Source organism: Syzygium oleosum, unplaced genomic scaffold (assembly GCF_021117445.2).
Source record: "Syzygium oleosum isolate NSW1041296 unplaced genomic scaffold, Sole_v2.1 Sole_v2.22, whole genome shotgun sequence".
In the NCBI taxonomy this organism is placed as follows: Eukaryota; Viridiplantae; Streptophyta; class Magnoliopsida; order Myrtales; family Myrtaceae; genus Syzygium; species Syzygium oleosum.
The window spans coordinates 2,688,480-2,743,984 of NW_026607506.1; the positions used below are offsets into that span (position 1 = coordinate 2,688,480).

General features: G+C 41.9%; 7 protein-coding genes and 1 pseudogene across 7 annotated transcripts; 4 read left to right on the forward strand and 4 right to left on the reverse strand.

The window, feature by feature from the left end:
- Positions 1 to 5,468: 5,468 nt before the first annotated feature.
- Positions 5,469 to 8,445, forward strand: LOC115669928 (uncharacterized). Its single transcript, XM_030591113.2, is given in 4 exon segments — positions 5,469 to 6,441; positions 6,593 to 6,696; positions 7,517 to 8,007; positions 8,010 to 8,445. Coding segments are annotated over 4 exon segments (1,326 nt in total). The 5' UTR covers positions 5,469 to 5,887; the 3' UTR covers positions 8,187 to 8,445.
- A 7,862-nt stretch (positions 8,446 to 16,307) lies between these two features.
- On the reverse strand, positions 16,308 to 17,564 carry LOC115669603 (oil body-associated protein 1A-like; annotated as a pseudogene).
- A 5,497-nt stretch (positions 17,565 to 23,061) lies between these two features.
- Positions 23,062 to 23,472, forward strand: LOC115669798 (uncharacterized). The gene has a single exon (XM_030590926.2). The coding sequence runs from the start codon at positions 23,062 to 23,064 to the stop codon at positions 23,470 to 23,472; it is 411 nt and encodes a 136-aa protein (XP_030446786.2).
- Positions 23,473 to 25,433: 1,961 nt separating this feature from the next.
- LOC115670008 (WEB family protein At1g75720-like) lies at positions 25,434 to 28,229 on the reverse strand. Its single transcript, XM_030591190.2, has 2 exons — positions 27,922 to 28,229; positions 25,434 to 26,230 (listed from the first exon to the last, which is right to left on the reverse strand). Exons 1-2 carry the CDS (start codon positions 28,057 to 28,059, stop codon positions 25,688 to 25,690), a joined length of 681 nt encoding a protein of 226 aa, XP_030447050.1. The 5' UTR covers positions 28,060 to 28,229; the 3' UTR covers positions 25,434 to 25,687.
- A 4,324-nt stretch (positions 28,230 to 32,553) lies between these two features.
- On the forward strand, positions 32,554 to 36,923 carry LOC115670023 (hexokinase-2, chloroplastic). Its single transcript, XM_030591214.2, has 9 exons — positions 32,554 to 33,306; positions 33,783 to 33,933; positions 34,025 to 34,207; positions 34,937 to 35,011; positions 35,098 to 35,253; positions 35,340 to 35,435; positions 35,525 to 35,655; positions 36,077 to 36,158; positions 36,478 to 36,923. Exons 1-9 carry the CDS (start codon positions 33,017 to 33,019, stop codon positions 36,814 to 36,816), a joined length of 1,503 nt encoding a protein of 500 aa, XP_030447074.1. The 5' UTR covers positions 32,554 to 33,016; the 3' UTR covers positions 36,817 to 36,923.
- Positions 36,924 to 38,035: 1,112 nt separating this feature from the next.
- LOC115670094 (AP-2 complex subunit sigma) lies at positions 38,036 to 41,472 on the forward strand. Its single transcript, XM_030591296.2, has 5 exons — positions 38,036 to 38,206; positions 38,357 to 38,407; positions 39,233 to 39,406; positions 40,594 to 40,653; positions 41,138 to 41,472. Exons 1-5 carry the CDS (start codon positions 38,036 to 38,038, stop codon positions 41,177 to 41,179), a joined length of 498 nt encoding a protein of 165 aa, XP_030447156.2. The 3' UTR covers positions 41,180 to 41,472.
- A 1,810-nt stretch (positions 41,473 to 43,282) lies between these two features.
- On the reverse strand, positions 43,283 to 44,184 carry LOC115670057 (gibberellin-regulated protein 1-like). Its single transcript, XM_030591253.2, has 3 exons — positions 44,016 to 44,184; positions 43,833 to 43,878; positions 43,283 to 43,584 (listed from the first exon to the last, which is right to left on the reverse strand). The coding sequence occupies exons 1-3, from the start codon at positions 44,103 to 44,105 to the stop codon at positions 43,454 to 43,456; spliced, it is 267 nt and encodes an 88-aa protein (XP_030447113.2). The 5' UTR covers positions 44,106 to 44,184; the 3' UTR covers positions 43,283 to 43,453.
- Positions 44,185 to 50,314: 6,130 nt separating this feature from the next.
- On the reverse strand, positions 50,315 to 51,351 carry LOC130140819 (gibberellin-regulated protein 1-like). The gene is made up of 3 exons (XM_056321324.1): positions 50,980 to 51,351; positions 50,827 to 50,875; positions 50,315 to 50,573 (listed from the first exon to the last, which is right to left on the reverse strand). Exons 1-3 carry the CDS (start codon positions 51,058 to 51,060, stop codon positions 50,392 to 50,394), a joined length of 312 nt encoding a protein of 103 aa, XP_056177299.1. The 5' UTR covers positions 51,061 to 51,351; the 3' UTR covers positions 50,315 to 50,391.
- Between the last annotated feature and the right edge of the window lie 4,154 nt (positions 51,352 to 55,505).

Sequence of the window (55,505 nt, forward strand, 5' to 3'; positions counted from 1 at the left end):
GTCCTTGAACTTTTAATTTATTTAATATGGTCCATGAACTATTAGTGAGTGTTCAATGTACTCCTTAGAAAATATGAAAATGTTTTAAAATTTAGAGACAAAATTTCATTGGACCAAAGTCTAGGATCTATATTGAATAAATCAAAAGTTCGAGAATGATATGGCACATTGAACCAAACTTCAGGGTTCATGTTGAACAACTTAAAAGTACATAGACGATATTGCACATCGGACCAAAGTTCAAGAATCGTTTGTGTCATTTTCCTCTCTTTCAAAAATAACTTTTGATATATGTGGCACTGCGATGGAATCAGCACATTAGACCGATTTGGTTGTACCGGTTAAGCCGAGGAGTATAGACGCAATTTTGTTTTGTGCTCAAATCACAATAGTGAGAATTTTCTTGAAGTAACGGATAAAGTAAGCACCATTCCCTTTTTGGGCTAAAAAACATATCAAAACCTTCATTTTCTACCAAGGCAATTCATTTGAATTGGGGCTTGCGTCTTATCGGATGCATCAATTTAGCTTTACAACTTAATGTATTTGGCATTGATCCACCTAAGTTCGAGTTCCATGACATCAACGGAAAAACATTGTCACTCGAAATCATATCCACTCTCCTTGAGTTTGAAATAGCTTATAAATATGGTCCGAGGATGGCCCAGAAGAGCAAAAGAACAAAGATAGTTAAAGGAAGAGCGTTTGATTCTTCAAAAGGGCTCAGAGGCCATTTAATCCCCAAAAGATTTCGATCTGTCAAATATGTTGTTCATCAAAGTTAGGGCAAGCGCATCTCCTCGATGTATTCAGGACCCAGAACCGGTTCCCCATTTATTTTGAAAAATCAAATGTACACGTATCCCCAGTTCCTAATATCGTGAAAAAGTACCTTTACTTCTAAAAATATAATAAAACAGGGTCCACCTTAATTTATGTCGCTCGACATGAACATGACCCTGCAACATCTATTTAATGTGGAGATGTCATTCTTTTTCCATCCACCAAGACACCGAGAAGTTCAAATTTTGAATAAAAATTTCGTCTCTTTTCCCCCCCTTTTCCTCACCTTTTGTCTCCTTGAGTTTGAAATAGCTTATAAATATGGTCCGAGGATGGCCCAGAAGAGCAAAAGAACAAACATAGTTAAAAGGAAGAGCGTTTCGAATTCTTCAAAAAGGGCTCAGAGGCCATTTTAATCCCCAAAAAGATTTCGATCTGTCAAAAATGTTGTTCATCAAAGTTAGGGCAAGCGCATCTCCTCGATGTATTCTGGACCCAGAACCGGTTCCCCATTTATTTTGAAAAATCAAAATGTACACGTATCCCCAGTTCCTAATATCGTGAAAAAGTACCTTTACTTCTAAAAATATAAAACAGGGTCCACCTTAATTTATGTCTCTCGACATGAACATGACCCTGCAACATCTATTTAATGTGGAGATGTCATTCTTTTTCCATCCACCAAGACACCGAGAAGTTCAAATTTTGAATAAAAATTTCGTCTCTTTTCCCCCCCTTTTCCTCACCTTTTGTGTCATGCCAAACTTACTTAGGTTTAAATTAAGGATTCGTTCGTTTTGCAGAAAATATTTTTAAAAAAAATATTTTTTGGATTTTTTGGTGTTCGGAGGCGGAAAATAAACTAACCCCGAAAAACATTTTCCCCTCAATGAGTGAAAATATGAAGAAAAGTAAGGAAAATGTTTTCCTTTTTTGAAAAGCGGAAAACATTTTTCGCCGGCCTCCTTCTTAATTCCCTATCGGCCGTCGAGGCCATCGTCGCGGATCACCGGCCACCATTGCCGCCGCCGATCACTAGCCACGACCGCCGCAATCGCCGCGCTCGCCACCGGCCACCGTCCGTTGCCGCCGCCGATCGCCGAACACCGGAAGATATTTTTCAAAACTTTTTCGATTTCAAACGAACATCGGAAAATTATATCATTTTTTAGGTAAATAACTTTTCAAAAAATATTTTTCAAAAATATCACATTTTTCGCCAAACGAACGAAATCTAAATATCGAGTGCATAATTTGATCGAAACTTATCTTGCCTTCGGCTCAGTTCCCCGCGATCATGTGGTGTACCTTCGTTTGGTCCCGCTGGAGGCTCATGTCAAGTGCTTGTATAAGTAAATTAATGCTGCCAGGTCGAGTGCATCGAAATCAACCAAAGAAAGCGAAGGGCAAGCCTATCTTTCCGTGCTCATGATTAATGAGGACACATTGAAAACCCTAACTCACACGGCCTCCCCTCGAGCGTAGCCGATTCTTTCTCTGGTTTATTGAAGTGAAGATTAACTATTAATTTATAATTAGCCTTGTTAGAATATTTGGTTCTCAGTGATATTTATGTTAGGCTGGTTAGATATTTCGAATGCGATCGTTAGTGTCACGCATTGTCGTTTTCCATTTGCTTATTATGCACGCAACCTTGTATTACTTTGGGCCAAGAAAAGGACCCTTGATCACTCTATGTTTGTATTAGTACGGCATTGATAATGAGTGCTCTCGGAGCATTTGTTAAGCGTGCTTTAAAAGGTGATTACATCATAACACGAGCAAAATAGAGCACTGAAAGCTGCTCTTTGTTTAATTGCTCGCTTGTTAACAAAACCGCTTTGATAACGTGAGTTAAAAAGATTAAATTTCTTGGGTTTCAAACGCTCAAGCTTGCGCGCCTTAGCCACGTCATTACAAAAGAGAAAAAAATGAGCCAAAAGAGGCTTAAACAGGATTATGTAGTTGAGATTAGCAGCGTCGTTAGGAGCAGAAAGGTGATCAAACATTTGTCGTTGTCGTCAAATACATATTGCATGACGAAGCAACATAAGAAGTTTGGAAAGCGGTGGGCAGAAGACAGCACTTCGTGTCCAGAAATCATCGGGCAATTGATCTAATCAATATCGTACTTCAGTACAAACCCCATCTTTTTAATATAAGGTTTTAGCAGCAGGAGCAGCAGCACAGTGTGTTAGCTGTGTGATTTGTTTAATTGGCGTTTGCCCATCTTGGATCAGACAGAGAGCGATGGCTGGGGAGGACATGGAGCCATTGCTTTTCTGTATTATACTGAAACAAATTGTTAGCCAAATCTCCAACCACTCTCCCTCTCTCAAAAAGAAGATGCCATCAGAAAATTGCAGACTGAATAATCAATGGCGTTAACTCAATGGAAAGGAAAAAACAGAAAGATAAGAGGAGTTGTTCAACTGCGGATCAGAAGGGGTGTTGCAAGATTCTTATCTGATCATTCGCGAAGCAAAGCGACATCGATGGTGTTTTGTTCTGTTCTCGTTGTCTTTTCATTTTGGTGCTCTATATGGTGCTGGTCTGCTTCCGCACCATGCAATTCACATTCATAGGATAAGATGAATAACGTGGGTGTGCAGATTGACATTTGGTATGATGCACCGGACGAAGCCCCACTGACTTTCGGCCTGAATGAATGGCTGACATCGACCGGCACGTGTAGCCGTTACTTGCGTTAACGCGACATGTTCATTTTTACTTAGACCCACTTTCATATATATATATTCATAGAAAGAGTTTGCATATCACTCGTAAACTATAGCGAGTTGACTCTTATGGGAATCACAAACGTCTTGCACGATGGTCGAGCTTGTTTGTTTGATTTTCGGTAATGATCTATCTATATAAATGAAAACAGAAATATTTGAGGTATTCCAGCAATTCTAAGCAATCTTAGCTTGATCATGCTTTTGCCAAGTCAGCTTTTGGAGTCTTTTTGTTAAGCTCAAGTATTCTGACAGTGCATTAACCTAATCTACGACAACATTGTTACTATAATCGTACTTACTGTCTTCGACATTTACTTTCCATAAACATAAAGAAGTGCATATAGAACCCGTTCAAAGAATGACACATAAATGCATTGTAATTTGAAAGGCTCTGAACATGTTCATACCATTTTCCCTCTCCATTTCCTTCTTTTTCCCTTCCCTTCTTTCTCTCGCTTCTTCTTCCTTCACGGTTCATCGGCAGCGGTCGCGCGCGGTCGTCACGGCTGAGAGCGAGATGAACATGACTTGAGGTATGTTTGACTAGACGAGAGAGATCAATGATGTCCAGTCAAGGCTCTTAATCCGGACCTCACATTCTGAGGCTGTCGCACGCAATTCGTTTAGGAAGTTTAATCGAGATCGAACTATCGTCAATTTGTATCTTTAAAAAAATTTAGCATGTATACTCCGCTCATGTAATAATTTCTCAAGGAGGGTTGTCACCTGTCTTTTGATTTGTAATTTGGAGATGTTTCGTGGGCCATTAGAGAAAATATTATGGAGAAAGAGGGGCAGATTCGGCAATGCAAACAGTGAGATGGAAGTGGGCAGACGGTACGAGTTTCTGATTCTTTCCGCGCGTCGTATGTGATCTCCCCTCGGCACGTTCGCTTCTCATCTTTCTCTCCCCCCGAATCTGGGCCCACACTCCTCTATAGTTGATTTTGGAAATGACCCGAATGCCCCTCATTCTCTTGGTAACCTTTTTCCAAAGATATAGTTGTACAAAGAGTCCTTAAACTTTGACCCAATGTGTAATGCGGCCCCTGAACTTTTAATTTATTTAATGTAATCCCTGAACTTTTTGTAATTATTTAATCTAGTTCCTCAACTATATAAAAATATCCAATGTCATTCGTCCATTCATATGAGTTCAAGGGTAGCATTTAATATTTGCATATAGTGTAGGAACTAAATTGAACATTTTCTAAAAGTTCATGGATCATATTAAACAAATTAAAAATTCAGGGATAATATTATACATAGAACTAAAGTTTAAAGATCACATTAAATAAATTAAAAGTTCACGGGCCGAATTCAGGTATCTTTTGTGTCATTTTTCTTTTTTCCAAACCCCGAGCAACATGGCCCCACTCAATAGCACTTAATGCCGGAGAGACCTGAGGACTGGAAACTGATTAAACTCGCATATTCCCTTACCAAATCAGGCCAAAAAGAGAGTTGACTCAACCGAGTCATAAGGGCGATTCCATATGGGTCAAGTTCTCAGCACCTGAATAAACAAGAACGCCATCAACTTGCAGCTTTGTTTAATGGGGCGGGGGAGAGAGTCTGGTGAGAAGTACCAAGGAGAATAGCTCCAACCAGGAACAACATTAAACCCAACGTGTTCTACCACCTAAAACTCAGATGTCCAAAGCACACCACATGATCTCTCTCTCTCTCTCTCTCTCTCTCTCTCTCTCTCCATCCTTTCTTCATTATTAGAATAGAGGGGGAGTGGGGGTCCAAGTCCAAACCCTAGTCTTCAGATATAACCTAAGCCCGCACTTAGCCATAGGAATGGTAGGCTCATCTAGAAACTACTTCCACCAGAAACATTTGCACTAGACCCCATCTCGTCAAGAGCTTTAATAGGTGATTGAGAGATGAGAGAGAGTGAAAATCGTATGGTTCTGATTGAAAGTCCTTCGCGGACGACGGACCCAATCCGCAGGTGTTAATCAGCTTCCATCGCGAGGAAGTACTCGCGAGCTGCAGCCTCAAAGGAGGAGGAATCTGCATTTGAGCGGATCGCTGGACGGAGTCGTCAAATCATCGATTCTGGTCGCGAAGAGCGCACTTGCCATCTACAAGACAAGGACGCAAGTGAATCCAAAACCAAAAGCGAGCGAGAGAGGGAGAGAGACAGAGACAGAGATAGAGAGAGGAGTTAAAAAATAGGAAAAGAACAATAAACAAAGGGAGACCCACCACGCCACCCACTTTTCTCTCCCTTAAGACCCTCTCTTGGATCTCTCCCCCTCTCTCTCATATGATCGCACAGAGAGCTTTTGGAACTCCCAGCTGCTGCTTCTTCTTCTTCTTCTTCTTCTTCTTCCTCCTCAGTCTTTCTCTTCATGGCTCTCCTCACTTTCCTACCGGACAGCTCCTCCAGCCACAAGCAAAAACCACCCCCTCCTTCCAAACGCAAGCGAACCAAGCAGCAGCACCACTACCACCAGAAGCAGCACCAGCACCAGCACGAGCAGGATCCGAACCTGAAGCTGAAGCAAAAGCAGAAGCAGCCCGCGCCGCCGCCAACGCAGTCGTCGTGGGACCAATTCAAGAGCCTCCTCACGTGCAAGCAGGTTGAGGGTTCCGCCGTCCATGACCCCTCCAAGAGCAACAAGCTCGTCGCCGGCGGCTCCTCATGCAGCTCCATATGCAGCTTCCGGGACGTCGTCCACGGCAACACCCGTGTGGTCCACCGGGCTGACAACTCCCCCGAGAGCAGCTCCGTCGGCCAGGAGGCCGGCCTCCTGAGCCGGAAAGGCGGGAGTGGGTCCTCTTCCTCCCGGTCGCTGGCTGGGTCGGCAAGATCCCACGGCGGCGGCGGAGGATCGTCGAGAGGCATGCAATTCAGGAAGCTCTCCGGGTGTTACGAGTGCCACATGATCGTTGACCCCAGCAGGTAAATCACTTGGGTGCACGCCAACATGCTGAATCTTTGGACACTTGATGCAAAAGAATCGACCCACCACCATTCTATCTCGCCTATCTTACGTTAATTTCCAACCCCATATCGCGAGTGACGAACATGGTTTTGATTTGACCATCATCAGGTATCCATACACGCCCAGGTCAACCATATGCGCATGCTCTCAGTGCGGCGAAGTCTTCCCTAAGCTTGAGAGCCTGGAGCTTCATCAAGCAGTTCGTCATGCCGGTATTTTTTTAATCTTGTTCTATATAATATTACTTAAGTTTCGTTTTTCATTTACATGCCCTAAATTATCTTTCGCACGAAAACAAAAAGAGCACAAAGGAATAATACTTGCCCGTTACGAAAGGATATTTTTGCTTTGCCTTGCCCTTGCCTTGCTTCCATGGGTGATGTGTACCGAAATCGCCTTTTTGTCACCTTGTTACATGATGCCGTGACATCACATCACGGAAAAAGCGTTTTACTACAGTCGTTTATCCTTTGCCCCGAGCAAGAGAGATTATTATTATTAGTATTGATTAGGGTTGACCGCCTTTTAATGGAAAAGCTTGGCCCCATCCCCCCAATTAATTACCACTTTATAGATCACATTCCACCGCGAATCTTGCATTTTTGCCACGGTGCAAGGGCATCAAATCGCCAAATTGCCAAATCTTTAATCTAATTAGTAATTACCCTTTTTGATCAATGAGCACAGCAGTCGATTCGGGCAAGTTGGAGTTCGGGGGACCATTGACTAGTTTTTACTTACTCGTTAGTCCACCGTCACAGCTGTCCCGATGAGGACCGAAGGGATAACGCCCTCGTTTCCTTACGTGGCGGAGCTCCATTGGTTGACACCCACTTTATTCGTTTCGTGCACACATCGGACTTTAATATTACTGCACTAATCGTGACCCCACCGACAAGTCGGAGTAAATATCGTTCATTTGACTCCGCAACTACTTTTTATTTTTGGTCTAATTTCCCCGCCACATTAATTGCGCATTTAATATTATATATATATATATTTATATATATATTTACATATTTTTCTTTGCAGTGTCGGAGCTGGCGCCGGAAGATTCGGGCCGCCACATCGTGGAGATCATCTTCAAGTCGAGCTGGCTGAAGAAGGACAACCCCATCTGCCAGATCGAGCGGATCCTGAAGGTCCACAACACCCAGCGCACCATCCAGCGCTTCGAGGACTGCCGGGACGCCGTCAAGACCCGCGCCCTCGCCAGCGCCCGCAAGAACCCGCGCTGCGCCGCCGACGGCAACGAGCTCCTCCGCTTCCACTGCACCACCCTCGCCTGCGCCCTCGGCTCCGGCGGCTCCGCCAGCCTCTGCGGTTCCGTGCCCGGCTGCGGCGTCTGCACCGTCATCCGCCACGGCTTCCACGCCAGGGGCGGCCAGGGCGGGGGCGTCTGCACCACGGCCAGCAGCGGCCGGGCCCACGACTCGCTCCGGTGCGCCGACGGCCGGCGGGCCATGCTCGTGTGCCGCGTCATCGCTGGCCGGGTCCGCCGCGTGGCCGAGGACGCCACGGCCCCGCAGCAGCCGCAGCAGCCGGGGAGGAGGACGGCGGCGCCGCGGCTATGGCGGCCGGCTCGTACGACTCCGTGGCGGGCCACGCCGGGGTGTACTCGAATCTGGAGGAGCTGTTCGTGTTCAATCCCAAGGCCATCCTGCCTTGTTTCGTGGTGATTTACAAGGCCCTCGAGTCTTGAAAAAGATTAGTGGACAATCTTTAATGGAGCATCAAACTTCATTTTGGCTTTTGTCGTAAGGTTTTCATTCGATCAAGTGTTAGCACCAAACCAAGTCAGAGGTAGGCGTAGCTGATGGACACGGTTGACTTTCGATCATCGATTCACGAATTTTGTATATATTAATGTGTTCTTTCGTTCGACATATATAATGTCGAATTATCAGGAACTTCATCTTTCCGATTGTCTATTTAGGATTTTGTGTTTACGAGTTTTTCAATGTGCCATTTTGATTAGCGAAAACAGAGTGATTATTATGGTTAATCGAAGTCTCCTTGCTGTGGATGCCTCTACCTTTTGATGGTTTTGCATGGAGTGACGCCTTGGCTTTGGTTTTGTTTAGTGACTGCAGCTCAAACACCCTACAAAACGACGTGCGCGATGAATACATTAAGGGGTTATGCCCATTTCTTGAAGAAAACTAATGAGGGAATTAGAATGATTAGACAGGGTTAAGATCATTTAATCATTTCGTGGTACGAATAACGGAAGTAGACAGCATGTAATGCAGACAGGGCAACCGCCGCTCTAGGCGAGGAGGTCGCTAGTGCGTGCTCGCTCGAACAGTCGTCTTCGAGCGACCCATCCGCACGCGTCGTAACCCTACCTTCGATTTCGATTCGATTCCAACGTTTAGCAGACACACAGCAGTGAATGGCCACGTGAGGTTCGTCTTAAAAAAAAACTTGTCTCCAAAGGAGGGCATGAAGAAGAAGAAGAAGAAGAGAAGCGCCACGAAGGGAGCGAGATCCGTCGGCCCGCATCATCGAAGACTTTTGACCGAGCCAAAAAAAAACCACGTTGCTGGCAATTTGCGGTGTTGCACGATGTCGAAAGCGCATGATAAATGCCCACTAGGCTACACATGCGCCTCCCCACCGGGGTGTTTGTCATTTCTTCATATGTTTGGACCTTCGAGACGCATATATTCGGCACTTATATATGACGTCACTGTTTCTTTTGATTATTGCTGTGGAATCTATTGAGATCGTCGCAAATCCTAGTGCACGTAAAATTAGGGTACTTTCCACTCCACAGCAAAGTCCATTTGTTATTTTTCATGTAGGAGTTCTGTTTTGGTTAGATTTTTATATAGGAGTTGAAGCGTAGTCTATGGTCTCGTCTTTTATGAGGTGCTTCAATTAAGGTCAGGGTCGGCCCCCAACTAAATCTCTTAATTAATGGCCAAATCGATGAACCAATGTTCATTGATATTTTGAATCCTCCCCTTGACGTTGCGTTTTGACTGGTTGATGATGATATGGAGATTAGATCTGTACTTAACGTCAGTCCAACTCACGTGGGAAGTGAAAAGCTTCATCCCACGGCTGAAGTCTTGATTTTTGCTCATCGTTTTGGAATAAAGTCAGTCATGAGTGAATTTGATCATCGGGCTGAACCCTTTCATCAATCTGTTGAGTATGTCTTAAATTCTTTATGGGTTTGGGCTAACTTTAGGGCTTGGGGGCAATATAAATATTGCTTTTCTCAAGTTATTATGTTAAGAAGTTGAAACAAAAAGAGTCTTTAGCTTTTAAGCCACCTTTTGTAATCCTCAATATTCTATAGTGGATTTTGCTTCTCTCCTCCCCGTGGTTTTTCCCTCAAAGGTCTCAGTTTTATTTTTGTTATTGTTTCTGCATCAGTCATAACAATCTAGTATCAGAGCCCTTGGGTTTTTCGATCTTCTGGTTATGGCTTCAAGTTCAATAACGAAATTTGATATTGAGAAGTTTGATGGGAGCAACAGTTTCAACCTATGGCAGGTTCGTATGTTGGCTCTTCTTATGCAGCAGGGTTTGAAGAAAACTCTGTTTGGGAAATGGAAGAAACCGCAAAACACGTCACATGAAACTTGGGAAGAGTTTGATGAAAAAACTCTATCTGCTATTCAGTTTTGTCTCACGAATGAAGTTCTGCTGGAGGTACTAGATCAAAAAACAGCTTTAGGTTTATGGGCGAAATTGGAGAGTATTTTTTTGACAAAATCCCTCACCAATCGGTTGAGGCTCAAGCAACGACTATTCACTCTTCGTATGGCAGAAGGTGCTTCTCTTGAGTCTCATATTTTTGATTTCAATGCTTTTATCTTTGAATTAAGAAGTATTGATGTTAAGATTGAATATGAGGATTAAGCTCTTTTACTGTTAGTTTCACTACCTCCCTCTTATAAGAATTTTAGAAAGACTATGATTGTTAGTAGAGAAACTATCGATCTTGAAGATGTCAAAACTAGTCTTCTAAATAAGCAGAAACTAGATACATAATTGACTTTTGAAGGCAGTAATGATCATGGGGCTGGTTTAGTCGCTAGAGGAAAATCTGTTGAGAGAAGCAATAGTAGCAGGAGCTGATCAAAATCGAAGCATAGGGATCTGATTTGCAACTATTGTAAGTCTAAGGGGCATATCAAGATAAATTGTCTGAAACTAAAGGCAAAGCAATAAAGAGAAAATAATCTAAATCAGCAAAATTAAAAGAATGCAAATCGACATAACAATCAGAACTACCATAATAGACATAATCAGGGAAATGAAAATCCCGCTCAAGCTGGTGTTGCTGAAGAAGAAAACAAAGATTGGTTATTGGCTGCAGATGATAAAGACAAATTCAGTAATAGCTGGATTCTTGATTCAGGCTGTTCGTACCACATGTGTCCTAATCGTGATTGGTTCTCCACGTACAAGGAATATGATGGTGGAGTTATTCTAATGGGAAATAATGCTAAATGCAAAGCAGTTGGGATTGGGACTGTCAGTATTAAGATGCATGACGGCATGATCAGAACCTTGGAGAATGTCAGACATTCCTGATTTGAAGAAGAACCTTATCTTGTTGGGTACATTTGATGCTAATGGTTGTAAGTTTATAGCTGAAGGTGGAGTTATGAAAATTATGAGAGGTTCACTTCTGTTGATGAAAGGTCTAAAAATTGGAATTTTGTATCAACTGCAAGGTATTACAGTTACTGGTTCAGCTGCAGCTTCATCCTTTATGTCAGAATCAGATAACACTAAATTATGGCATATGAGACTAGGCCATATGAGTATTAGAGGGATGGAGGAGCTGAGTAAGAGAGGTCTTTTGTGTGGTCAGAAAATTGGAAAACTGGATTTCTGTGAGCATTGTGTCTTTGGAAAACAGAAAAGGGTCGGTTTTAATTTGTCAAATAAAGTTGGGTCCATTATCTTATCTTAACATGCAAGTGTATGGAGAATTAGTGCTCCTTCATGTCGACGTCAATAGAGATAGGAGATGACGATGCTAAATCACGGAATATGTTATCCTTGAACTTAAAAAAGAGAAAGAAAGAACCTTATCGTTTATTGTTCTAAGCAATAATATTTAATCGGTATATCAAAAAATTAAGTAAGAAAGAACCTAAGATTATTGGCCTGGAGACATGTGCTTTTATAATTCGTTTTTAGGTCATCTACCCTCTCCTAATGATCATTTTTAAAGTACGTTTTGAATAGTAATCGATCGAACTTGAGAAGACTTTTTTTATTCATTGGAATGAAGATAACGGAGGGGAAAATTACCAAAAAAGTCCTAAAACTTTTGCAATTGTGCCAATTCAGTCCATCCGGCCACTTTTGGCTGGCCGGCGCTGACGTGGTAATTTTTAATAATTTTTTTTTTTCGAAATTTTTTTATTTTTTTCTCTTCTTTTTTTCCCCTGTCTTCTTCCCCGGTCGCCGGTTCGATGACTGGCGAGAGGTTGAGGCCGGCGAGGTCCACCTCGCCGGCCATGGGCGAGGTCGACCTAGCCCGGCGACGGCAAGGCCTTGCCAGATCTAGGAGAGGCCTCGCCGTCGCTGGGCGAGCTCGACCTCGCCAGATCTGAATGGCGAGGCCTCGCCCAGATCTGGCGAGACCTCGCCGTCACCTGGCGAGCTCGATCTCGCCCGACCATGGCGAGGCTCGACCTCGCCCGGCGACGGCGAGGTCCACCTCGCTAGATTTGGGTGAGGCCTTGCCTGGTGACGGCGAGGCCGCCTAGATCTGGCGAGGCCTCACTGTCGCCGGGCGAGCTCGACCTCGCCCGGCAATGGCGAGAGCCTCGCCGTCACCGCAGTGAGCTCGACCTCGACGGCGAGGCCTCGCCCGGATATGGCGAGGCCTCACCGTCGCGGGCGGCTCGACCTTGCCCCGGCCATGGTGAGGTCGACCTTGCCCGGCGACAGCGAGGTGGACCTCGCCGGCCTCAGCCTCTCGCCGGTCGCCGGACCTGCAACCGGGGAAGAAGATAGGGGAAAAAAAAAGAAAGAGAAAAAAATAAAAAATAAATCGAAAAATAATAAAAAAAATTGTTAAAAATTGCCACGTCAGCTGGCCGGCATCCACGTCAGCGCTGGCCGGCCAAAATTGGCCGGATGGACTGAATTGGCACAATTGCAAAAGGTTTAGGACTGAATTGGTTAAAAAAAAAGTTTATGACTGAATTGGCACAATTGCAAAAGGTTTAGGACTTTTTTGGTAATTTTCCCGATAACGGAGACACTACCATCTTCGCGTGAGAATTATATCTTGCCAAACTCGAGCTTTTTTGTTTGTTTGATGAGTTAAAAAAAAGTCCTAGAGAATCGGTGAGGCTAGCTAATAAGCCCAAGGGACAGTAGTCTACGTTTAAGAGAACCGTTTTTCCCCCTTCCCCCGAAAAAAACATAGGCGAGAAGTTGGGTCGACTCTTGTTTCCATCTTCGCTTTCTTCGACTCTACTAGGAAAAAATTTTAACGTGATCTAGAAAATCTTATTCTCATCCATCCAAGTTAGTCATTATGCATCGAGTGGTGTGACTATTCATTTTTCGTTTTTCTTCTTTTGGATTTTGTGTTGACGAGTTTTCAATGTGCCATTTTGGTTGTCGTATCGAAGTTTTTGCGACCATGTACGCTCCACAAGATTCATATGATTAGCGAAAAACAGAGTGATTATGGTTAATTTATATCTCCTTGTTGTGGATGTTACTACCTTGATGATGGTTTTGCATGGAGTGACGCCTTGGCTTTGGTTTGTTTAGTGACTGCAGCTCAACCACCCTACAAAATGACGTGCGCGATGAATAGATTAAGGGGTTATGCCCATTTCTTGAAGAAAGCTAATGAGGGAATTAGAATGATTTGATGGGGTTAAGATCATTTAATCATTTCGAACGACGAACAATGGAAGAAGACAGCATGTAACGTAGACAGGGCAACCGCCGCCTTGGCGAGGAGGCCGCATGCACTCGCTTGCCCGAACAGTCATTTTCGAGCGACGCATCCACGCTCGTCGCAACACGACCTTCGATTCGATTCCAACGTTTAGCAGACACAGAGCAATGAATGGCCACGTGAGGTTCGTCTTAAAAAAAATCTTGTCTCGAAAGGAGGGCATGAAGAAGAAGAAGAGGAGCAACACGAAGGGAGCGAGATCCGTCGGCCCGCATCATCGAAGACTTTTGACCGAGCCAAAAAAAACCACGTTGCTGGCAATTTGCGGTGTTGCACGATGTCGAAAGTGCATGATAAATGCCCACTAGGCTACACATGCGCCTCCCCACCGGGGTGTTTGTCATTTCTTCATTTGTTTGGACCTTCGAGACGCATATATTCGACACTTATATCGTATATGACGTCGCTGTTTCTTTTGATTATTGCTGTGGAATCTATTGAGATCGCCGCAAATCCTAGTGCACGTAAAATTAGGGTACTTTCCACTCCACAGCAAAGTCCATTTGTTATTTTTTACATAGGAGTTCTTTTTTTGGTCAGATTTTTATATAGGAGTTGAAGCGTAGTATATGGTCTCGTCTTTTATGAGGTGCTTCAATTAAGGCCGGGGTCGGCCCCCCAACTAAATCTCATAATTAATGGCCAAATCGATGAACAAATGTTCATTGGTATTTTGAATCCTCCCCCTTGGCGTGTTGCTAGACCTGTTAACGGGTGGGTCGGGTCGGGTTTGGGTCGGGTCATAAATGGTCGACCCAAATACCTTAACCCGTTATGACCCATTTATTCATAGTGTAAATATCTTGACTCATACCCGACCCAACCCATATGCTTAAAACACTTTTATATTTAACCTAATCTAGGAATACTTGTTTCTTATGATTTTTTTTAAATTATCTTGCTAAAATATTTTATGCAATACAAAGCTAGTGAAAAAATTTTATAATTTTTTTAAAATTGAGGTTCTATTTTTTTTTACCAAAAATGCGACATTTCTAAAAAATATTTTCCATAAAGTCATTATCCAAGAAAATAAAAAAAATTAATATTTTTATTTATTTTTTTAAATCGAATTTTTAATTATTTTTTCTTTTCCTTTATTTTTGGCCGATCGGACGGCCGCCGTGGCGGCGACCGACCACTGAGGCGAGGACGAGCTCGCGGAGGCTCGCCGGCGAAGCTCGTTCTCGCCGATCCGCGAGACTCGAGCTCGCGGCCTCGGCGAGCTTGACCTCGCCGGATCCGGGTGAGGTGGAGCCTCGCCCGAGGCGCGAGCTCGAGTCTCGCCGGCCTCGGCGAGCTCCACCTCGCCGGATCCGGCGAGGTCAAGCTCGCCGGAGGCCGGCGAGCTCGAGCCTCGCCAGATCGGCGAGGCCGGAGCCTCACCACAGTCAACGAGGTGGAGCCTCGCCGGGATCGGCGAGCTCGAGGCTCGCCAGATCGGCGAGGCTCGAGCCTCGTCCGAGCCGCGAGCTCGAGCTTCGCCGGCCTCCGGCGAGGTCGTCCCGCCCGGTGGCCGGTCGCCGTGGCCGACCACCGGCCGGAATAAAAAAAAAAAAGAAAAAGAAAAAAGAAAAATAAAAGAAAAGAGAAAAAAATAATTAAATTTCGATTTTTTAAAACATTTTTGTAAAGAGGAAAGAGTGTGTGGATGGATCAGTAGGTGGGTTGGACATGGATTCTAAACTCAACCCATTTAGACCCATTTATCTTTAAGCTTTAAACTTTAAAACCCATTTAAGGTTGACTCTTTAAAATTAAAGTGACCCATATATGACCCATTTATTTTAAAATGGGTCATATATGGATTTAAGACCCATTTTGACACCTCTACGTGTTGCGTTTTGACCGGTTGATGATATGGAGATTAGGTCTGTACTTAACATCAGTTCAACTCACGGGGGAAGTGACAAGCCTCCATCCCACGGCTGAAGTTTCGATTTTTGCTCATCATGTTTAGAATAGAGTCGGTCATGAATGAATATGATCATCAGGCTGAACCCTTTCATCAATCTCCTCCTAAAACATATAATTAGAAGAGACCTCACGAAATTGGCTGGATCCAAATTAGAACCTTCGTGCTTCTTTTGCATCCCGTGCGGAAGGAAAATCTAGAGATAATGACACAAATGATCCTTGAAATTTGGTCCAATGCGCGCTGTAGTCCCTAAATTTTTAATATGTTCAATGTGGTCCTGAATTTTCCCCCAATGTATAATATGGTTATTTAACTTTTAATTTGTTTAATGTTATCGTGTTCAATTTAATCCATGAATTATATGAAAATGTTCAATATTATCCTTCCATTAATTCAAATTCAAGGATAATTCCGAACAATTTCCTGAAGTGTAGGAACTAAATTAAACATGTCATAAAAATCAATCGGAGGATCATATCGAGCAACTTAAAAATTCAAAGGCTATTCAAAGTAATATGTAAAGGGACCGAACAAATCGAAAGTTCAGGGATCAGAGATCATATTACACATTTAGAGGCCAAAAATTTATGAACATCCTTCAAACGTCCATTCTTATTCTCTCTATTCTGTGCCACATTTGAAGCTGCCAATTTTGTTACAACCTACCCCCAGTCCGTTTCTATTGCCCACTCCATTTCGTTTTACCCTAAATCTTTATAGCCCGCATATATATTCAAGAGAATTTGGTACAATCACGTTCTTGAAGGCTACCTTTGTTTTAGTGAATTAGAGATGAGACGACTAAAATAGTCCAATGAGAACACTCTTGAAGGTACCTCTGACATGTTAACTAATTAGAGATGAGATTAGTTCAATCCATTCCCATATTGTCGAGGCCCAATCCCATTGTTGCGCCCACAAAGCTAGTGTAAGAAGCAAAAGCCAGATTGCCCCAAGTCAAAGTGATGATAACATTACAGCAAACGGTGCATACCCACGTAAGTTCTTTGCGTTCCTAGGATTTCTTGTTCGAAACAACCGCGGCAATTCTCAATGTGAAAAGAGAAAGAGCCCGGAACATACGCTATATACAACACAAACTACCACGATCGATTGCAAAGAGTCCCAGACGGACGCAGACACCCGCTCCTTCAAACGAAGACTCTGGGCACGGACTGGGCGGGCTTGAGTTCCTCCTCCCTCAGCTCCGTCTCCAGCCCCTTCCCGGCCGTGTTCGCGAGCGGGTGTATCCCGTGCTCCGGCCCCTTCATGTGTGCCCGATTCGCCCTCTCCTTCTTGAACGACACCCCAAATCGCTTCTCGACGTCTGCACGCGCGCATACAAAAGCACCCCACATCAGGAACTCACTGACGGCGTCGCCAACGGTCGGGCGAAATGCGCGAGACAACCGGCTTACCTCAGGCGAGATCCTCCTTGAGCTGCCCCTCCCTGGTAAGGGCCATCATGATCTGGGGCAGGCCCAGCGGGAGGCTGTCCCCGCGGTCGACCTGCCAGAAGTGGATGATCTTGCCGTACGTCTTACACACCTTGTCCAGGTCCTGCCGCTCTATCAGGCCCGGGACGCCCGGCATGACGGCATAAAGAGGTACCCGCCCTTCACCTCGTACTTGCGGCTGTGCCGCAGCGGCTTCTCCTCGTCGGGCAGAGTGAGGAAGAGGTTCTCGGAGATGATATACTCGAGTCCGATGAGCCGGACGTCAGTGCCGGGGCCGTTGTAGATGAGGCACTGCCGCATCTCCTCGTTCTGGCGGCCGCAGTGGTGGTGGGTCTCCACCTGCCGCGACATGTCGTGCGCGTAGAAATGGAACCTGAGAATTCAACAAGGCAACAGAGAAGAAAGTACAAGACGGTGACGATGACGATAAAACTCTCGGTTCACTGCTTAAAAGAGAAGTAGCGAGTAAAACTGAAGCATTGATTGTTACGTGCAGAGGTGTTGGTGGATCTTGTTTACGGGGCTGAAGCCTTGGATGGCGGAGGTGACGGTTTCGAGCAGCGTGGTGCCGGTCTGGGTGGGCTCGCCGGGGATGTCCGGATGAGTCGTCGCCATACTTCCACCTTCCTGGCCGATCTCTCGCAACCACTTTGAATTCTTCTTCTTCTTCTTTGTCTTCTTCTTCTCGCAGAGCCGCGAAGTTCCCTTTTATCGCTTTCGTCGTGCGCGGGATCATGCGCCACTACGCTTGGCGGTGACGGGACAAATGGCAGTCGTGGGGGAAGTGGCGTGGTGTCAACGTGAAGGAACTGGGAGGGGCATGACGGAGCAGCGGCTATCATCTTATGTGTTTGAACAACTTCGATTTTTTATTCATACTTTTCTGGCATGTCTTGCCCGAATTTATCTTTAACTGGTGTTTGAGGACAAGTTACGCACCGGCGGTCGAAAAATGACACATTGAACTCGGTAGTTAATTGTAACGATAACTAAATCACTGTTTATCTCACTAAAAATGATTGATTTGAAAAATATTTTCCTAAAAATGATCATTTGTATCGTTTTCTGTGAATCGATTAGTTTTCCTTCGTCCAAATACCGGAAAATCAAAAAATAATTCACGAAAACAGTTTTCTTTCAAACAAACGAACCCTAAATTATCTTGGACTTTGACAAGTTGGGGCTCCGTCTCAAATTTTGATAAAAAAATGTTTTCAAAAGGACTTATCTTCCAAAAAAAATGAAATCATTTGTTTATAATTGGCTGAGTTATGTCCATTTTTTTTATATATATTTGTTATAAGAAATTTATGAAACAAACATTTAAGAAAAAGGTTTCCAATTAATACAACCTCAGGTCCATGGATAGGGCACCGGGGACCTAGGCACGGTCGAAACTCAGGGTACCAAGTCCATCCTTGGCTAACGGTGACTCAAGCAGTGATGGGATCTCGACCTAACTGAACCTAGGGGCATAGCTGTCGTTGGCGGGTCTAAAGGGCTTGGCCTTGAGGGACTTGAGCCCAACGTTAGGGTCTCGGGCTTGGCTAACGATGAATCAAGCACGAGCTTGAGCTTCGCCGGCCTCGGCGAGGTTGTCCCGCCGGTGGCCGGTCGCCGTGGCCGACCACCGACCGAAATAAAAAAAAAAAAAAAAAGAAAGAAGAAAAGAAAAAGAAAAGAAAAGAGAAAAAAAAATAATTAAATTTCGATTTTTTTAAACATTTTTATAAAAGAGGGAGAGAGTGTGTGGATGGGTTTAGTGGGTGGGTTAGATATGGGTTCCAAACTTAACCCATTTAGATCCATTTACGTGGCGAGTCGAGTTGGCCTCACCGAATCGGGCGGGAGCCTCCAGGGCAGAACAGCTGCCGAGGCCGGCAAGGTTGTCCCGCCGTGGCGTCAGTGGCCGACCACGGCGAAATAAAAAAAAAGAAAAGAAAGAAGAGAAAAGAAAAAGAAAAAGAAAAAATAAAAGTAATTAAATTTCGATTTTTTTTTAAACATTTTTATAAAGAGGGAGAGAGTGTGTGGATGGGTTTAAGTGGGTGGGTTGGACATGGGTTCCAAATTCAACCCATTTAGACCCATTTATCTTTAAGCTTTAAAATTCAAAACCTGTTTAAGGTTGGCTATTTAAAATCAAAGTGATCTTTTAAATGGGTCATATATGGGTTTAAGACCCATTTTGACATCTCTACTAGCCGCTGGAGACCTGGGCTTGAGCGGCAAGGACACTGGCCTGGCCTCAGGAGACTCGGGCCAGTCTCGGAGGACCGTGCTCAAGCGCCAAGGTCTAATCGTCTTTTGGAATATGATTGTTTATCTCAGGAAATCATGGCATTTGACTACAGTGTCGAAGCTCACAACTTTGAAGACCCAACCAGTGAGGACAAGGATAAATCTTCTCCTCGCGAGACATAATCGGTCGGTTTAATTTCTGTCGAATTGATGAAACCAAGAAATATGAAGATTGAGGATTCTTCCAAAGAATTGAAGAAACGAAAAAAGAAAGGGCATCCTCAGAAAAATAAAATCGTGCCAAAAAAATGTGGTGATGAATATTACCATATGGTAGGTATGCAATCCAGATAAGAGCCCAAACTATCAAGCAATATAAGTTGGGGTTATGATACTATATTAAAAGTTTAATCCAAAATCTTAAACTGATGAGTGAAAGGAGATTACATAAACCTCATAGTCAAACAATGCGGGATGTTTCATTAAAAGTTAATATCCGTGATATAAGTCTAAACTATCTGCGAGAAAGTTCATTGGAATGAAACTTTAAAGGCTTCAAGATCAAAACAAATTGTCAAAAGAATTCCTCGGCACGAATTCAAAAGGCCTAGAGTTCAAAGTTAAAAGGCGAGGGCGGAACTTTCAAGTTAGAAAACTCCTGGGCACACCAGTATCAGAGGTAGATGGTACAGGAAGAATTTCAAGTTACGCCTCTTCATGCGCTTACTTGATGCATGCATCGAAGTTCGGGGCATTTGTAGACATAGAAATTGTTCAAAAAAATTTAAAAGGTCTCATATAACAAAATTTATTTGGAGAAGATATTGATATGACAATATTTTTCTAAATATATATATTATAAGGCGATCTTTTAAATATTTCGATTTCTTTCAAGAAACATACACATTCAGAACAGAAAAGCAGAGATATCAAGAAATCTCTACAAATATCGAAGATCTCAAGTTGCAAGAAGCTTTTCAAGTTTCCCAGACCCATCGTCTTCGTCAACATACATTAAAGTTTTGCCAGATCAAGCTTTTTATAGCCGCATCATCTTCCTCAACAGAAACTGAAGGTTCCTACCGTTTGCATCAAATGTACACTGAAGTCATCCTGGATCTCACTTAAAAAAATGGGGATAAGCATACTAGAAATTTTAAAATTTATCACGAAAGTGCAATTGAATGTTTAAAAAGTGCAATCAAATCCTAAACTTGTCGAGTTGAAGTAATTGATGAAAGAACTTGATTGCGCAAAATTGACAAGTTTTAAAACTTCATTGCGTTACTTAAAGTTTTATTGTTTTAGGACTTAATTGCATTTTTGAAAGTTTTAGAATTCAATTGCACTTTTATAATAATTTTTAGGACTTTTAATATATTTATAAAAAAAAAAGTTTGATGTCGTCTCCGTAAGCATTTATCGATTTTCTACCTGCTTAAGCTTTTCATCATTTGGTTTGATATCAACTGAATATTTGTACGAGGGAAAGAGTCAGAGGTACTTGTGGGAATCAACCATCGAATTTAGAGATTGTACCCGCTTCGAGTAGAAAACTAGTTTTTCATAACTTTGTCGCCAACTTTACATTTTATTGTCTGCAGAAGTGTGACCTCATCATCGTCCAAAATGCTTTGGCGGTAAGTACAAGGCGTAATCATATTGTCCCCATAGAATCAATGATCTCCCAATTGCCCGAGGAAATCTCCTGATTAAGCCATTCTTTCGTTAATATTCAAACGAAAACAGATGTGACCATCAACCCGATTTTTATCTCTGGAAGTTTTACATCTCTATATTTTCGAGGTCTGAACAAAAATCGAGATAAAAATTTTTAAGGACTTACTCAAATCCTATTTACTTGTGCTATTATGAACTTTCACTAAAGATCCAACTGAACTTTTACTAAAGATCCTATCTCGAGGGATAGGGCAAGCTCTCACCAGTCATGAATGCATACGAATCACTTTACTTTTACTCAGGCCCTTCTAGGTTTCGTATTGCTAGTGCTTATATTGAATCATATAACGTTAGAGAAGAATATGGTGCGACGTATCGTAACCCTAAATATCCGAGCCTCAAGGGGTGCAAATGAACTAGCTTTTTCGACATCACGGAAGAGTTATTCTTCATCAACTGTTGTATTACATAACTATCTTGTGTATATAGGAGAAAGGCACCTAAAAACTATCGAACTATCTCTAATCTCACAAAAGAGAAGACTTTATTGGATGTACACATCCGATGGAGGATCAACAAAATCATGACGGCACGTACTAGGGCATCGATGCTGATGCATTGAACCCTTATATTTCTGGTTTATCTTAGTGCGGCCCCTGTGTCCTAATGTCACCTTTTAATGAAACGAGAATTAAAGAAATATATGCATTCTGACACATTGAATTGGTTGGAACTTTGTAAAGTTTGTCTTAGCATGTATCCTTCAAACCTCGAAAGCAAACAAGGACACGACGAGTTATGATGTGGTCTTAGTTTATGTGCCGTTGAAACAGCTAATAGATTAACTCTTTATCAGGACCCATTGATGGGAAAAGGGGGGTCACTCGCCATTAAAGGATTGCTGGCTCATCATATATTTTTTACATACAAACATATATTATGTGTGACAAAATATGTTTGTGTACTTGAGACTGTGAAGAGAAATTACCTCATCAACGTTTTTCTTGATTGGAAGGTCAACTTTCGTATAGCTCTTGATAGGTCGATCCGGTAGAAGTCCGGTACATTCATCCGTAGAAACACCAAAAAAGAGACCAAGCTTAAGCCAGTCAACATATTCAAGTTGACTCACCTTCAATCAAAACTTAAATCAACGGATTATGGACTAATTATGATAATAATTGCTCCACATTATATCACATTCTCGATGTAGGATTTCTTTCGTCTAATATTCTCACATATGTATCTCAACAAATCTCCTCTTACATGTGAGTCTTCAGCATTAAGACTGCTTTCCCTTAGTCCAAGTTTTCTTCCACACTAATATTATCTAAGCTCGAATCTCCACCTTGGCCAGGTCAAGTTGAGTAGATGTTGGACCAAGAAGCAACATCGGCTCTTCAGCCTCTACCTCAGTTGCCTTGGCCCAGCCAAGTTCAATGGAGACCGGGGGAGAGAGATTTTCTTTCATTGAGATTTTTACTAGATCCTGACCCACACATATTGGGTCTTCCCATCTAAATTATCATTTCTGATATCACTGGTTAGGTCGATGGAGCGGAAACCTGATATTTTTACATCACATTCCTGTTGTGAGATTTTCTTTGCTTAACACCCTTGTTCGTATACCTCGACAACCGCTATAACCAATCATGAGATGGCCACATACATAAACTTGGGCAGTGAATGATTATGAGCTTTGTAAGGACCCAAAAGGGTGAAAGTGCAAGACAGTCTCTGTTTACTTTTACAAAGTGATCCAACCAATCAAATTCTATGTGAGGTGCCTTTTCAAAGGACAAAGTAAGCATTATTTCAACCTAAGTAGACAATACAAAGTCACTTGGATTTTTGGAGAAACATTTATATAAGTCCTATAACTCCTGAAGTTTATCGATGTTTACCAGCAATAATGATTAGTTTGCTTGGAAGATGATAGAACATCAGGAACCGCTGGACTCTGACAAGAGGGTGCAATCATTCCGTTGGACATGATCGAGAAAGAAAATCTTGAGTATGCACTAATTAATTCGACAATACCAAACAAACCCAGTTAGCAAACTATGCTTTGTTAGGACAAGCAAAGCCCATGCAAATGATTTGGGCACATGGGCTCTAGATCTTTTCTTCCAAATATTCTCTCTAATTCAGTTTTTCCAAATAAAGAACAACCAAATAAAATTAATCATTGATCTGAGCACCCTCCATTTCTGTATATAAGTACCAAGGTGACACATATGATAGCATTTTACACTTCCCATACTAGCATATTTCCCAAGAACAAGTAAACTAGAGAGAAAAACCGCTGAACTACAGTAATACTATGCATAACAAGCCTCGGGTCAGAGAGAGCTTTGTGATACAAGTTAGAGGAGAAGAATCATCGCTCGGAAGACTCCCTCCTAATCATTCTCGAGCATCATCATCTATCACTGCTCCGAAGCTGAACCTCTCTTCCATGAAGCTCTTCAACCGGCTCCGGAAGATCATCATGCGCCTCGTCTTCCCGGGTTTCCCTCCCCGCAGCTCGTCTGCCTCGCCGGTGGTTGGGGCTTCGCGTCCCCGGAACAGCTGCGACAAGCCCGACCCGCCGAAGAGCTCGTTCAGCTCATATTACTCGTCTCAATCCCACTACAACGAGGCGATTGCCGACTGCATCGAGTTCTTCAACAAGTCGTCATCGTCTCAGGAAGGGTTTTCGGACGGGAGAAGAAGATCTGATGTTATGGTTTGATAAGAGCTGTTAAAAACGATGCCTGTCCAGATATATGCTGAGTTTCATTGCCTTTGATATGGTTGAATTTTTTCTTTTTTGGGTTGCTTTTGTCACGAGCTCAACGTTGAACAAGATTATACACACTTGGTTTTATCAGCTCTGATTGCGGTTCCTATTCCATGTGATTACCGGAGGCACGAGTTAGTCCACACCTGGAACCCAAGGACTTGGTAATGGTACGTAATGCGTGTGAGAATGTGTATTGCATATTCGATTGAGTTACTATAAGTTAAATCATTATGGACGTGACAGCCTGCCTCGGCCGGCTAGGGCGAAATGGACGAGCAGATAAATTTGGGTAGACCTAGAAAAGGGCATTTATCTATAAGTCCGGCTGGCCTGGCCATGTTTTGGCTTTGCCAAGCCGGCCCCTCCTAACCCAAAAAATGTTATGCGTTAAACGGGCCGTAGCAACAAGTTAGGCTCGAAGTTAGGCTCGACGAGAGGGTCCGGAGACCCTAGCATGCCTTAATTAGGACTCTTCGAGGGGCTTTTGCCGTCAATTGCTGCTTCTCGACTGTAAAATGCATAAAATCAATTAGCTATTTAACGTCAAATTGATTTAGCAGAAATTTCATTAATGCCAAGACTTTTTTGTTGTGGATAATGTCAAGATTTCATAAGTAAAAACTTGCCAGTATTTTGGATGTTGAGCAACGAAAATACATGTGAAAAGTTGTGAATTGTGAAAGTAAGGTATCGGAAGATATTTGATTTGCCTCACCAGATTAGGTGAATCACACATTCTAGAAATAGTGAGATTACACCGGACAGTACACGCTGCAAACAGGCACAAAGTGTCGATAGAGTTATTACACAGTGCTTGGTTCCGTCGATTGCATCATCCATCAAATCGCAATTTGCGAGCTTATAAAGTAGCAAATTGCTCAAAGCCTGAATTCACGATCATTGGCAATGGAAAAATATGCTCTAGCTATGCAGTTATTCCCAATGGAAAATCAAACAGCTTTCCAGGAGGCTTTTTATGACTCCATGAGATCTCCTCTCCTATGAAAGAGAAGTGGTGACCGTGAATGGATCGTTGAAGATGGGAACTCCGGCTTCTAATTGGTTTCTACTTGTGCCTTTTCCTTTTGCGGAAGGACTACTTCTGTTTTCTCTTTTTTATTCTGCAAAATGCTTTTCACTTAAAAAAATCCATTACAACTTTAGGGTGCGATATTCTTTAAGCCATCAATATCAAAATCTCTTTTTTTATTGTTTCTTTCAAAACGAGGAATCCATCTTAAACAGGTAAAATCTAGGCCGTGAAATACCCCATTAATCTAAGAATCAAGTGAGAAGTGTCGAAACTCAGATAATTAATCGTAATATGAAAATATTTGTGCTTGGTGGTCAATCTTTAATTTCATCACACATCTTGAGTAGGCAAAACCCTACATCTATAAAATACCCTATTATTATCTTTGACAAGGTAAGACTTACACCAAAATGATTTAAAAGTTTGTTATGTAAGGTTAGATAAATTGGTAAGCCAATAAAACTTGACAAATTTAAGGAAAAAACAGTGGTAAACAACTCACATGATTGAGAAAGATAATCCAAAATCAGTGGGTAATGAAAAAATTGATAAATTATTTAAACGAATATTGGTAATTTCAAATAAAAGTTTGTAAATTCAAGGCATTGGTAACGATAGACTTGCTTAAAATAAGCAGCAGCTATGACTCAAAGATCTTATATGTACATGGAGACGCCCATGGTCACCGACGTTAGTTGTCACTTCCTATCCTTTTCATCGATAAAAAAGTGTAAAAGGTTTGATTTTTTTAAAATGCCGAAAAGAGTTAGTAAAAAAAGTATTTGTAAGTTATCAACAAATCAAGTAATTGCTAAATTCTTGTACCTGCAATTTTTTGACAATAACTCATTCTTCATAAAATCTTTTAGTTTGGCAAAAAAAAAAACCTGTTTCTTGAAACGGAAGACTAGAGTCGTCCAGTGGAAATTAGTATGATACAGACGATGTCTTCCTCGATTTTGCAGACAAGTATACTGAAGAAAAAGAACAGGTAATGAAAACAAGACAAGATCGATGTTCGATCGATCGACCTTTGTTCGACCAAACTCTGCAACTAAAATTGAGCTACTTATTCACCGCTCGAAGGCCAAGTTTGCTTCAGCGTGTTCGAGCGCTTCTTGTGTTGCGTAGTCATGCATGTTGCGCCGACGTCGTAGCTTCAGCTCTGTTCCCTCTCTTCCTCGAGAAGATCCCCCCGATGATCTGGCCGAGCGGGATCAGCGCCTTCTTCTTCTTCTTCCTCAGCGAGGGATGCCTCTGCAGCACCGCCTCGTCGACCGCCGCCAGCGGTGCCGCCACGTGATGAGCCACCGACACAGGGTTCGTGAACGTCACGTACCGCTTCTTCTGGAACTCCGTGGTAGTCTTCTCCACGAACTTCACGTCTTCTTTGTCGTCGTCGCCGCCGCCGCCACCGCCAACGACCTCGGCGGGGTGCTTCTGTTTCGAGCTCGAGCCGGAGTCCCATTGGCGCTCCAGCTTCTTGAGGTGGTGGAGCTCGCGCTTGGTGCGAGCGAGCTCTTCCTGGAGGGACGAGAGGCACTTGGCCATGGACAGGCCTTCCTCCCTCGCCATTTGGAGGCTCTGCTTCGTCTCTCTCAGCTCCACCGTGAGGCTCTCGTCACCGTTGTCGCCATTTGCATGCCGGTTGACTCTGACTCCATTTCGTTGCATCTAGCAAAACTCTCGTGTCTCAGTATATATATATGCATAGGAATACTCCCCGGTTTTACTATATGGAAAAATTCTATTTTTAGTCTTAATTAAAGTCCTGTATTGTAAATTTGCCTAATAAATTTTTTAATGAAGTTCCTCCAGCACTAAATGCGGCTAAATCCAACTGACATGGATGTCGAATAATGTCGAAGCGTGACATAGAGAAAATTCTACTAAAGTGCATTTTACCAAGGATAATGAATGTACTATGCCTAAACTTTCACACTTCATTTTTTTTTTATTATGCTCTTCTTTTACTTTTTGACCCATCTCGTCATTCACGATGGATGTTCACGCTGGCAAAATATCATATTTCAATGTCGCTTGACGGTCTTGCTAATTGAATTTGGCCAGATCTAGCGTAAAGAAACGCGTAGAAAATTTGTGCAAATGTAAGAGAAATTTGCGTAGAAAAGCGTGTGAATACGAAAACGGAAAGTAGAATATTTTTTTTCCTACTATACAAGCTAAACTAAGAGACAAAAAGCAAATTCTTCCGTATATAATTAATCCCTTTTGGTCCTTGTAAAATATATTAGCAAATTTAAAAAAAAACAATAATATAAATTAGCAAATGGTTTATTGTACCGAGCAGATGCAACTGAAATGAAACACCTTTATTCTTTCACAGGTGATGATCGAGAATCATCGTTAAGAGAAGACTTCATCTGCCCGCAAGCTTAGCTTCTACAAGAATGCTTTTGGTTGGAGGAAAAAAGAATTTAATAATAGTACAATAACACTAGAGAGATACAAAAATAATTATTAATAGAATTAACTTACAAAGTCTCTCTTGTTTCTCATAATTTTTTTTAATAATGTACTCATTAATTGTCATTGATCTCAAAAAAATGACATTCTCTATTCGCCATACACAGAGTCTGGCTTCACCACAGAGCTAGTGGAAGTGCGAGTAGTTCATAAGCTAAAGTTCAGAATGCTTGATTTTCTTCCCTATAATCCTCCTCTACATCTGGTACTGTACTTTCACAAGCTTAAGACTAAACCAAAATATTATAGTAAAGCAAGGTCTTGAACCCACGAAATTAGCGACCGCAACACTGTCGAGGGTACTAGTTAAGGTGATACGAATCATACACCGATTGCCGATACTATGTGCGGACCGAGGCTAGGTGATCTAAAGGTAGATTTCCAAAATCGGTTTGCTAAGTGATTTGTAAGACCGCCAAATGAAGATTTAAACCATTGGGTCTCATTCAAAGGCCTACAACGATTCGCCTCGTCGCTTAATATGTCAATTATAGAAACCAATCTCCGTGTACTTGCTACTTCTATGCAAATGATTGCACTGTTTTCAAGTTGAAATCTTTACATATGTTGCACTAATCATTGCATTGTTTTGAAGTACGCACGAATGTAAGGGAGATCTCTTTTGTGAAGTCTTATTCTACAGTATATGCCTAAATTCTTGCGTATACTTTGATGAAATTGAACCACATGTCCCCAAATGATCACAGCGAAGTAATCAAAAAGGAATCGGAGTGGCTGTATGAAGAGGAACACTTGCAGAATGGAACAGCGAGTGAGCTGATAAAAGCAGATAAATAATTAAGGTTAAACATGTGTATATTTGAGCTGAAGTAAGCAAAAGGATTAGAACTAGAGAACAATAACATACTCTCGCTTACCTCTTTGAGCTTGCCGGTATAAACCAGCTCTCCGGCGAGGACTTTCTCGCCGAACAGCGAGACGGCCTCTTTGACGGACTTGAACGGCGCTCTCCGATCAATCTCGACCCTCCTCGCCATCACATTCAACCCGTCCATGATCTCCTGATCGAGAGAACTATCAGAGGAACTTGGATTTGGAAGGAAGAAAAAGGATGCTGAATGGAGCTCGGAAGGACCAGTATGGTTTTGCTTTGAGGGTGGTGATGGTTACAAGTAGGAAGCTTGTGAAGAGGAGGGAAGGAAAGATATCAAAGTATAACGTGGCTTTAGCTTCCTTTCTTCGCGTCCACTTCAGTGGGAGTTTGAAGTGGAAGCTCGAAGATTAGATCTCACTCCGACTAAAATATGTTTATTTGGGAAAAGAGAGGGGCATTCTTCAACTATACCCAACTTAAGATTCTACGAAATTCTTGCTTGTTGCTATTGAATTTCTTATGGTTATTACCTTATTTATGTTTCAATTTAGGAAAAGAACATGTGGTTGTGCCAACAAATGTCCAATGGGCTTCGTGTCTACGAAGGTTGTGCGCGCTTCTCTGAGCTAAGTACGTCCGACAGGTTATGTCCGGTGGCCACTAGCTTGGTTATTAAGCATTTTCCCGAATGTTGGGCAAGAGTATTAGCCTCCGTTGGTTTCGTAAAAAATATAATACTTTTGAAAATATTTTTTAAGAAGTTATTTTCTAGAAAAATGATAATATTTTTTGGTATTTGATTGAAACTTGAAAGCAAGCTAGAATGTATTTTCCGCCGTTTGACATGAAAAGTCTGATCTAATTTTCTTGTGAAAACATATCAAAAAATTCAAAATTTTTAATTTTTTTCCTTTTCCTTCTATCTTTGTCGGTCATCGACCACGGCAATGGCAAGCGAGCTCAAGACTCGTCCGATTCCAACATGTCTCGAGCTCGCTCGAGCCTCGCATGTGGCCAATCCCTGGCCGTGGCCATGGCTGGCCAAAGAAGAAGTAAAAAGACAAAAAAGAAAAGAAAAAAGAAAAAAAATTAAAATTTCAAAATTTCAAATTATTAAAAAATTGATTTTTGTAAAAATATTTTCATAAGAACAAACGTCTCATTAATCAAGGACTCGAGCCTGAGCGTCAAGAACTCGCGCACGACCTTTGTGGACTCGAGCCTGAGTGCAGGGGACTAGAGCTTAAGCATCGGGGACATGAGCCCAGCCTTTATGTGTCGCGACCTAAAATTCCTCTCAGGCTAATGGATTATTAAGACTAATCTTAACTCGGGCCCTCCCAAGCCCTACCAATTCGTAACTTAGGGTTTAAGTTTTAACATGTAAAAGTTTTCATGCTTGGAGTCGCCACTAATCTATTTGTGGTAAGTCGATTAGAAACCTAAATAAAACATAGGGAGATATGTTTTATTCCTACTGAACCGAGATTCTAAACTCGGGGCTTGATTACGCTAGATCTAGTCTAACGCCCTTTCGGTACCTTTTCTTTTCAAAATATTAATGCATGCGGTCGGATCCATTTTAACTTAGTCACTAGCATGTGAGGTGATCATGCGGGTGCGCAAATCACCAAAGTAACACCCAATAATCAAAACATTAAATAAATTGCAAGATTGGGAGAATTACTTACCTCGAAACAACGTAAGCATCTGCATTGTTAGCTAGAAAATCACATCATCAATCCTAATATGATTTCTAATTAACAAGCGAGTTCACTCAATATTTTTTGATTTTCACTTATTTAAATGAAAGCTAACCTATATGTAATGACGTGCAAAAATGACATGCGATTAATGCAGCCTAACATGCAAACTATATGTCATGCGATGACGTGACCTAATTAATGACGGACAAATGATTTATTTTTGGTATTTTTTCAATGAAATTCGGAAATAAAAAAAATGCCTAAATTAACATGCAATCTATTCTAAAAAAAAGAAGATAATTTAATCTATCCTAAAGTGGCTTCTTTTTGGTATTTTTATGAAAATTCGAAATCAAGAATTACCCTAAAATGAACCGTCGAGATCGAGGATAATATGTAAATTAAACTAGGAAATAAATTACTCTAATTCCTAATTTAAATTAAAAAGTTATCCTATCGACTTATTCAAAGAAAGTTATTCTAAACCTATCCTAAACATGCATCATTATCTTCTAACAAAATCAATTCAAATACTAACTAGTCTTTTTTGGAATTTTCTTTTTAAAAGAAATAAATCAAATAGATAGATAATCACCACGATCCAAACCAGTCCACGCAATCCGCAAGATTCTTCTTATCAAATTTGAATTAGGAAAAGAAATCAAATTAAATATATCATAGGGTTATAGATACAGACGGAAAATTGATTATTCGAATTTGAAAGCGAATAAAATCTATTATCGTATACCAAGTGATTATGGATAAGATAACGATTTTCCGTATCACCGCGTATCGTATGTAGGGATAAGGTCGGATAGTCGTCGGATACGTTGCAGAATTAGAAAAAATTCCTCGCTGAAGATGGACAGTGATCGCAGAACTTCTCGGGAAGCGTCGCTGGTCATCTGGAATCACGGTGGTGAAGAGTTGAATCGCCGGATTGAAGTTAGTATTAATCAATGCGAAGCGGAGAAACCAACGACACGGCAGACGCTGGACCTCCTAGTCGAGCAGCTGGAAGCCACCAGGAACTGGGTCAGGAACCTGAGAGCTGGAGAAAGGCCGCCGCTGATTTGTGCTCACGGAAAACGCCAAAAAATCTGTGCAGAATGTCCCAGTGGTGAACACGAGTGGGTGCTCAATGGTCTCCTCTCTTTTTGACTAATAAGCGTCTGGCCGCTTCCTTTCCTCTCGCTACTGTGGCCGTGTATTGAATTGTGTGGCCTCTCACTCTCTCAAATCCTCACGCGTGTCTCTCGTGCTTCTCAAGAAGTTGCGTTCGAAAATTGTTATGAGAGTCCCTAAAATCCTGACCTAATGATGTATATATAACACTAATCTAGGTCAATTAGATGGGCTCTCTAGTCCTAATGGGCTTAGGCTTGGGTTTAGATTTTAATTTAATTTAAATGGGCTGAATTAATTAAGGATAATGTGGGTACGAATTAAGTCAATTAAAACAACCGAGGCCGTTTGACTTTGTAAGTCCGGCCTTCCCATTCCAAGCGGCGGTGAGTCCCATTCGATGAAATTTAAGCTCGTTCGTCCTGCTTAGGTCCAGATGCAAAATGCAATTAATTTAAAATGAATTTAAACTATATGTTATGCAACCTAAATATTTTTGTTTAGGGTTAAAATTTAATCGCTAATTTTCTATACAAAATTACGATTTAAATGGTCTCAAATTTAGGTGTCAACATTATGGGCCCAGCGGGCCGGCGTCGGGGCATAAGGCACGAGGCTACGGGGGTTTAGAAGCCCGGCTCGATGGACTAGGCATGGGCGTGGGGGCAGAAACCTAGCCTGAGCCTCTATGGACCCATGTCCAACCTCGATGGACTTATGCCCAAGTGTCGGAGACCTGGTCCTGGCCTCGATGGACCTAGGCCTGACCTTGTTGATGGACCTAACCCGGGCGTTGGAGACTTGGGAACTAGCATTAGGGTTCCCATGATCAAACGTAGAGTTTCGGATCCAAGCGCCAGTACTTAGACATATTTTGAAAAATAATTTTCGACTTTTTTCAAAAGGAAATATTTTTTCGAATTTTAGAAAATGTTTTCCTTTTCCAAAAAAAATATTTCGCTTACCATTTTTTTTAAGTTAAATCTGGATGCCGAAAAATATTTTTTGGAAAAATATTTTCCACAAAACGAATGGAGCCTTGATAAATCTTTAGGAGAGAGAGACCATTGATGTTTTAATGACTGCTAGTCGCCATAAAAGATGACAAGAGAGAGAGAGAGAAATGTCGGCGAGGCTATCCTAGTTAAGTCACTATCCCAAATTGCGCAATTGTCTCACACAAAACAGATCTCACTTAAGTGCGGCGACCTAAGTGTGATTCGTATTACCGGGGGTCACATGACCTCGATGATGAGTTCTTTAGAGTTGTGTGACTCCAAAGTTGACAGGCCTTTTATGTAGCGTCACTTGATATTAACGCGATTTTGATCATGCCACCTTGATGTCAATCACATCTACTTTAGATAGATCTCGATCGGGGGTCACATGACCCCGATGATGATTTCTTTAGAGTCGTGCGACTCCAAAGTTGACATGCCTTTTACGTAGTGTCACTCGGCATCAACACGATTTTGATAGTGTCGCCTCGACGTCGGTCACATCGACTTCCGCTAGATCTCGATCTAGCGCGTACATTGCTGAGGTTTTCACGTGAATCACAACCAGGCCCGAAGTGGATTTCTGCTTCACTCAAATATGAGATCGACCCCAAACTCCTTTATTGAGGGATAGGAAAGAAAAAAAACGAAAGAAAGAGAAAATGGTAGAATAGAAAGAACCTCGGGCATAGAGCTCGATAGGACGAGAGCGCACCTAACCGTGCACGAGACCGCACCTCAGCAGATCCCCTCGGTTGGGTGAAGCGACTTTGACCAAACAAAGAAACAAAGCAGGAGATCGCCGTGTCCGCATCCCGACATCATCGTCCTCCTCCGTCCCCACCCGTCCCTCTCCCCGCAAACCTTGTCCTGATCCTAAACCCACCTTCCTCCCTAAATTCTCAAGAAATAAGAAAGCCCCAGTTTATTTATTTCGGCAGAGGGCTCACCTGAAACTGTCAGGTAACGAACGACCGGTTTGGTTGTTAGCTACTCAAACACGGGCTGTAAGAAAAATTCAACCTTTGCCCCACCCTCCCTTGTAAGCAACAAGATCGTGCAGTAGTTTAGTGCAATGGTCGAATTCTTTTTTTTTGGGCAGTTAATTTGGCGACCCAATTCCCACCAAGAAGAAACAAAGGAGACGGAGCTCATGCTGACACACACCAGCACGTCCTCCTCCTCTGTCCCTTTCTCTCTCTCTCTCTCTCTATAACGTAACATCAGCAGTTCGGGGTCGCTTCTTTTGTTCTTTTTCCCCGTCTCTTTCTCCCTTCTCCTTTTCTTTGCATAGATCTTGCCGCGGGCAATGTTGGTGGCATCAGCGTCGCCGGCCGTCGGATCGCCGTTCCTCCGCCGGTCCCCCGGGAGCGGCCACGGCAGCGGCGGGGGGGCCCGGTTTGGGATGACCGCCGCCCGATCCGCCACCGTGTCCGTGGCGCCCATCTTGAAGAAGCTGCAGAGGGATTGCGCCACCCCTCTGCCGGTCCTGCGCCACGTGGCGGGCGCCATGGCCGCCGATATGCGCGCGGGGCTCGCCGCCGACGGCGGGAGCGATCTCAAGATGATACTCAGTTACGTTGACAGCTTGCCCAGCGGGTATGTATGTATGGGTGTGTGGTTTCTATGTATGTATGAGTGTATGTTTGAAGAGTTTGACTTGTGGGTCTCTTCTTGTGTTGTAGCTGTCTCTCTGTGGTGTTTAAGGTGTCGTTTCTGGGTCTGTGACGGGTCGCTTATGTAGAGTCAGCCTGGAGTTTTGAGTGGGGAAGTCACGGGGGTTCGTTCTGTTCCTGTGTTTGAAGATCTCTTCGTGTGTAAATGTTCTTTCACTTGTTTTTCTCCTGCTGAGAGTACCATGAACAGGGTGGCAGTTTCTAGTGCTCTTTAGAAAAATGTTGAGCTTTTAATTTTGGCTACTCTTAAATTTTAGTGTTTTTCATCTAATATACATTATATTTTTGATTCCTTTTCTGGGTTTTAGATGGTTTCAATTATGCATCATTGGCTATAATAAGCAATTTGTCTGCTGTGTACTCTATTTATGCCCTGATGAAAAAAAATGCACTATGAAGGAATGAGAAGGGGTTGTTTTATGCTCTGGATCTTGGAGGGACGAACTTCCGAGTGTTGAGAGTTCAGTTAGGTGGGAAGGAAGACCGTGTACTTGCCACTGAATTCGACCAAGTGACCATCCCTCGGGAGCTCATGTTTGGCACCTCGGAGGTTTGCTTTACAAATCTGTGCCGGAGGAGATAATTTTGGTTGTGGATATGCTCCCCCCCGTTTTTAATCCTCAGCAGTCACTGCTTCGCAGGAACTCTTCGACTTCATTGCTTCCGGTCTCGCGAAGTTCGCAGACAAGGAGGGTGGAAGATTTCACTTGCCGCCTGGGAGAAAGAGGGAGATAGGGTTCACATTTTCATTCCCTGTGCAGCAGCTTTCAATAGACTCCGGCATACTAATCAAATGGACGAAGGGGTTTGCAGTCTCGGGCACGGTTTGTCTAATGCTCATAAATTTTCAGTTCTTAGCCATTTACCATTTGCAGTTTCAGGGGCTTTTATTAACATTATATATACAAGAAATGAAGTGAATTTTATGATCCTATTGTGGAAGTCATTTTGAGTTTAAATTTTAGCCCCTCGAATGACATTCTCCTGTCTCGAGATTAATTTGCCAATATGGCAGTGTCTCAACAATATCTGATGCAGAAAGTACAGCTGGCAACTTAACTGAAAATGTGCATGTCAGCAAATGCTGCTATACAAGAGTGATAGAAACATGTTGATGTTGCCCTCCAAATCATAATGTGCATGGAGGAAGTTTGGATTAAGTGCTCGTGAATAGGGAAAAACTGAGAATATATATTTGAGGTCCATTTCATTAAAATCTTCAATATAACCGCAAACTTCAGAGGAGGGAGGAAGCAATGTACTTAGTATACACAGTAAACAAGCTTCATTGACCGTAGCTTCGTTGCATGAGTCAAGCAGCCACACTTTAATGAGACCTATGGTTATCATGGCTCTCCCAATCAGGCATTTCGTATTATATCAATAAGTCAAAAATTGCAAAGCTGAAAAAGTACCTACAATTGCCCATCAGGTGCAGCATAAATTGTTGAGTGCGTTTGTTCTACATATTTTCAGCCATTTCCCCTGATCTTTACGCATCACTTGTTGCTTATTTGTTGCCATTTTGATTTGGACAATCTGACCTTCTCTAGGCTGGGAAAGATGTGGTCGCGTGCTTGAATGAAGCGATGGAGAGACGAGGGTTAGATATGCGGGTCTCTGCCCTGGTATGTGATTTCTCTCTCTCCTTCTCACGTCATCTCTCAAATTGTGTTTAATTAGAGAACGGTTGCCAACAACTGAAGAATATCAGGTGAATGATACGGTTGCGACATTAGCTGGAGCCAGGTATTGGGACAATGATGTTATGGTTGCTGTCATTTTGGGTACCGGTACCAATGCTTGCTATGTGGAAAGGACGGATGCTATTCCCAAGCTAGACGGCCATGTTTCTACTTCTGGGCGAACGGTATGAACGACACTCCTTTACTCTGTACACAAGTAACGGGTTAATGATGCTTAGTGTCCCCTTTGATAATTATATTTGTGATTTAGATTATCAACACTGAATGGGGGGCATTCTCAAATGGCCTTCCTTTGACCGAGTTCGATAGAGAAATGGATGCAGCGAGTATTAACCCCGGTGAGCAGGTAAGAGATTTCATAGTCGATTGTATTTTCACATTTAGCAATTTGTTAATGTGTGGAATGTAAGCACCTGGATTCCAATCTCATGACAGATTTATGAGAAGACGATATCTGGGATGTATCTCGGTGAAATTGTGAGGCGAGCTCTGGTGAAGATGGCTGAAGAAGGTGCTCTGTTTGGAAAATCTATACCGGATAAACTATTGACTCCTTTTCTTCTTAGGTAAGTTCACATGTTCATTGTGTAAAAGTGACGAGCTAAATGGTGCTATCAGCATTTACAAATATTCCTCGAGTCATAACAAGAAAATTATGTTCCTATGCCCTGTCGGTACTTTGCTTACAAGATGAACAGTTTTAAATTCCATTGCCGTGATTGCTCATCATTCTTAACGGGACCATGATTACAAAATCATAATTGCAAACAGATAATTGGTACATCATTATTATCTATAAACTTATGCTGATGTCCCACTGCACCATATTGAGAAAAGTTGCAACTTAGAATTGTATATAGCTGAGAACCTTTTGTCCTCGGAGAATTGTTCATGCAAACTCTGTTACATGGAGTGAACTTCACGAGACTCTTTGCTGCAGTGGATTAATTGATGCACCATTACTGAAGTGTGTTCCAAACTTCTCAGGACACCGGATCTATGCGCAATGCAGAAAGACGAGTCCGATGATCTGCAGAAAGTGGGGTCGGTCCTATATGATGTAGCCGGAGTAGGTCCCTCTTATCCTTCCTCACTTTAATTTACTTGGTAGACGTATGGATTTCCGATGTAGAACCCATGGTATTGTGCGCGTGATTGACTCAGTTTGGTTACCGGCGCTTTGTTCTTTTGTACCATGAACTGCGGGCTTGGGAGACGTATGACTAACTGAGCTTTGGTAACTTCTGTCCATAAGTCGTGATTACAATAAATACAGCTCTATTTTCCTTTCTGAAACTTAGTGATTTGTCTTTGCTACGTTATATGTACTTCACAAAGTTGATGCTTCATATAGTCTTAAAATTGCTTGCTTGCAATCTGGAAATCAGGTGGAGTCCAACCTCGGTGGGAGGAAAGTCGTCGTGGAAGTCTGCGACACCATCGCCAAGCGAGGCGGCCGGTTAGCTGGCGCAGGAATTGTGGGTATCCTGCAGAAGATGGAAGAGGACTCGAAGGGCCTCATATTCGGAAAGAGGACGGTTGTGGCCATGGACGGAGGGTTGTACGAGAACTATTCCCAATACAGAGGATACATGCACTGTGCCGTCACAGAACTTCTGGGGACCGAGCTATCGAGAAACGTGGTGATAGAACATTCAAAGGACGGGTCGGGTATCGGAGCTGCTCTCTTGGCTGCTGCAAACTCAAATTACGAGCACGACTTCTAGAGTTGGACGCCCGATGGCTTCGACATGTCATTGCAGCATTTGTTCATTCATAGTTGATTGAAATTTGGTACAGGGATTTTTTTGTAGGTGGAATGCCTGGATGAAGATTGAAGAATAATAACAATGGATCGAACGAGAGAAACTGAACTTAGAAAGAGACTCTGTTTCAGCAGAGAATTGTGTACTATAATGCAGAGGCAAGAAAGCTGCTTTGGAGATTCAATAAGACAAGAGTTTGCCAATTTATTAAGGCTCGTATTGTTTTCGGAAAAATTGAATGATATAATAAATATTTTTCAAAAAAAAAAGTCTTGTATCGTTTGAAATAGTTAGATGATTAAAAATATATTAATTGATATCTAAATTTTTTTCGTGAACAATAAAAATATTTTTGCTTCATTTATTTTTGTAAGCGTCGCAATCGATCATTTTTAGAATGATGTTGTCAAACACATTCATTTTTTGCAAAATAAATGCATCCTAAATGTCACTCATGTTTTACAAAAAATATCTCTCGATATAATTTTTGGTAAAAATGGGTACTGACAAACTGTGTAACGATTTAATTTAGATTCAAAATTCGTAAGGAAAAACCCTTTTGTAATTAGAAAAAAAAAGTGCATCGATAAGGAATTTCACGAGAAAGGCGGTACGGTAAAAAATACACATTTGACAAAAAAGGTCGTTTTATGGAACTAATTTAAGCCGTCGAATATGGATTTAGTTAAAATTGGTAAAAACGATCATCGCGACTTTTACAATTTGGACCGTATACCGAATTCGAAATCGGTAATTTTTCCATTATATAACAGAGGAAATCAAACTTTTTCTTTGGCCCCCCTCCCCCCCAAAAAAAAATAAAAAATCAAAAGCTATAATTCATGCAACCCAAAAAAAAAAGAAGCAAAAAAGGAAAACAAAATTAAAAGGTAATCAATCTGCCATCGACGACAATCAAAGCTGCGCCAGGGCCCCCCCGCCCTCTTGCAACAAAATCCCGTCCCCCACGGGCTTCGCTGTCGTCGGGGCAAGTTTTCAACGTTCAAAATCAAGCTCCCCCGGTCCAAATCATCGAGGAAAATCCCTAGCTGCTGAAGAAGCTCCTCCTGCTGCTGCTTTCCGCTCCCGAATCTCTTCCTCCTCCTCCTCCTCCTTCCGACGACGACCCTCGTCAGAAAATGGTGAATTCACTCTGCTGATCTTCTTGGGAAGTTTTCAAATGGCGCTCGTTTCATTTGGTTTTGGTGGCCCCGATCGCGTTCGTTCCCTGATTGGCCTTTTTTTTTTCCAGATCCGATTCATACTGCTGCAGAACCGGCAGGGCAAGACTCGCCTCGCCAAGTACTACGTCCCCCTCGAGGACTCCGAGAAGCACAAGGTCGAGTACGAGGTAGCCGCCGTTACCCCCCCTTTTCTTCCCCCTCCTCCTCCCCCCGCGATCGATATGCTCGTTCCTCGTTTCTGGGGCCGAATTGGGTTTGGTTTTTGCTGACTAAATCTTGTCCTCTCTTTTTGCGTGGGGGTTTTGCTGGGTTTCCAGGTTCATCGGTTGGTGGTCAATAGGGATCCCAAGTTCACCAATTTCGTCGAGGTCAGAATCTTCCATCTTTTTCCCCTGCGGTTGCTTTCTTTTGCCTTCGCCGATCCTTGAATATTGTCGGCTCTTTCGTGCGAATGCGCCCGTGAGCACGCGTTGTATGGGTCATTTCCCCCATTGATTGTTGCAGTCGCGGCGATTGACTGGCGAAGAGAATTTAGGAGTTTAAGGAGGATCATAGGGAAGTAGAAAAGAAACAGAGCAAGACCCAAGAGAAAGATGAGCACTGAACTTCTAGTGACTCGGGGTTTTGTCCGCTCGTCAGTGAATTTACTTGTGCACCTGAAACCATCATAGTCAATATGGGGTCCTTATAGAATGAGCACGCGCTGATTGGTTTATGAAAATGCAACGGAAGTGATCCATCGCGTGAAAGAGTGGTTCGCAAGAAAGAATGCTTCTTCGCTCAGCCACTCTAGTTCTAATCATCCCTGCTTGTTTATTCTTTCTTAAGTCATCAGAAATATAATTTATTTCCCTGGCTGCATCTCTTCTATGTGTGAGTTTCTTCATGGCATTGTTGAATCAATAGCAAATCCAGATGGGACTGGCTCACTTTGCACTATCCTCGGAGAGGTTCGCGATACATGTTTCTGTGCAGTAAGCTTTAGGAAATACCTCTATTCTCTTTTAGGATGTATGAGGAGGAATTCGTTCACCATTTGATAGCCAAATATCCAAACACTATTGTACAGTGAACGACGTTTCTGATTCCATTGTCTTGATTTTAAAGTGTCACTTCAAGTGTCTTTTCGGGTGCTCAAAAGTTCCACGTTTGCTGGCTGCACATGAAGGTCTAATTGAGATTTTCAATTGCAGTTTCGGACACACAAGGTTATTTACAGGCGATATGCTGGACTGTTTTTCTCGCTCTGTGTTGACATAACGGATAATGAGCTTGCATACTTGGAGTGCATTCACTTATTTGTAGAGATTTTGGATCACTTCTTCAGCAATGTCTGTGAACTAGACTTGGTATTCAATTTTCATAAGGTTTGTCCATAACCATCAGCTCTACTTATGTCTGAACCTGCTTCTTTATCACATCTTGCAATTGTATGCTACATTTTTATATGAAATTAGTTGTCAGATCTTGTCTGGCTGTCTATTTCTATCGATGCTGCTGTCTGAATATGTGAGTAGAGCTGGACACTAGAAATATGCTCTCCCATATAGGTTTTACGTACATCTTTCTTCTAAGATTGTTGGTAGACTGGGTTTCTGGATTTTCTGGAAAACCTCCATTGGATGAGCTATTTTTTCTTTGTTTTCTTTAGTTTTAAATGGTCCTCTCATGTTTGACTTTACACCGAAAGTCTCATTTGTTGTTGCATCCACTCACTGTCTTAATGCTGCATTGGTTGTTTAAATTGACTACTTTTTCTTGTTTCATTTGGGTGTAAGCCATGAAATGGTATTTGCTATGTATTTCGAGCTACTTTAGGGAGCGGGCTGACAGAATCAGTGCTTGTTGCTTTCTTGTTAGTTTGAATGGGTTCTAGACTCTAGAATATATCTTGAAGCTCGAGAAGCTTCATTCCATTGAGGGTAAAATCTATCCCATTGTGTTGTGCTCAACCAAATTTTCTCTGTTCCTCTGTCTCAGTTGAGGATTTGTGCTTTGCTTTTACCAGAAGTTTCTATTCATTTGGGACAGTGAAGGCTGAGCAAGTCCAGCTGTTGTCTCTCTCTGTTTTTGGCAAAGTTCAAGTTATTGCTCTGAGAATGGGTAGCTATGAAAAGATGGTGGGTTTGAGCATAATGGTTTTAGGTTTTAGCTTGAAAGAAGCACACATAAGGTCTCAAAAGCACAAGTTGATCAGAAATGGAAGTTCAACAGATAGTTTAGAAGTCTCTTATTCCCAATTATAAGTGAAATGGTCGGTAGTCTGCCAAACTTCCTGGATATCGCAACAGACTAAGCAAAGCTAAGGAATCATGATGCTGCTCATCTTCTCTATCTTTTGTGTAGTATCAACTTGTGGTTCATGATACTAAGGAATCACGATACTACTCATCTTGTGCATCATTGTGTTTGTATATATAGTTCAACTATCCAAACAGTGTTATTTGTCATCATTCTTGATACTCCTCTTTGATGTTGCCTCCATTTTGTTGGGGACACCAGTATGTTTATCATGGTTATAGAAAATCAACTCATCTTTTCCCTCCTTGTGAAGGTTTATCTGATACTTGATGAATTCATCCTTGCCGGCGAAATCCAAGAAACAAGCAAGAGGGTAAACATCTTACATAGATTTTTTTTTTAACAGCTAGTTGTCGGATTGATTTCCTGCTTCAGTGTGTAGCAAGATATGTTCCTTTTTTGAGATTTCTCCAATCAGCTCTCTTTTTCAATTGTTTTTCTCTTTTCTTTTTGGTTTTCGGGGGAGGAAGGGAATGGTTGCAGTTAAGGGTTCTAGGAGTTGAACGTTGGATGACTCCAACACTACCTTAAGAGACAGAAATACAAAAGAGAAGGCAAACTGTCAACCCATAACAAAAAAGGCAGGAAAAAAAAAGAATCTCTTCCGGGTCCTTGCAGCTGTGGAAAAGGTCACACATGCACATGCATACACTATGGACCTAGAGATCACGCAGGGAAATAGAATCACGGACCCTGAACAAGGTCCATTTAGCTTTTTATACAAAGCATGTGCATTTCCATTCAGTTCCTGCAATTATAAGTAACGGTCACTGAAGCAATTGTTCTTTGAGTCGCAGGCAATTATAGAGAGATTGGGGGAACTTGAGAAGCTAGAGTGATGCTCCTTTTACACTAAAGAAATCTTCAAGTGGGATATTCGATATTCTGCCTCCCTACCCCCCTTATGGTTGAACTGCAGTTCGGTGTAGCTTTTTTTTTTAGAGATGTTCTCTTGTATTGTGATGGTTTTGTCCACATTGCTTGTGGAGATGTGCTACTGAAAATTTACTCCGCATACCATTCATGATTGTTTCGGTTATTGTGCTTTGTGGAAGTCTATCCTTGTCATTCGATGAATTATCCGTGTTCAATTCCAAACTTTACGGGATAGAGGCCCACCTTTTATATGTAATTCACCTTTTATCCTCGCAAGTGCAAGACTGTGATCATGGTTAACATTTGCTTGTTCGATATACTTGAATCGCTGTTAATTTCCGTGGCATGCCGTGCAGTAGAGCAGCTTGCCAAAGTGCCTTCTGCTTTAGGTACTATATGATCTGACAGGCTTGACGAGGATAGATGCTTTTTCGAATGAAATCGGTCATGCATCCTTTGAAATGTCGAAACGTGATTAAATCAGTTTGAGAGGAAGTAAAATCATATAAGTTCTGTAGATATTATATTCTCCTGAGGAAAGAACTCAATACACTTTTTTTTTTTTTTTTTTTGGTCGAAAGAAAGAACTCAATACACTTAAAAGTCTAAAATTCCTGCTTCTCATTATTCCTATTATCAGTTTTTTTCGCACGGTTGACAGGCCTTTGGAAAAGCTTAAGGACATTTATGGCGGCCTCCGCGGGTGGTCATGTTGGCATAGCAAGGGCAGACTTCATAGTGGCCATATGTTCCGGGAGGCACGCACCACAACGAGCACAACATGTCCCGCAAGCTCTTTCACAAAAATGCTGCCGTGACGCTAGGGAACAACGAACAGAGCACGCCTGATTGCAATCTGCAATTCGCATCGTTTCATTCCATATAAGAGCAATTAGTTTACCTGTAGTGAATGATACCGATCGCATCGATAGATGGACAAGAAGATGTTGCCTATAAGTTCGTGATACGGTATTGGAACTGATGCATCGCTCGTATCCGATTCAGTCACCTGAGAAAATTTAAAAACCTGAGTCTGAATTAGAGAAGGATAAAATACCCAAGTAAGAACTGTAGGTCCTGCAACATTTGACCGACCCAAAAAAGAAACCCGGATTAAGTTTTCATTTTGGGGGCAAAAGAACATGACTCTTATCGAGAGGTCGGCCTGAGTATGGTGCATCGTAACGATGGCAGAAAATAGCAGGAGCGTTATGCAGGATCCAAAGATCTTCATAGCTCGAAACCTACGTGATAAAGATGCTTAGGCACACACACCCTGACTGTTGTGTTTTGGAATTCACAGAAGTCTGAAGGAGTTTGTATTGGATGTAAGAAGAGAGATGAGCCAAGTCTAAGTGTCACAGCTGAATGAATTTCTCGCGTTAGCTGTTCAACCTGACACCCTCATATTTATATTGATCAAGAGACAAATCAGGATGCATCCATTCTTGTAATGTAATATAAGAGCAGTATGGTTTAGAGCGATTGCAGCACCTCCTGTATACGGACAATTATTTATTTCTCATAAAGAGAAGACGTGCTGTTTCCAATTTTGAAAATTGGAAGTGGGTCTCTCATTTACCATACATCATTAGCAGTAGAAGATATTGCAACACCATAATTAGAAGGAACTCCTAGAAGCACGATTTATGTTATGATAAATCGACGGGTAGGGAACAAACCAATCACGGAGAGACGCCTCACATATTTTGTGGATGGCTTGACGTTAAAGCTTGGCTAGTTTGTTAAGTTTGAATCGAATGGAATTTGACACTAAAGCTTCGGTCGGGACGTAGGAGAAATATTCAATGAACCTATTACTCATGTTAACTGAAGTTTACGGCCATACCATGTTTATCGTGTAGAAAAAATGATAAGAAAGTTCTGAATATTCGTGTACAGTCGAGACCAAAAGCGAACGGCACGCACGAGAAAGAATTGATGATGGGGGGCATCATGCATATCGTTCACAACAGTTCTTACTGACTCCATTGGAAAGTGAAATAGAGAAAGGAAATTTTTACTCTTCTGATCACACAACATGCTCATAGGGAAGTCAACAATAACTTAACGTAATGACTAAGGTAAAATTTTGTGTTTTATTAGCAACGGCACAACCTTCACTGGGAAAATATACATACACATACACACACACACCGCACTGGGACCAAAACGACTTGCAGCTTCTAAGGGCACTTGCGCTTGTTGCGGCGGGTGGTGAGGCTGGCGTAGCAAGGTCACGAGTCGAGGTTGCCCGAGGTGCCCGGCGGGACGCAGCTGCACCGGGCACAGCACGTGCCGCACGCCCTCTGACACAGCCTTGGCCTCGACGATAGTTTGCACCTCGCGGTGCACGCTCCACCGCAAGCTGCAAGATTTTTCAAGTTCATCACATTAGATTTCAGGAACGACATCGTCAGTTCAAATCCGCTTTCCAGCTTACAAACATTGTTGCGATGGACAAGCAAAAGATGATAACATGCGTACGTCGGAATGATCGGCGAATGATAGATAGATGGGATAAAACCTCGCTTCGACCGTCTGATCATATAATGATAGTGAAGTAAATAACACTACAAGATCAGCAAGCGAGACTCGTGAGAGTTTCTTACGTACCCATCCTTTTGAGAAGCGTTTTCTCCTCTACATCTCTTTTTGCCTGCTGTATTCCCACGACGAAATCAAAGAACAATCAATTCCATTTGGTCAGTCTATAAAAAGCAAGATACGAAGAACTTCATCAAAGAAAACAATCTATGTGGCAGTGGACTGAAAACGAGCAGGGGTTTGCTGTATTACCGAGTCCTGAACATCAGCTGCAGCGACTTGGAGGAGAAAAAGGGAGGCAACAACGAGCAAGGAAGCAATCAAAAGCTTGGAGTTGGCCATGAACGAAAGGTGGCTCGAAGTGGAGATGATGATATTTTTCACTGTTTCACATATAATATGGTATTGGTGCAAGGAATAAGAGAAAGGGTTGGTCGTATTTATAAGGGTGAGATTGAGATTGAGATTGAGAGAGGAAAGAAAGCAAAAGGTGGTGGGTGCACAGCAAAGGCTGGATGGGGTATGACATGCATTTTGATAATGAAAAATAAAAATAAAATAAGGGTGACAAGCATGCTCATAATACAGGTCCCAAAAGGATTAAAAGAAAATAAAAAGGTGTGTAAAACCAAAGAAAAAAGGGAAGAATAGGAGGGAGTGATCAGGAATATTTGGTAGTGGAAAGGGCTAAAGAATCATCTGGAAGTTGTACTTACCATATCATTGTGCGAATAATGCAAAAGAATATACAAAAAAAGTTTTCACGAGTTGGCTAATGAAATGATTCGATAAATTCTGATATGATGCTTGAATATGGTCCACTTAGAATTAACTTATTTTTAAATTAGTTTTATTCACCAATTTTTATTGCTATCTAATAATTCTTCTCCAGCACACATTAACTTTTACGTTATCACTACAAAAAAAGGTAGGTTTTAGTGACGAATTTTGCCACGAAAAATTTGGAAAAATTCGTCGCTAAACGAATTTGCTACGAAAAAATTTAGGTCGCCAATTCGGCGTCGCAAAATTTGCTAGCGACGAAAAATTTCAATTTTCGTCGCTAAATTGCGACAAAAAAACTATATTCGTGGCAAATTTGTCGCTAATTAATTGTGGCAAAATTCGTCGCTAATTAGCCACGAACTATATTCGTGGCAAAATTCATCGCTAATTATTCGTGGCAAAATTCGTCGCTAATTTTTTAATAATTTTTTATTTTTTTTGAATTTTATTTTTATATTTTTCTTTTTCTTTTTTTTTCCTATATTCTTTGCCGGTCGCCGGATCGACAACCGGCTGAGGCTGGCGAGTTCGACCTCGCCAGCCATGGGCAAGGCTGGCCCTCACCAGCACTGTCGAGGCCGCTTGACCTCACCCAGATCTGGGGGAGGCCGAGCGGCCTCGCCATGCCAGCATTGCTCGACCTCGCCGTCATGTGGCGACGGCGAGGTCGAGCGGCGGCCATGGCGAGGTCGCTTGGCCTCCCCCGGATCTGGGCGAGGTCGAGCGGCCTCGCCATGGCCGCAGCTCGACCTCGCCGTCGCCCAAATGCCGTGGCGAAGAGCAGAGGCACGTAAGAGAGAAAGAAGAGAGAGAAAGTGTTGTGGCTCGCCCTCGCAATCTCCCACTGATCCATCATCCATCGAGGTACGCAACATTGGTAGCTTGACTCCAACCCTAGAATCTTGCTCGGTTCGTTCCCCTTCGGTGCCAGGCGCAGTCGTGTTCTTCGTGGTGAGCTCGGGTTTTTGTTCAGGATCTCGCAGGGGCGTCGGGTTTGAATCGCCGTTTGTTGTTCCCTCGTGCTCGGGTTTTCGTTTGTGATGGTTCTGCGCGTTGTGCTGTTTTTGATGTGTTGAGGCAATGGGGGGTGTTTTTTCATTTCTGAGTTTTGCGAAATGATGCGTGTGGCCTTTCCCCGGCTCTTGATTTCATGGGAATTTGAGTAATTTTTTTTTCGTCGCAAATTAGCGACGGATTCAGTTTTCGTCGCAAATTCCGTCGCTAATTTGCGCCGAATTTTTTTTCGTCGCAAATTCCATCGCAAATTAGCGACGAATTTTTTTTTTCGTCTCAAATTAGCGATGAATTTAATTTTCGTCGCAAATTCCATCGCAAATTAATGACGAATAATTTTTCATCACAAATTAGCGACGAAAAATTTTTCATTGCTAATTTTCCGTGGCTAAATCCTTGTTTTTTTGTAGTGTATCTTCATAATTTTTCTATTTTTGATTCTTTGTTTATCTTCATTAAGTTTTGATACATCATTTTATTCTAGTCCTCAGTATCCTAGAGACTCTCTCTCTTAAGCTCTGTTTGTCTCGCAGAAAATGAATGATTTTGAAAACATATTTTAAAAAATGATCGTCCGTATCGCTTATAAAAATGAATGAGCGAAAAGTATTTTTATGGTTCACGAAAATATTTAAACATAAATTGTAATTGATAATAAAAACATTTTTCATCGAATAATAATTTCAAGCGATATAAGCAATCATTTTTAAGAAAATATTTTTCAAATCATTCATTTTCAGCGAACAAACGCGACCTTAGTTATCGCTGCTCACAATTGTCCATGTTTTCTTGTTTTTTTAAATTTTGCTTAGCACTCAATGATATCGATTTCATCTAGTCCATCACCACAGTTAAGGACGCGCCATCACCACGGGGCCATTGGTTTGAACACAGATAAACTTTTAAACTAGTTATTAGTAATCCCACAAAATTTTACATACTATATCCTCGATATGTACAATAACTACTCTTTACAATCAATGTTATCATGAAACTTGTTAACTAATTTGAACAAACTTCCCAAGTTTCTCACAGGTCATGTTTTCCTCCATCTCTAGTTGGAGCAAGTTTTCTCCAATCACGCCTTTTATTGGTGGGTTACGACATCACACTTTTAATTTCATAACTAAAGTTTGCATGTAGATGGTGTCATTAACTCATAATCCATCATTCCCTTCAAATCAAGGACAGAGAAAAATATAGCATTTCTCCAAATCGTCTCGGATCAGTATATTCCACAATGATGTGTTAAAGTAGAAAAATAGGCAAGAGGAACAACTCAAAATTTGCTCCTCTTGCTCTCCAAAGCATAGTGATTATAAGGTTAATTGCCAGATATCTATTGTCTCTTCATCCATTGCCTTCCCTTTACACTTGTCAAAGGCTTCATCTTTTACTTTTCCTGTCATAACCTTGCTCGACCAAAACGCAAGATTCTCAAGGGACCCCTACGTTGTTGATAGGCACTTAAACAAACAATTGGTCCCAAACCATGAGTGGCATGAGAAAACCATTAGTCGCTGGGAGATGAATTATTTGCACATAATCGAATAAAGTATTGCTGCCTAATCAAGTAGACCTCCAATATGTCAACATAAGTCGGTGTTGAAGGTCTTGATAAGGATGAACCCGTTTATTCGATTTAATTTGACCCCACTTATACTATATTGTTTAATCATAGTGCATGGCAAATATATAAATAGGTGCGGTGTACTAGCTTAAAGTATCAATCAAACTTCTGGGGTTTTAAGAATTTGCAGAAAAGCAGCTTTTTATATCTCCTGAAAAAATTAGATGAAGATTTTAAAATCCAATTATGTTTAATATTTTCCTTCTTATCTCTGCTGCTTGTCTACTACTATAGTTAAAAAGAGAATTGAAAGGGATTCTTGTTATCAATTTTGCTGGTGAAATTTCACGCAAATTCCCTTTAAAGAACATTCAATTCTTGAAGAAATTCAACTGTTCTTGAAGAAATTCAACTGACGTCTATTATATAAACTGAATATAAACGATTATTGTAATTAGGTCATTTCTATTCTAACCACCAACACTTCCTTTTCTTTGCAGCATGCGTGTATTCTCCAAGTTTTTGTTTGAAAAACCTCTCGTTATAAAGCAAATTCAAAAGTAGCGTTGTTAAGTTTAAATCGATCTAAGGTAATTTTGACAAACAGGCGATTTGGAAAATAAATACAGCACTATTGTCTAATTCAATCTTGATCACAAAGTGGTTAAACTTCTAAAAAAGTAAAATCTTTCAAAGATGGACGGGCATGAATACGTGAGAAAGGTACGCCAGCTCTTGAGAGCAAAAGCGATACATAAACTGCTTCTTTGATCTAAATAGCCATAAGATTATATTTAAAAAACTATTTTCAAAATAAACTATACAATTGAAAAGTGTACATGAAGATATGCTTTATCCATATTTTAAAATTTAAATTGACTAAGAGATTGAAATTTAGGTACGACGAATAAAGAAGCTAACGGTTATTGGTTGAACATGGCCACGTGATAATATTATGGCGCGGAGCAATCACAAAAGGTAAAGTAAAGTGTGACGCTACCAGTTTTTAATCTCAAGTATGAAAATCCAGCATTAACTCTCTCTCTCTCCCTCTCTGTAGAAGGATAGAATAAGTCGGAAGAAATATACAAAATCATATCCCAATCTAATAATCATCAAGATAACAAACCTTCAACACTTGCAAATTTTTAAATGTTTATCCAAGCAACTTTTATATTTTCTGACATACATATGTTTAATTCATTTCTGTTATCCTTTCATCCGCCATTCATCTATATATATATATATATATATATATATATATATATGTTACGCATATGGATTTGGTGAGACTGCAACTCGCAAGTCAAACTGGCTGATGACACCACCGTCATGCATTGCTTGCATGATCTTGTCGTTTGCATGAGAATCATAAACAAATTTTTTTTGGGGAATTGGCTTACAAGTTCAGTTGTTATATGGTCACATTCCTTCTAGGAATGTGAAATTTCTAGAAGGAAATTTCACGGCCTACATTCCTTCTAGGATCGATCGAATTCATAACCACCACACAAGCAAAGGTTTATGACAGCTGAATAAGAGTTGCAGAACAGCTGTTATATGGTCAACCACTGCCATAAAAAAGGACTTCAAAGAATCGCCACCTAGGGTATGAACAATCTGGAACCGAGTTCATGCAAAATCATTTAATAAGTGGTGGTCCAACTAGGGTTAAAAGAGAGATGCTAGGCCTAATTATTGGTGGATTGACCGGTGGATTAACTAAGATTATCCACTAACAATTTCGTCATCTTTTTAAGAAACTTAACCGATTTCTTGATTCTTAGCTGAGTAATTTGGGCAAAAAGACACCAGAAGTGCCACAACTTATGTACGGCGATCACTTTGGTGCCATAACTTTTTTTTGGATCACTTTGGTGCCAAGTCGGAGGAAAATAGATCACTTTAGTGACTCCGGCTAAAAAGCTGACCTGGCATTTATATTAAAAAAAATGATCTAACTTGTACACGTGGAAATTATGTGGCTTTTTTTTTCGAATTTTTTAATTTTTAGAAAAAAAATAATAATTAAAAAAAAAAAAAGTTGCAGCAGCAGTGAGGGAGGCCTCGCCGTTGCTGCCGCCAACCCACCACCGTTGGGAAGGGTCGGCGGTGGTGGGCGCGGTGGTCGGCGAGGACCGGATCCGGCGAGGCGAGACCTTGCCGTCGCGACCCAGTGACGGCGAGGTCCGGCCTTGCCTTTGCTGGGCGAGGCGAGACCTCGCCGTCGCCCGGGTCGCGATGGCAAGGTCTCGCCTCGCCTAGGAAGGCGAGGCCGACCTCGCCGTCGCGACCCAGCGACAACGAGGTTCGCCTCGCCTTTGCCGGGCGAGGCGAGACCTCACCGTCACCTGGGTCGCGACGGCGAGGTCTTGCCTCGCCGGATCCGACCCTCGCTCGACAACGAGGTTCGCCTCGCCTTCGCTGGGCGAGGCGAGATCTCACCGTCGCCTGGGTCGCGACGGCGAGGTCTCGCCTCGCCGGATCCGACCCTCGCTGGGCGAGGCGAGGGTCGCTGGGCCCAGACCAGGGGCCGGTGACCCTCGCCGACCACTGCGCCCACCACCGCCGGCCCTTCCTGGCAGTGGTGGGTTGGCGGCAGCAGCGGCGAGGCCTCCCTCGCCGCTACTGCGACCTTTTTTTTTTAAAAATATAATATAAATTTGTTTTAAAAAAAGTACACGTCAGCGGGCTAAATGGCATCGTTTTTGGTTTTTAATGCTGACTGGACTTCTCCGGCGAGTCGTGTCAGCGCCACATCGGATTTCCGGCGAGCCACGTCAGCATTGGCACTAAAATTATCGTTTTTTTAAAAAAGTTGGCATCAAAGTGATCCGAAAAAAAAATTATGGCACCAAAGTGATCGCCGTATACAAGTTGTAGCACTTCTACTGTCCTTTTGCCGAGTAATTTGTGTTTAGAATTTTTAAGTATCCGACTAGTCCACCTTGGATAAATAATTGGTTATCTAACGGTTAACCCATCTCATATGGGTTGAATTATGATGATTTGAACTCGTGAATTAGTAAGAAGCTGTACAGCAATTGAACATGGTCAGAGAGAGAGAGAGAAGTACGCGGGAAGCATAAAACTTTTTATTGTTGTTTCTTTATACATAGACTTTGATATAATATTAGGGTTTACAAATGAAACATTCTCATTATTTTACTGTAGATCACACTGATCAATTATATTCTTTATTCTCGGCAACATATATCCATCAAGATGATACGAAATCCACGGAGATGCTTAACTAAATTAAGGGCACTTGAGTCTGCCTCCATGAGTAGTCATGGTGGCGTAGCAATGGCACACGTCCCGGTTACCGGCGGTCCCCGGTGGCACACAATTGCAACGGGCACAGCAGGTCCCGCATGCCCTCTTGCACATCTTCTGCCTCGATGCCAACCGGCACCTGGCGGCGCAAGCCACTCCACAATCTGAAAAAGAAGAACTCATGGTTGATACATGGACTAATGATACAGAAGAAAATACCATACTGAATATAAAGAAATATGTTGTATATATGCCATTGGTCAATAATTTGACAATTTCAACTCTTGGGAAAGTAATTTATCGAATACGATATCAGAGCTCTAGTTTATTCTTGATTCTCAAACATCATATCTAATCAATCTACATAGTAGCTATGCAAAACCATCACATCTAAAAGCATTTCAATTGAGATTTCACCTATCTTTTTGGCGGCAGAAGTTGCCACCGAATCCGCGCTCACCTCTTGCTACACAACATATGCATGTCGAGATTAACTGGAGGTATAAGAGACTAAAAGAACATCAACATGCACACGCGTTGAGAGAGTGAGAGAGAAGAGATTTTAATTACCGTAGCATCAGCTGCTTCAACCAGCAGATGGAGAACGAGGAGGGAAAGGAGCAAACAAGCCAAAACCTTGGACAGAGACATGACTGCTTCAATGATTGTGATTAATGGAGGGTGTCGCGGATGTTTTCTTGTCTCTTGTGGAATGGTGCAACACGTTGAGAGCAAAGGAGTCTCTTATATAGGGAGTCCTAAATCCAATTTTATGCGAGGATTGTAATTCTTGGTGGGTTTCATGCGAGGACGGGGACATTTGGCGCATAGGCAACGAAGCAAGAGAACGAACACTTTGCGATGCATAAGACGCGTGCAGGTACATATGGTGGAGAGAAAAAGATAAAAGAGAAGTGCTCTGGAATCATCCGGAGGTGCCAAGGATTGTAATTCTTGGTGGGTTTCATGCAAGGACGGGGACATTTGGTGCATAGGCAACGAAGCAAGAGAACGAACACTTTGCGATGCATCAGACGCGTGTAGGTACATATGGTGGAGAGAAAAAGATAAAAGAGAAGTGCTCTGGAATCATCAGGAGGTGCCAAAAGTCCTTTTGACTATCGCATTGCCTTTATTGCTAAGCTAGTGGATAGATAGATATGGATATATCATGGTCCTAAAGCACAAGCAGCTCATGGTTTTGAAGGTACGTGTTGGCAGAGTCCATTTCATAAGAAAATTAGAGATTGAACAATTAAGAAAGGTGTGAGAAAGATGCGGTAGTTGTGAGATATCAATACTTGGTATGTCATACAGCAAAAGGTGCATTAAAGTCTTCTTGCGTGGTCATTTACTTGAGTTAGCTTTTGCATTGACATTTCACATTTAAGTCTCTAAACCAATCAAAGACGGTTCTTATACTCCTAGACAGATGATTTAGAGGCAATTATTGTTGACGCCTAAATTTTGGCGATCCATTGAGTTATTTATTGCATAGAAAATTATGAATCGACTCTGACCCTAAACAACAAAATATTAGTTAAATTGCATATAGATATTAGGTGCATTTGCATTAATGGTTAATTAAGCACATATAATTGTAATCTAATCGGACTGGAAAAGGGGGAGTTAAGAGTTTAATTAAAATATCTGGACTAAGCTCACAAGAGGATATTTCGGCCAGCTTGCACTTCATTTTTTATTTTGGTCAACATAAATACCATTTCATTCATTCCGAAAGAAAGCTAAACAAGCATTGTTGACAAGAGTCAATACATAAGAAATATCAAAGGGGTTGGGGAGGTTTGGACAACTAGTTAGAGGGGAGGATCCTTTTTCGGTGGAAATAATTGTCCAAAATATCCTAAACTTATTACATTTTTGCCAATTCAGTCCTAAACTTCCAATTCAGTTCATCCGGCCAATTTTGACCAGTCGGCGCTAACGTGGACGTTGTATGGCCATCTCTAACGCGGCAAATTTTTTTTAAATATTTTAATATTTTTAAAAAAATTTCTTTTGTTTCCTTTTTTTTTCTTTTTTGTTTCTACCCATCTTCGCTTTGGCCAGCGAGCCAGCCTCTAGCGAAGCTCACCCCCGCCGGCCACTAGTGAGGGCGAGCCTCCCTAGCCAAGGCGAGGCCGACTTCACCGTCTCTGGGTGAGGGAGAACCCAGTGACAGCAAGGTTGGCCTCGCCTTGGCTGGGCGAGGCCTCTACCCAGGGATGGCGGGGTCGGCCTTGCCTTGGTGGGGTCGGCCTTGCCTTGGCGGGATTGGCTGGCTAGAGGGAAGATGGGTAGAAACAAAATAGAAAAAGAAAAAATTAATTAAAAAAATTCGAAAAAATATTAAAATATTAAACAATTACCACGTCAGCGTTGGCTGGCCAAAATTGGCTGGATGGACAAAATTGGCACAAATACAAAAGGTTTATGATTGAATTGGCAAAATTAAAAAGTTCATGACTAAATTAGTAAAAATGCAATAGGTTTATGACTTTGTGGACAATTTACCCTTTTACAGTAAGTCAAGGTGATCCGGTTTGGTACTTGGTTGGCTCGCACTTCAGTTGACCACGACTGAATTTCACATGTGCCTTGCACATGATTAGGAAAGTGGATTTTGATGAAGCCTAGGGGTGGCGACAATTAAAATATGGTCAACATGAAGGTAAGGACATTGACTGTCATTACAAAATTGGGAGAATGAACCTCGGTCGAAATTGACTGGCCATAATTAGGATGGGAATCAACGGGGAAAGTTCACTGAACAAAAAGCATTGTGGGCACATTGAAGAAAACGCGTGAGGGAGCAATATTTCAATTGGATTTAAAGAAAGGGAAGCAATATTCATCAATAGGGCACATCCACGGCAATATTGGAGCTAGTATAAAGTTTGGAGGTGTTAGCAAAAGGGAAAAGATAGCCACCTTAGCAAGCTTGACTCTATTGAATATTATTATTTGCATGATACGAAGAATATAATTTGAAGTTCATTAGGGATTCGAAGTGGAGCACAGGAATACAAGAAAAGAGGACACAGACGATACGATTAATGTATGCTCCAGAAAAAGCTCAGCTCAGCTCGGTTTTCTCTTGCTCCTTGTCCCGAGGTTTCCCTTCCAGTACAATTCCAAGTCCAGAATTTCCAGCAGGTCTCGCCGCCGTGAAGATCGATCCCGGTTGCCTCTCCTGAACAGTTTGTCCAACACCGTGATCAACTACCTCACTGCACCCTGCAACTGTAGGGATCATCAATGGTAAAAACGCAGTGGAATATATAGAACCCTAGACAGGATCCATGTGTATATTGAAATCGAGACAGAAGTTCGATACGTAACTTTACCCTGCAACCTCATGCCATACTTCCCACTCCCACGGTAGTCACCGAGTCCTAACAGCATCACACATCAGCTCCAGCGATTTCAGGCGGAACTCTGGCTACACCAGTCCAGTCCCCCCGCCTGCTTGATTGATTCCGGCATCACTAACAATCTCATGCCATACTTCCCATGCCCACGGTAGTCACCGAGTCCTAACAGCATCACACATAAGCTCCAGCGATTTCAGGCGGAACTCTGGCTACACCAGTCCAGTCCCTCTCCCCCCCAACCTGAGTTCTCTTTTGCAGGTTTTTGCTGCCACTTCATGCGCCCCTGGTGAACATCACCAGCAACGTCCAAGTACTGATTTCTGCAGGTTTTCCGGCGGCCTTCAAGCAACATACAGCAAACTCACACCGCAACCATGCATCTTGCGTTTCTATTCCGTGAAGTTAGCGGTTGATCATAAAAATCATTGGTAGCGGTAGAAATTGCAACACCGTATAGATAGAAGGAAATCCTAGAAGCTTGAATTATGTTATGATACATCGACAAATAGGGAACAAACCAATCGCGGAGAGACCTAAACTAAGCGACTCACATGTTTTGTTGATGGTTTGACGTTAAAGCTTGGCTGGTTTGTTAAGTTTGAATCGAATGGAATTTTACACTAAAGCTTCGGTCGGGACGTTGGAGAAATTATTCGATGAACCTACTTCATGTGTTAATTGAACTTTACGGTCATAACATGTTTATCGCTTTGTTTTGACCATTTAACGCAATTCCCTTTAAAGAACCTTCAATTCTTGAAGAAATTCAACTGAATTCTATCATAAAAAACTGAATATAAACAATTATTGTAATTAGCATTTTCAAGCACCCACACTTTCTCAATTATGTCATTTCTCTTCTAACCACCAACACTTCCTCCCTTTTCTTTGCAGCATGCGCATATGCTCCAAGTTTTTGTTTGAAAACCTCTCGTTGTCAAGCAAATTCAAAAGTAGTGTTGTTAAGTTTAAATCGATTTAAGGTAAATTCGACACGGGCAATTTGGAAAATAAATACAACATTGTTCTCTAATTCAATCTCGATCACATGGTGGTTATACTTGTAGAAAAGCAAGTTTCTTCGAAGATGGACGAACGTGAATACATGAGAAAGGTAAGCCAGCTCTTGACAGCAATAGCGATTCATGACCCGCTTCTTTGATCTAAATAACCATAAGATTAAAATATACATTTAAGAAACTATATTCAAAATAAACTACACAATTGAAACTTTATCCATATTTTAAAATTTAAATCGAATAAGAGATTGAAATTTAGGTATGATGAATAAAAAAGCTAACGGTTATTGGTCGAACATGGCCACGATGCAAAATTATGGCATGGGGCAATCACAAAAGGTAAAGTAAAGTGTCACGCGGCGGGTTTTTAATCTTAATATGACAAATCCAGCTTTAAATCTCTCTCTCTATAGTAGGATGGAATAGGTCAGAAGAAATATACAAAATTATATCACAATCTAAGAATCATCAAGATAACAAACCTTCAACACTAGCATATTTTAAATGTTTATCCAAGCAACTTTTATGTTTTCTGACATACATATGTTTAATTCATTTCTGTATTCCTTTCATCCGCTATGCATCTATATATCTATATTACGCATATGGATTGCTGAGACTCCCAACTCGCGAGTCAAACTGGCTGATGACACCACCGTCGTGCATTGCATGCAGGATGTTGTCGTTTGCATGAGAATCATAA

Coding starts and splice junctions, on each gene's coding strand:
- LOC115669798 (XM_030590926.2), top strand. CDS start 23,062: ATGCATAACAAGCCTCGGGTCAGAGAGAGCTTTGTGATACAAGTTAGA.
- LOC115670008 (XM_030591190.2), bottom strand. CDS start 28,059: ATGGACGGGTTGAATGTGATGGCGAGGAGGGTCGAGATTGATCGGAGA. Junction 26,231..27,921: donor ATACCGGCAAGCTCAAAGAG/GTAAGCGAGAGT, acceptor GAGTTTTGCTAG/ATGCAACGAAATGGAGTCAG.
- LOC115670023 (XM_030591214.2), top strand. CDS start 33,017: ATGTTGGTGGCATCAGCGTCGCCGGCCGTCGGATCGCCGTTCCTCCGC. Junction 33,934..34,024: donor TCATGTTTGGCACCTCGGAG/GTTTGCTTTACA, acceptor ACTGCTTCGCAG/GAACTCTTCGACTTCATTGC. Junction 34,208..34,936: donor GGTTTGCAGTCTCGGGCACG/GTTTGTCTAATG, acceptor GACCTTCTCTAG/GCTGGGAAAGATGTGGTCGC.
- LOC115670094 (XM_030591296.2), top strand. CDS start 38,036: ATGGCGCTCGTTTCATTTGGTTTTGGTGGCCCCGATCGCGTTCGTTCC. Junction 38,207..38,356: donor AGCACAAGGTCGAGTACGAG/GTAGCCGCCGTT, acceptor CTGGGTTTCCAG/GTTCATCGGTTGGTGGTCAA. Junction 38,408..39,232: donor AGTTCACCAATTTCGTCGAG/GTCAGAATCTTC, acceptor TTTCAATTGCAG/TTTCGGACACACAAGGTTAT.
- LOC115670057 (XM_030591253.2), bottom strand. CDS start 44,105: ATGGCCAACTCCAAGCTTTTGATTGCTTCCTTGCTCGTTGTTGCCTCC. Junction 43,879..44,015: donor CAGCTGATGTTCAGGACTCG/GTAATACAGCAA, acceptor GTGGGAATACAG/CAGGCAAAAAGAGATGTAGA. Junction 43,585..43,832: donor AACGCTTCTCAAAAGGATGG/GTACGTAAGAAA, acceptor AAAATCTTGCAG/CTTGCGGTGGAGCGTGCACC.
- LOC130140819 (XM_056321324.1), bottom strand. CDS start 51,060: ATGTCTCTGTCCAAGGTTTTGGCTTGTTTGCTCCTTTCCCTCCTCGTT. Junction 50,876..50,979: donor TTGAAGCAGCTGATGCTACG/GTAATTAAAATC, acceptor TATGTTGTGTAG/CAAGAGGTGAGCGCGGATTC. Junction 50,574..50,826: donor TTCTGCCGCCAAAAAGATAG/GTGAAATCTCAA, acceptor CTTCTTTTTCAG/ATTGTGGAGTGGCTTGCGCC.